At 50.0% G+C, this 70,753-nt stretch overlaps 3 protein-coding genes across 4 annotated transcripts; 2 read left to right on the forward strand and 1 right to left on the reverse strand.

Moving 5' to 3' along the window:
* The first annotated feature begins 19,898 nt into the window (after positions 1-19,898).
* Positions 19,899-25,214, forward strand: LOC122098939 (protein RoBo-1-like). Of its 2 annotated transcripts, XM_042669493.1 has the most exons (7): positions 19,899-20,076; positions 20,572-20,776; positions 21,203-21,292; positions 21,491-21,598; positions 22,653-22,796; positions 24,096-24,227; positions 24,962-25,214. In XM_042669493.1, exons 3-7 carry the CDS (start codon positions 21,220-21,222, stop codon positions 25,162-25,164), a joined length of 660 nt encoding a protein of 219 aa, XP_042525427.1. In that variant the 5' UTR covers positions 19,899-20,076; positions 20,572-20,776; positions 21,203-21,219; the 3' UTR covers positions 25,165-25,214. The 2 variants fall into 2 exon arrangements, with proteins under 2 accessions (XP_042525427.1, XP_042525426.1); XM_042669492.1 differs by lacking the exon at positions 20,572-20,776 and having other exon boundaries at positions 19,900-20,076.
* Positions 25,215-47,151: 21,937 nt separating this feature from the next.
* Positions 47,152-48,159, reverse strand: LOC122098953 (olfactory receptor 2T27-like). The gene has a single exon (XM_042669525.1). It carries the CDS (start codon positions 48,157-48,159, stop codon positions 47,152-47,154), a length of 1,008 nt encoding a protein of 335 aa, XP_042525459.1.
* A 21,351-nt stretch (positions 48,160-69,510) lies between these two features.
* Positions 69,511-70,467, forward strand: LOC122098942 (olfactory receptor 2T4-like). Its single transcript, XM_042669503.1, has one exon. The coding sequence runs from the start codon at positions 69,517-69,519 to the stop codon at positions 70,465-70,467; it is 951 nt and encodes a 316-aa protein (XP_042525437.1). The 5' UTR covers positions 69,511-69,516.
* Positions 70,468-70,753: the final 286 nt, after the last annotated feature.

Below are 70,753 nucleotides of genomic sequence, written 5' to 3' on the forward strand. Positions count from 1 at the left end.
ACACCTCAGTGTGTGTGTGTGTGTGTGTGTGTGTGTGTGTGTGCGTGTGCGTGCACGCACGCGCATGAACGCATTAGTGGAGGTCTATCGACCTCCCATATCTTGTCTCTCTGAGCCTGACTTACTTCACTTATGATTTCTTCCGGGTCCATACATCTCCCTGCAACTGCTAGAACATCATTCTTCCTGGTGGATGAGCAAAACTCTTTGTTCTACTACTGGAAGATAATAATCAGTAAACACAAAGTAAAAGTTAAAAGCATTTTCATCAACATGGAAGTGTATAGAATACTAGTTTATGTGTTGATACCCAGGTGTGCTGCGTGACGTTCACATCAGGGTAAGAATACCTATCTCCTGAAATACTTGTAATTTTGTTGTGTGGAAAACATTTTCATTTTTGAGAATACAGTGCCTTGTCCTTACCCGCACTCACCGATCTGTGCAGTCGAGTAGCAGAACTTATTTCTCCTGTTTAATCTTAACTTAGTACATGTGCACCAACCTCCTATTCCTGCCTACCTCCTACCCTTCCCAGCTCAGGAAGGAGCTGGTTTTACTTAATAATAATAATAATAATTTTTGTGCTGGGCCTGGGTGCTGTCCTTCAGCTTTCTTGTTGACGGGTAGCATTCTACCACTTACAGCACAGCTCTCTTTTGGGCCATTTTGGTTAATAGGAGATACAGGTGCTTTTCTGTCTGTGCTGGACCTCAGCCTCCTGAGTAGCTAGGATTAGTAACTACTGGGGCCTGGCTTCATTAATGTTCTTTAAATCTTTTCATTTTGGGGATTGAACCTAGGCCTAGCATTTGTTAAACAAATATTTTACTACTGAGCTATAGGAGCTGTGTGTGTGTGTGTGTGTGTGTATGTGTGCGTGTGTGTGTGCGTGTGCGTGCGCGTGCGCGTGCGAGGGGGGGCGGGGAGAGTGGTGGTCCTGGGGTTTGAACTCAGGGCCTGGGCGCTGTCCCTGAGCTCCTTTTGCTCAAGGCTAGCGCTCTACTGCTTGAGCCCCAGTGCCACTTCTGGGTTTTTGGTAGTTAATTGTAGATAAGAGTCTCACAAACTTTCCTGCCCAGGCTGACTTTGAACTGCGATCCTCAGGTCTTGCCCCTTGAGCAGGCAGGATGATAGGCGGGAGCCGGCAGCACCTGGCATAGGCGCTGTTTTGAAAGGAGAATGAGAGGAGACATTTTCAGGCGCCACCCCTCAGCCCTGTCTGGCGGTGGGGCTCTGGCTCCTGCCCGAGGCCACGCAGCAGGCGCGCTCGGGACCGAGTGGGGACCTTCCGTGTCGGTGTTGGCACGGTGGGGTGGCAGCCGGCGCCTGCTCTGGGTCTCTGGCCAGGTGCCACATTGCCTCCGGTGACAGTCACACCTGTCCGCATTTGCAGACACGCACGCGGAGGTTCACAGGGCCCAGAGCTTCTTGCAAGGCCTGCGGGGTCACTGGCCACGCGCCCACCGTGGTCGGGGTGCGTGTGCGTGGCTCCCGGGCCGCTCGCCGGCTCCGAGGGCAGCGTTCCCTCCTCTCCAGTGTGTTCCCGAGGTCTGCAGCTGCGGTCAGTGCCAGCCCGGCACACGTGTTTTCTTTTGCAGGCGGGGGTTCTAGCCCAGGCCCCTACAGGTTGAATTGCTGGGTCAAAGACAGGTGAGGCCAGTTTTGTTAAGTAGCACGAACTCCTCTAATGGAAGGTTCTGCGTTTATGAGGAAGACTCTACCGCAGCCTGGCAAAGCAACATGGCATCTTACATCCCAGTGCTCATCTGCTGGGCGATGTGGCTTCTCCGCGAGCATTACTCACAGGTTTGAAAGCATGTTGTACGTAGATGTTTTTGTGTCTCCTTCTAGTTTGTTCTTGCTACTTTGTTGGATTTTAGTTCTTTGCCCCTCGTTTTTTCTTTCTTTTTTCATTAAGTCTGTAGAGCACTTTAGGTAGTATTTTGTAATAACACCACGTGTTCAAATTCAGGAACATGGGATATATTTCCATTTATGTAAGGCTTTTGTTTATTTCTTTCACCGACATGCTGTAGCTTCAGTGTACGATGCACTATGTGCCCTTCCAGGCTCCACGTATCTCTTAAGTATTCTAAACTTTTTGATACTAATTCAAATGGAATTATTTTCTTACTTTCTCTTTGTTAGCAATCTTATTATTGGAGGTCTTCTTTATACCCTGAAATTTTGCTGAATTTATTTATGGGATTTAATTTTTTCTATGTTCTTTCTGGTTTGTATTTGTGAAAAAAATTAATTTTATGATGAGTGCAGAATTTTCTGTGCTTTTATTTTATTTTACTTTTTGGTGCTGGCACTAGAGCTTGAATTCAGGGTATGGATGCTGTCCCCAAACATTTTGCATTTTGCATGCTACCACTTGAGCCACAGCTCCACTTCTGATTTTTTTTTTGGAAGTTCATTGGAGATCAGAGTCTCGTGGACTTTTCTGCCAAGGCTAGCTTCAAATCATGATCCTCAGATGTCAGCCTCCTGAGAACCGGGGATCACAGGCAGGATCCACCAGTGCCTGGCTGTTTTTCATTTACAAACATGGTTATTATAAAGGTGATTACGGAGGGCTGCAGTTATGTAAGTCAGGGAAAAGGCACATTCCTTCTGGGACAGTGTTTCCCCTTCCCTTGCGTGTTCTTCATTTTTTATTTTATTTTTCGTCAGTCGTGGGCTTGGGCTCAGGGCCTGGGCGCTGTCCCTGAGCTTTTTCGCTCAGGGCGAGCACCCCACCACTTTGAGCCACAGCGCCACTTCCTCATTTTAAAGCAATCTGCTGTTTTATTGTCACAGTTAAGGTGTTGCACAGAGGATTGGTCACGCCACCGTCCAGGCAATACCTACATTTTTCTTTTGGACAGTGTCCCCTTTCACTGGAGTTGCTCAGTTTCCTGCCTTCCCCGCCCTTCATTTTTAAGAGTTGTGTTCGTTTTTAAGAGCTCTTTATTGTGTATGGTGTATTGTAAACAGTAGCTCAGCCTGTTAGTTATCTTTGAATCTGTAGGTGATATGTGTGTATGATTCATTAGGACTAATTAATACAACACTGTCTGAAGAGCTTGACGACTCCAGTTCTAGTTGTGTTTCTTCAAGCATGTGGCAGGTCAGACACTCCTGTAGCTCCATAGTCATTTGTGTGTCAATGAACTTACTTTAAGTCTCACAACATTTCCAGTTTGCTACTTGGAGAATTCTCCATAGGAAAATAGAACAGGTCACAGAAATAGGACACATGCTTCTGAACTTCCTTTGGGGTGGGGGGAGTGGGAGAAAAACAGAGGAGGGGTGACAAGGTTCGACAAGAAATGCACTGGTTACCTTACGATGTGACTGTAACCCTCTGTACAGCGGCTTTGTCGTGGAAAACATTACCCTTTGTTTTGGAGAAGCCAAAGAAGATATTTTATTTTTCTTTATTTTTTGATAAAATATTGCTTTTCAGAGCTTACATTTGCACGTTCTCACGTTGCTTCTTCATGAACCATAGTCAACGTGTATCTGATGATTTGTTTCCGACGGCATTGATAAATGCTTGTAGTGTACACAGCAGTTCTCTCTGGACAGCGTGTTAAGCATTTCCAGACTTGGGATTGACTTCCAGGTAGTGGCTCCAGGTCGGTGTTAGCCGCATTCCTGGCTGTCTTCTCTGTCAGGCTGTGGATTCCCCGCGTTTCACGTGCCACATGGCAGAGTGGGAAGAACAAGGCTGGGACCATAGGAGACGCGGCCTGAGATTCATCGGTGCTCCTGTTTGATTTTCACTTCCTTTGGAGCTTGGGTATTATCTGCCTGCACATTGGGCTGGTGGCAGGACTGAATTCCTTTTTCCTTAGTCTTTATTTGGGAAGCTACATTGGACATTATGACACTAGGTGGCGCCATTGTATTTGGCTACACAGAAAGAGTGTGCGCGTGTGTGTGTGTGTGTGTGTGTGTGTGTGTGTGTGTGTGTGCGCGTGTGCACACCTGTGCATGACCTGAAGTTTATAATGTACACACAATAAAATGAGATATGCAATTCCATTGTTTTTGACCTGGTGTCCGGGTGTGGGGACCGCGATCGATCGTCAGGAGGGGAACTGTTTTTGACCTGGTGTCCAGGGCTGTGGGGACCGCGATCGATCGTCAGGAGGGGAACTGTTTTTGACCTGGTGTCCAGGGCTGTGGGGACCGCGATCGATCGTCAGGAGGGGAACTGTTTTTTGAGCATCCTGAGCATCTCTGCCTGCTTCTTTCAGCGTTTCACCTCAGACAGCCTCAGTGTGGTTGGGGACCTGCGTGTGAGGGTTTGGCAAGAGCAGCCCACATGTTGCCCTTTGGGGCCCTGTGGTCTTCCGGGAGCTGCCGGATGTCTCTGGAACCCGATGGCTTCTCCTCCGGCGTCAGGAGCGTGGCTGGAGGTGAGAACCTGCCCGGCTCCCGAGCAGCATCAGCCTCGCCACGGTGCTGAGCCGCTCAGCTATCTCCATTCACATTCGTGTTGTGTTTTGCTTCTTTCACTAATTAAAAAAAAAGAAAACAATTTCTTAACTTTATTTTTCTCCCAAACGTAGCAAGGATGGGAGTGTTAACTGGTGTGATGCGATGCTGCCCAACAGTAGAGTTATTTAGAATGTAGGAAAACACAATTTTCTCTGTGTGCCAGGACTGCAGCTTGAACTCAGGACCGGCAGCTGTTCTTTAGTTTTTCCACTCAAGGCTGGCGCTCTGCCACGTGAGCCACAGCGCCACTTCCGGCTTTTTGGTGGTTCATTGGAGATCAGAGTCTCACGGACTTTCCTGCCCGGGCTGGCTTTGAACCGCGATCCTCAGATCTCAGCCTCCTGAGCAGCCGGGGTGACAGGCGTGAGCTGTCGGAGCCTGGAAACCTTTTACAGATCTTATTTTATAGACTACCAAATTGTTTTCTAGAAGGCCTAGTTAATTTTTGTTTCTAGAAGTGTCTGTGGTGAACTGGATTCAAAGGAGGAAAAGAAACCAACCGCAACAACTGTGAGGCTGACGTCATGGTGAGGAGAAGGAAGCATGCACGTCATTTCCAGGCCAGGCGGGGTCCTGAGCCCCGATGCCTGTGCTGACACCACGGTGCTGCTGCTGCTGCTGCTGCTGCTGCTGCGCCTGCGGCTGACACCACGGTGCTGCTGGGCCCACGGCTCTGCCCTCTGTGCTGACACCACGGTGCTGCTGTGCCCACGGCTCTGCCCTCTGTGCTGACACCACGGTGCTGCTGGGCCCGCGCTCTGCCCCTCTGTGCTCCTCTCGGTGGGCGTGATTCTTTCCATGCCCCAACTCCACACCGCTTGCTTGTTTTCTGTGTTCAATTTCTACCCCCACATTCTTAAATCCTAGCACGCTAACGTCTGCTCTAAATCGTCTCGTCTTCTAGTTCTTTTTACACCAGAGAGCTCTGGTTTACCACTTTCCTTGAGTAAAGACATTAAATTTCATGAATAGATATGTAAATATATGTTCAGGATGCCCAAGTTAAGTTTCTAATTAATAAGCTAACGATGATTTATAACTTTTTATATAGAACCATGGATTGCCTGAAAAACAAGATCAATCGTTGAAAAAACAAAACAAAACAAAACACAAAACAACCAACACTAATGTCCGTCCCCTCTTCACAGGCCTGGAAACGCCGCCCTCCTCTCCGTAAATGTAACTAGACTGCAAATGAGCGTCGTCGTGTAGGATTGGTCCTTGGAGTTTAGTGACTTCACACAATGTCATGCACGTCCGTGCAAATGACATGCCTTCCCCCAGCACGTTAATGATGTAGGGAATGGAAGGTGGGTTGTATTGGGGGGGGCGTGTGTGCATGTGTCTGTGTGTGTGCGCATGTGTGTGTGTGCGTGTGTACGTGTGTGTGCGCGTGTGTATGTGTATGTGTGTGTGTGTGTGCGTGCGCACGTGTGTGTGCGTGTATGCCACCTTTCCTTTCCTTTGTCCATGTTTTTCGCTGAGGGACAGTAGGTGCATTTCCTGTCAGACATTGTGAACATGGCTGTACAGGCATCTCTGTGAGAGCCTGATTTCAATTCTTTTTGTTTGTTTTTAAATGTATTTTTTATTGTAAAGACACTGTACAGAGGGGTGACAGTTACATGAGCAAGGTCATGAGTCCATTTCCTATCGAGCATTGTTTCCTCCTCCTTTGTTTTTCCCTACCATCCCTCCCCTCCCACCTCCCCACCTCCTCCCTCCCCCACCACCAAGTTGTAAAGTTCCTGTTCAACAGAGTGTCTTGTACGTCTCATTGTTACAATGGGTCATCCTGCATCCTTGCTTCAGCATTTTGTTATTTCCCTTCCCCTCCCCCAATTAGAAAAATGTATATACAAGATGCAGGACACCGGAATCAAATACAGTGACAGCAGGGGAAGAACATACAAAAGAAACAAAAATCACATAATGCATCAAAAACAACAGCGACAGAGAGAAAACCTCTTGTGTTCTTATCTTGGGGTTCATCAGATTTCAATTCTTATACAAGACAAGTAAGGTTTAAGATCTGCTATACGTACACTTAAGAATTTGTCAAGGTAGTAGATATGCTATGTGTTCATAGCACAGTTTAAAAATAAAATTTTAAGAAATAGATTTGAGTAGTTTCTCATATCTTATTCTATTGTTTATATTGTCATTAAATAAGTTTAACTGTCTTAACTTTCGGTTTCCTCAGAGAATTACAGTGATATAGAAGGAGTACATGTTTAAACATATTTGTGGATTGCAAAATCCTGTGAATCATTGGCACAGAATAAAGTTAATCCATCTTTGCTGAACAGTGTAAAACCTATATTCAGTGCAAGGACTTTGGTCTGTGGCTGAGTTGACTGGATTACCCCATTTCCCTGTTCAGTTTTTTCATTGCTATAATAAAGGTGCTGTACGGAGGAGTCAGAGTTTCATAAGTCGGGTAAGGAGCACATTTCCTTTTGGACAAGGTCACGCCCTTCCTGGCTCTCCCAGTTTCCCCTCCAGTCCCCACTGTCCACGTATGCCCGTGAGGACCACGGCTGCACTGGTTCGCATCTCCTTCTTGTCAGGAACCGAACACTCACAGATGCCTGTGTCTGTGCTGTTTGTCCAGTGTGGACACCTGGCTTCGTCTAGGCCAGTCCTTCTGTCACCTTGTGCTAGCCTCTCACCCTGTCTTTCACGGATCTGTTCTGTTTTCTTCACCGATAATGCGGGAGTTGGGGCGCGGTGCCTCGCGCTCTTGCTCAGGTGCGGGAGTTGGAGCGCGGTGCCTCGTGCTCTTGCTCAGGTGCGGGAGGTGGAGCGCGGTGCCTCGCGCTCTTGCTCAGCTGCTTGCGGGAGTTGGGGCGCGGTGCCTCGTGCTCTTGCTCAGGTGCGGGAGTTGGGGCGCGGTGCCTCGCGCTCTTGCTCAGGTGCTTGCGGGAGTTGGAACGCGGTGCCTCGCGCTCTTGCTCAGGTGCTTGCGGGAGTTGGGGCGCGGTGCCTCGCGCTCTTGCTCAGGTGCGGGAGTTGGAGCGCGGTGCCTCGCGCTTTTGCTCAGGTGCTTGTGGGAGTTGGAGCGCGGTGCCTCGCGCTCTTGCTCAGGTGCGGGAGGTGGAGCGCGGTGCCTCGCGCTCTTGCTCAGGTGCGGGAGTTGGGGCGCGGTGCCTCGCGCTCTTGCTCAGGTGCGGGAGTTGGGGCGCGGTGCCTCGCGCTTTTGCTCAGGTGCGGGAGTTGGAACGCGGTGCCTCGCGCTCTTGCTCAGGTGCGGGAGGTGGAGCGCGGTGCCTCGCGCTCTTGCTCAGGTGCTTGCGGGAGTTGGAACGCGGTGCCTCGGGCTCTTGCTCAGCTGCTTGCGGGAGTTGGAGCGCGGTGCCTCGCGCTCTTGCGCAGGTGCGGGAGTTGGAGCGCGGTGCCTCGCGCTCTTGCGCAGGTGCGGGAGTTGGAGCGCGGTGCCTCGCGCTCTTGCTCAGGTGCGGGAGTTGGAGCGCGGTGCCTCGCGCTCTTGCTCAGGTGCGGGAGTTGGAGCGCGGTGCCTCGCGCTCTTGCTCAGGTGCTTGTGAGAGTTGGAGCGCGGTGCCTCGCGCTCTTGCTCAGGTGCTTGCGGGAGTTGGAGCGCGGTGCCTCGCGCTCTTGCTCAGGTGCTTGCGGGAGTTGGGGCGCGGTGCCTCGCGCTTTTGCTCAGGTGCTTGCGGGAGTTGGAGCGCGGTGCCTCGCGCTCTTGCTCAGGTGCAGGAGGTGGGGCGAGGTGCCTCGCGCTCTTGCTCAGGTGCTTGCGGGAGTTGGGGCGCGGTGCCTCGCGCTCTTGCTCAGGTGCTTGCGGGAGTTGGAGCGCGGTGCCTCGCGCTTTTGCTCAGGTGCTTGTGGGAGTTGGGGCGCGGTGCCTCGCGCTCTTGCTCAGGTGCTTGTGGGAGTTGGGGCGCGGTGCGTCGCGCTCTTGCTCAGGTGCGGGAGTTGGGGCGCGGTGCCTCGCGCTCTTGCTCAGCTTGCAGGAGGTGGAGCGCAGTGCCTCGCGCTCTTGCTCAGGTGCGGGAGTTGGGGCGCGGTGCCTCGCGCTCTTGCTCAGGTGCGGGAGTTGGAGCGCGGTGCCTCGCGCTCTTGCTCAGGTGCAGGAGGTGGGGCGCGGTGCCTCGCGCTCTTGCTCAGGTGCGGGAGTTGGGGCGCGGTGCCTCGCGCTCTTGCTCAGCTTGCAGGAGGTGGAGCGCGGTGCCTCGCGCTCTTGCTCAGGTGCGGGAGTTGGAGCGCGGTGCCTCGCGCTTTTGCTCAGGTGCTTGCGGGAGTTGGAGCGCGGTGCCTCGCGCTCTTGCTCAGGTGCGGGAGTTGGAGCGCGGTGCCTCGCGCTTTTGCTCAGGTGCTTGCGGGAGTTGGAGCGCGGTGCGTCGCGCTCTTGCTCAGGTGCGGGAGTTGGGGCGCGGTGCCTCGCACTCTTGCTCAGCTTGCAGGAAGTGGAGCGCAGTGCCTCGCGCTCTTGCTCAGGTGCGGGAGTTGGAGCGCGGTGCCTCGCGCTCTTGCTCAGCTGCTTGCGGGAGTTGGGGCGCGGTGCCTCGCGCTCTTGCTCAGGTGCTTGCGGGAGTTGGGGCGCGGTGCCTCGCGCTCTTGCTCAGGTGCGGGAGTTGGAGCGCGGTGCCTCGCGCTCTTGCTCAGCTTGCAGGAAGTGGAGCGCAGTGCCTCGCGCTCTTGCTCAGGTGCGGGAGTTGGAGCGCGGTGCCTCGGGCTCTTGCTCAGCTGCTTGCGGGAGTTGGAACGCGGTGCCTCGGGCTCTTGCTCAGCTGCTTGCGGGAGTTGGAGCGCGGTGCCTCGCGCTCTTGCTCAGGTGCGGGAGTTGGGGCGCGGTGCCTCGCGCTCTTGCTCAGGTGCAGGAGTTGGGGCGCGGTGCCTCGCGCTCTTGCTCAGCTGCTTGCGGGAGTTGGGGCACGGTGCCTCGCGCTCTTACTCAGGTGCTTGCGGGAGTTGGGGCGCGGTGCCTCGCGCTCTTGCTCAGCTGCTTGCGGGAGTTGGGGCGCGGTGCCTCGCGCTCTTGCTCAGGTGCGGGAGTTGGGGCGCGGTGCCTCGCGCTCTTGCTCAGCTGCTTGCGGGAGTTGGGGCGCGGTGCCTCGCGCTCTTGCTCAGCTGCTTGCGGGAGTTGGGGCGCGGTGCCTCGCGCTCTTGCTCAGGTGCTTGCCTGACAATCTACCACTTGCGTCATGCCGCAAGCCTTGCTTTTTGCTGGTTGTTTTGGAAACAGTCTCATTTTCTTTTCTGCCGAGGCTGGGTTCAAATGGCCATCTTCTGCATCTCAGCCTCCTGAGTGTGAGCCGCCAGCACGGCTTAAGTTTTTATTCTTCTTGGTCCAGGTCTTCACAGCTTTTGACTTACTCTACACCCTCACGCTGGCTTCCTCCTGCCTCTGCTCCCGAGGATTGGGATTACAGCACAGGCCACCGTGGCTAGCGACTTCTATTGTTCTGTGGGAAAGTAGACATAGTGCGAGATGCCCCTTGCTAACCATTCCCAGGTGTGCATATCAGCAGCATGCAGCGCATTCACACTGCCCCTTGCTAACCATTCCCAGGTGTGCATGGCAGCGTGTGCAGAGCATTCACAACGCCCCTTGCTAACCATTCCCAGGTGTGCATGGCAGCAGCGTGCAGCACATTCACAACGCCCCTTGCTAACCATTCCCAGGTGTGCATGGCAGCGTGTGCAGCGCATTCACAACGCCCCTTGCTAACCATTCCCAGGTGTGCATGGCAGCGTGTGCAGCGCATTCACAACGCCCCTTGCTAACCATTCCCAGGTGTGCATGGCAGCAGCATGCAGCACATTCAGTGTTGTGTGCAGAGACGAGGCTTTCACAGGGACCTGCTTGTGTTGACTCAGACAGACTAGCAAGACCCAGGCCCTGAGTTTGACCCTCAGCTCTGGGGGAAAAAAGACAAAAGTGGGTTAACCAAACAAAATTAACTTTTTGGTTGGACTCCGTTTAGTTCTGCACTTGTAATCCTCTCTGTCTTACCCACGGCTGGAATCACAAGTGTGCACAGCTACTCAGGATGAGGATGACTACTGCTTTGTGTTTGTGTCTATGTGCCAGCCCTGGGGCTGAGCTCAAACCCTAGGTGCTGGTGCTCTACCACGTGAGCCACAGCTCCGCCTCTGGCTTTTCAGTGGATATTTAGAGAGAAGAGCTTCACAGATGCTCCCGCCCCGGCTGGCTTCAAAGCCTGTTCCTCCAGTCTCCGCCTCCTGAGTGGCTAGGATTACAGGTGTGAGCCACGGCACCTGGCTTGGCTACTACTTTTTCTCTTCTTGTGCTTGTTCTAGGGCTCGAGCTCAGAGCCTGAGCTCTTTGTTCAAGGTTCGTGCTCTACCACTTGAACAACAGCTCCATTTCTGGCTTTAAAAAAATAACTGGTTATTGGAGATGGAGTCTCACAGACTCTGCTGACAGTGCTGGCTTCAAAGAGGGGTCCTCAGATCGCAGTGTCCTCCTGAGTTGTAAGGATTGCAGACATGAGCCATGAGCACATAGCTTGGGCATCACTACATTTTCAAAGATGGTATTTGAATGGCCCTGTTCAACATAACTAGCCATGGGAAAAGTAGGAATCCAAACCACAATAAGATACTGTTTTATACCTGCGAGGATGGTTATAATAACAACAATAAAAATAGAAAAGTGTTGGAGAGGAGGTGGAGAAATTGGGATCCCTTTATGTTGAGTGAAAAAATAGGTGTGACCGCTTTTGGAATGCGTTCAGTGCCTTTAAAAGTTTAAAATAGACGTAGACTTTCCCAACAAAACCCGTTGTGTTGTGTTTGGGAAGAAGGAGGGGAAAGAAGAGAATGGTGGAAGGCTGAGTCTGATCCGGCACGTGGCATGCACGGTGGGCGTGTCAGACGGAGCCCATTGTGCAAGGAATAGGTGTGATCGGCACGTGGTGTGGACAGGTAGGTGTGTCAGACAGAGCCCATTGTGCAAGGAATAGGTGTGATTGGCACATGGTGTCATGGTGTGGACGGTGGGCGTGTCAGAATGGAGCCCATTGTGCAAGGAATAAGTGTGATCCGGCACGTGGTGTGGACGGTGGGCGTGTCAGACGGAGCCCGTTGTGCAAGGAATAGGTGTGATCGGCAGGTGGCGTGGGATGGTGGGCGTGTCAGACGGAGCCCATTGTGCAAGGAATAGGTGTGATCAGCATGTGGTGTGGACAGGTAGGCGTGTCAGAATGGAACCCATTGTGCAAGTAATAGGTGTGATCGGCAGGTGACGTGGACGGTGGGCGTGTCAGAATGGAACCCATTGTGCAAGGAATAGGTGTGATCAGCACGTGGCATGCACGATGGGCGTGTCAGACGGAGCCCATTGTGCAAGGAATAGGTGTGATTGGCACGTGGTGTGGACGATGGGCATGTCAGAATGGAGCCCATTGTGCAAGGAATAGGTGTGATTGGCACGTGGTGTCGTGGTGTGGACGGTGGGCGTGTCAGAATGGAACCCATTGTGCAAGGAATAAGTGTGATCCGGCACGTGGCATGCACAGTGGGCGTGTCAGACGGAGCCCATTGTGCAAGGAATAGGTGCCGATAAAAAAGTAAAAGAAAACCACGTGCTATCGTATGGCCTAGCTGTTTCACTGTTAGGCATGTACCCACAGAGCTGAGCATTATATGCTCAAAAGTGAAAACTGGTTTACAAATGCTCACAAGAGCAAAAGAGCACAATAACCATTCCCACACAGAAAACCTTAGCATAAGATAGTATGGCGCAATCATAACCTGGAGCCAACCCAGCCATTCCCACTGTGCCTGTAACATGATGGATCAGCAAAAGGCAATGTAGCCACAGAATGGAATTTCATTTGACTAAAAGAGTAAATGAAATATTGACACGACAAGCTGGGTGAATTTGAAAACTTTATGCTGAGTAGATGGAAATGTGCACAAGAAACTACATGTTGTATGATTCTTTTTTTTTTATGTGTGTGGGGCTTGAACTCAGGGCCTGGGTACTGTCCCTGACCCTTTTTCCTTAACACCAGCACATTACTACTTGAGCCACAGTCCCACTTCTAGATTTTTTGGTGGTTAATTGTAAATAAGAGTCTCATGACCTTTCTGCCTGGGCTGGTTTTGAACCCGCCTAAGGACTGCTCAGATCTCGGCCTCTGAGTGGCTGGAACTGCAGGCGTGAGCCAGGGCCCTGGGGTGTATGATTCTTTTCATATGAAATGCTCAGAATAGGCAGGCCTATGGAAAACAGTAGATCATTGTTTGTCTAGGGCTGGCACTGAGAGCGAAAGGGCTGTGTGAAGAAGGATTGGAGGTGAGTGTGCGTGCTTAAACGTGGGATTCGATGCTACCAGGTGGATTTTGCGTGTGACTGCACTAAATACAATCGCTTCGTACATCTAAATGTGTGCTATTGCTGGCATACAAATCATGTCTCAATATAAAACTGCTAATTAAAGAAAATCAAGTGGTAGAGCACCTGACTAGAAAGCATGAGGCCCCAAGTTCACACCCTTGTACTCCCAAAAAATAAAAAATAAAGACTGGAAAGGCTACCCAAGAGGCACGTGCCGGGGCTCACACCCACTCAGGAGGCTGAGACCATAGTTCAACGTCAGTCTGGGCAGGAAAGGCCATGAGACTCTTAACTTCAACTAACCAGCAAAAAAATAAATAAAATCCATAAGTGGAGCTGTGGCTCAAGTGGTAGAAAACCAGTCTTGAGCAAAACAGCTCAGGGATAGCTAGCACCCAGGCCTTGACTTCAAGCCCCATGCAAACAAAGGCACTAAACTCTATCTCTAGCAATATCACAGTAAAGCGAAAACCCTGCCTAAAACCGATCGGAGGATGCGCAGGGGTGAGGCCGGCGGGGGCTGCAGACGCTCCTCCGGAGGCTGTGCCCACAGAGCCCGGCTTCGCAGAACTCGGTCGTTTCCAGGAAAGCGGAGAACCTCACAGGTTTACACAGTGCCTCCCTGCCCACTGGCACTACAAAGGCAAACAAACCGGCAACTCATTCAACCGGCAGGACTTGAGCTTTGCTTTCATGTGTAGTTTCACTGAAGGCTTTCCGTACAGAGCAGGTGCCACATCTGTCCATCAACACCAGATGCCTGTAACAAGTGCACTGAATTGTCCGCAACTGAAAGTAAGTGCGCAATGGAAATGGCTAGAATTGCCCCCGGTTCAGGTAAACTCTCTTACGCAAGAGGCAAGTGGTCCAAAAAGCCTTCATCTCCAAGATTTGTACAGTGTCCTGAAGCCAGCGCGTGGTCCCGTGGCCTGGGCCTGGGCCTGGGGCAGGCGGCAGGGCCCTGGCGGCCTCTGCTGGCTCCTGAGGAGACTGTGTAGCTGTATCTGGGAGAGACTGAACACCCCAGCGGGCTGGAGTTTCTGGCCTGCGCAAATGCCGTGCTTCTCTCAAACCAGATGCAAGTTCAGGTTTCGTCGACGGTGAACATGGAGTGACTGGAAGAAGGGATGCGGGACCTGAACACGCAGCCACAGCCGGGCCGGCTTTACGGCGGCGTCCGCAGTGAGCAGGAGCCCGGGGTCACCGCCGCGAGCCCTTGCCGCAGTGACACAGCCGGAGAGCCCGGAAACTCTGAGGCTTCCTCAGAGAATCCCCACGCTCAATCTCACGACAGCACCACAGCCTCAATGCACTGCAAGGTCACAGTGCTCGCACCGAGGTCAGGGTGCTCACACCAAGGTCAGGGTGCTCCCACCAAGGTCACAGTGCTCACACCAAGGTCAGGGTGCTCCCACCAAGGTCATGGTGCTCCCACCGAGGTCATGGTGCTCCCACCGAGGTCACGGTGCTCACACCAAGGTCACGGTGCTCACACCAAGGTCACGGTGCTCACACCAAGGTCACGGTGCTCACACTCGCCCGCTGGTACACAGTGATCGACGGAATCTGAGGTGTGTTCCACACAACCAGAGAGATTGCTGGTGTCTTGCTTTGATCCTTGAACTACCAGCAAGTCTGTCTCCCCGAAAGCCTGTTCTATAGACTCCCTGCTCCGCATTTGACCTGAGCGTACACAGCCAGCTCTGCAGGCCCGGCCCGCCGCTCACACCCCTAATCCAGAACCGCAACAGCTCCTGCTGCAGCCGCCGCTCAGCTCAGCTCAGTGCACAGCGCCTGGGAGCCACAGCACTCAGGATAGTTCCACAAAGAAAAGGGAAATGTCTGTGGAGGGACCACATCTTCTAAAACTCATTCCCAAGTTTCTCAAACCAGACTTGGGGACGGGTGACAGCAAAATTAAATTCCCACCACAAACTCATCCTTCACAATGACCTGTGCCCTGCAGGCCCTGAATCTTGGGGAGACTTCCTCTGGTGAGCAGCGAGGTTTGCACGGAGCTCAGCCTGCTGTTTGTACAGCTTCCGGGTCCCCACGAGTAAAGAGGCCACGTTCCACAGCCAGCTCAAACTGGAGTTCAGTGAAGACACCAAAAAACAAAGAAGAAGCAGGGCAGAGTCCATCTATGTTATTTTCCCCCATTTTTTTTGCCATAGCTCTGAAGCTGCTTCTGTCCCCTGCGTCCTGCGAGCTCCTCCCACCTTCTCGTCTGTCAGGTCACGGCCACTCTACAACTTTCTCAAGGAAGCTGTTTTCCTTTCAAAATCATCTCCCTTTCAAAATTACAGTTTGACCTGTGTGCCGTGAGCTTTCAAATCTTCTCCTGCTCAGTGTAGAGATGGAGCACAGGCTTCAGCTCATGAGTCACTTTCAAACACATGGAGAAGCCAAACAGAAGCCTGGAGACGGAACCACACCGATCGTGATAGTTAGGCTGTCTTTCCCTTGCTCCCCGGTCCCCAGAACTCACATGCAGAAGGCCTCATCTTCTGGATATGTGTCGTCATTCTCCTCTTTTGTCATTCCCAAGTCTTGGTTTGAGAAACTTGGGCATGAATTTAAAAAGACTTCGTACCCCACCGCCTTAGCGCTGAGCGGCAGATTTTGACACCAACCCGAGTCACTTCTGAGAGCAGCTCAATTCTGATTTGGCTGGCAATCGACACCCTGGGCGCATGGGTCTGTGTTCTGCTCTAGCCAGAGCAGAACAACTTCTGGAAGCGTCTGTTCCTTTTCTGTTTATTTATCTGTTCCGTTGCTGAGCACATCTCTCAGTGGGTCGGTGACCACTGCACCAAGGCTTCCTGGTGAGACACAACAGAATTTGGGCTCCACGATCCTCTCAGAGCCCGAGGGGATTCTTCACAACTGGAGGGCCCAGCAAGACTGGGCAGCTGGGCTGTAGCACGCTGTTCCATGAAGCCCACAGTGTGGCCAGCGATGGCCAAATTACTCAGGCACGCCTGTGTTTTCATTATTGTTATATAAAGCTGTGCAGGGAGTAGAATGCATCCAAGTCAGAGTCACCCACCACCATCTCCCCCCATCGACCACATCCACACCTGTCTTCTCCAGTTCCTTAGTTCCGCTTCTCATGTCTGTCCAGGGAGCGTGATGACTGTGCTCACCCATAATTCCTCTTTCTATTTCCATGCCTCCTCTCAGCAGCTGGGCTCCCCAGCACAGACATAGTTCAACTTCCTGGTATTCATTTTGTTTTATTAGCAGTTAATTGTTCAAAGAAGGTAAACCATGGAGATCCACCCCCGAGCATTTCATAACTTAGTCTGATCACATATCCATGCATATGTTTACACATACATATACTTAACTTCCCCATAGATGAGAAAGCATGCCCTGTTCATGTCTCTGAGTCTGGCTTAGTTCACTCAATATGATTTTTTCCCAAGTCTATTCATTTCCCTGGGAATGGCATTATATTATTCTACTTACTAGATAAATAGAATTCAATTGGGTACACACACACACACACACACCTGTGATTCATTCATCAGCTTCAGGGTAGCTGGGATTTTTCTACAAGTTGGCGATGTGACAATTTGTATGCATAGGCTCTGCCCACACTCCTTTGACACGTGTGCACATGTCTGCCTGCATTCCCTTAGTTCATTCATGAACATGACTGAAACAAGAGCTCAGTGTTAGAACAGGAGAACTCAGTGCCTTCAGCAATTAACTCCATGCCAGTCAACAGTCGCTCTCTCTAAAACAGCCTCAACTCTTCCAAAAAGGACCCAGCATACTCTGGATTGATCTACCTTTCTTAAAAGGACCACGTTGTATTCCACTAAGATCTCTCAGAACCAAGTAAAAGAGTCGGTGTTGATGCAAAGTCGAGCAAATATGTCAGAGATGAACATCCGAGTTTTCTGCAGTGTTCAGAGACGAGATGGACAGACAGACACAGCCACCGACGATCCGTGGTTAGACGCTGTGTTAACTTAGGGGCTTCAGAGTTAGGAGAGCCTGCAGATGCCCTGCTTGGATTTGCAGCTCTGTGGTTCAGTGGTTAACCCAGAAAACCACGACCATTCGATTTTATGGTGACCCTCTGTGTTCGGAGAGCCTCGGGCAACAGAAATACCTGCAGCAGGCCTGCAGCTGAGCAGAGGGCCCGGGCGAGCACACGGGCCCTGGATCCAATCCCCGGGCTCCTCCCTCCCTCTGCCACTTCCACTGAAAGTCAAAGCCATCGGCCACACAGGTGACAAGAAAAATAGGCAACCCATTCATTCTGACACATAAAAATTGTACGCATTTATGGCGTATGGTGTGGTGCTTTAATGTATACTACACATTGCTTTGTGGTGAAAACGTTGCTCTAAGATCTGATAACTCATTTCCTTACACTGTTCTGTTATTCGTGAGCTTCACAGTTCAGAATGTCTCCCAGACCTTCCCTCTTTTTCATCCTGCGATCATGTCTGTGTGGGAATGGGAACGTCACTGTGCGTGCCCGTGAGATGTACGCGTGGCGAGTGTGTGCTCACGCCGGTGTGTGTCGCAGCCATATGTTCACACTCCATCTAAGGAGGGCTTTTCCGTGTGCGGGTCTGCGGCTGCTGTTTGTGCTTTCCAGACTCCTGTGGAGGAGGAGGACTCTTAGACTGAGTGTTGGTTGCAGGTGAGGCCGGCCTGATGTGGGGTGCAGGGTGTGGGGGGCAGGATGTGGGGTGCAGGGGGCAGGGGTGGGGGGCGGGCTCATGGAGGGAGCTGGGGGCAGAGCACAGCTCTGGGCCTTGAATTAGGATCATCTCTGCTGTGAACCAGGCTGGCAAGGTTAGTGTCTGTATCTAACATCTATCTACCTATCGATCTATTATCTATCACCTAGCTACCTACTTTCTGTCTACCTGCCTCTTGTCTGTCTGTCTATCTATCTATCTATCATCTATCTTCTATTACCTGTCTGTCTGTCTATGCTATGCAGGGAGGGGGTGGGGGAGGGGATGGGAGAGGGCCCATGCCAGGGGAGGGGTCCAGGGGAGGGGAATGGGGGAGGGGAGGGGAAGGGCGGGGGGAGGGAGTCCCGGGGAGGGCCCGGGGTTATCTGGTGTGCACAGACAGACAGACCTCACCCTCCCTCTCCATGTGCAGCATAGCATGCCTTGTTCAGATAGCGATTATTATCCCCACGTGTGTGGTGGGCGGTGGGCGGCTCTGCAGAGGCCGTCTCTAGGCGAGTGCTATACACAGTTTGCGTCTTGACCTGGCGTCTCTGTGCGTATGTGCGGGTCATCAACGACTGTCATCAGCGGCGAGCAGGACACCAAGCTGAAGGCTCGTGTGCGTGGGCAGTGGCTGCAGAGGCCCAGCCGTCCGTGAGCACAGGGGAGCCTCGGAGATCCACAGCCAGGAGCAGAGGCAAGGGGCGAGGAGAGAACCGGCCGAGAGGCAGCAGGGCTGCAGGGGATCCACGGGCCAAAGGGGGCCAGGTCCTGCCGCCTGCGGTCCAGACGCCACCGGGAAGCGTGGAGCCCAGCGGGCGTGGAGGCCCGTGGTAGCCGAGCAAGCTGACGTAGACTTCTGCTCACGTGCAACCGGGCGGGGAGCAGCATGGTGCAGGCTTCGGGTGCTAGGTGCCCGGCCACCCGGCAGCCAGGGTCTGAGGAGGACGGCAGAGGTGCGTCGGGAGGTGCCGGGTCGGGAGGGCGTACTCCTCCCGCTGGGCAGTGTGTGTGTACGGGCCAGGGCAGCGTGTTGTTTCTCGCCCCAGGGATGACCACAGCTCTCCTGAGGGATTGCGCGCTGTGGGACAGGGACACACGCACGTGAGCTGAAGCACGGTCGCGCCCGTGGACAGCTCGCCTACCCTGGACAAAATGAGTAGGAAGAGGCCGGGGGAGAAGCCGGGGAAGGAGAGGAAAGAAGGGAGGACGGTGGGCGGACGCAGGCCTCGACCAAGCGCGCGTTTGCATTGAAGGATGAGCTGGGGTGGAAGAGGTCGACGGCATCACAAGGGAGCACGTGGACTTGGCGTCCCTCAGCACAACTACGTAGAGAGCGTGTCCATTCCCTTTCTTTCCTAAAGTACAGCGCGCACCTAGACCGCACTCAGCGCCTGGCCTGCTCCCCGGCCAGCGTGCTTCCCCTGGCAGCCTCGGCCCGTCTACACAGCAGCCACACAGCAGCCGCACAGCAGCTGCACAGCAGCTGCACCTCGCTGGCTGCACCGCAGCTCAGCCAGCACGGTAGGAAGCGTGCGCAGGGCCGGGCCGTCCTGGCTGGGGCTGGGCCGTCCTGGCTGGGGCCGGGCCATCCTGGCTGGGGCCGGGCCATCCCTGGGAGACGTGGGAGGGGACCCCCGGTCTCCACCGCGGTCACAGAGCCGGCGCCTTCTGCCCGAGCAGCTCTCAGAACCGATGCCAGCCGCTCCTCAGGCTGGAAGGACAGCAGGGAGCGGAAGGGGACGGGGGTCGTCACCAGCGCTGGGCTGCAGGTTTGGCCACCTGGCTTGAGACTTTTCAGTGGCCATCCTCATCTCCAGACGCCATAGCTAGCCAGGAATGCGTGACTCTGCGGCTTTTGCAGGAAGGTGAGAGAGATAATAGAAGGAATAAATAAATGAGTCATCGATGGACCCCCGAGGCCCCGGGGGACCCGGTCGCCACCCAGCCAGCAGGTGACGGGCCAGCACGTCCCCCGCAGCTCCCTAGCACAGCCAGCTCAGCGTGCTTGTCTCTGAGTGGAGATTTCACCATGCTTTAGCGACCATGCTCTCATCATTATTGTCAGAGAAGATCCAGGAGACGAGAGGGAAGAGTAGAGACTGAGACCTCAGTCCGTTGGACCTGACTTTCCTCATGGCTGCAGACAGGCCCGAGGAACGAGGCCCAGAGTGGGAGATGGATACATGGGCGCAGGGCGGGGGAAGCGCGCCGGGATCTAAGGATAGAAAAAAGGAAGTTATTAGTTGTGAAATAACACATGCAGCTACCGCATTCTCACCGGGGAGATGTGTACTTTCATTAGGGGCGGGGTGAGCCTCTTCCAGGAACTGGCTCTGCAGGCGTGGGGCTGGGAGGGCAGCCCTGGGGATGAGGAGCAGGCAGTGAGGGCCGGCAGGGCCATGTGACTGGCCCTATAAAAGTAGGAGAAAGCGGGGCTGCAGAGGAGAGGCTGCCTTCGCTGCTGCCGTCCGCATTTCCCCTCGTTTCTTGGCTTCTCCACCCGGAGGCTGTCCCTGCAGAAGAACATCAGAAGGACCGTTGGTGAGCATGTTCATTGTGGGGTGGGGACGCCGGAGTGGAGGACAACTTCAGAATGGATAGATCCATGCGCTCAGCCAAGACACCTTCCTAAGCACATAGAACATTCTCTATGAGAATGGTTTCTAGCTGCTGGTAGCTTACACAGGTTCTCCAAACTACTCAGGAGGCTCAAATCTGGAAGGTTATTGCTTGAAAATAGCTAGTCAGAAGAGTCCATGAGACTCCTACCTCCAATAAAAACAACGGCAACAACAAAACCCAGCAAAAAGCCCACCTGGCACCTTGAATCAAATGGTTGAGCAGCAGCAGAGTAAGCAAGCTGAGTAAGCTCCAGGCCATTTGTCTCAGCTGTGGAGGTCTGATGTGGGGCTCTAACACCTCCTTTACCCATACAAGGAAGGGCCCCTGCTGTGTGAAAAGCCTTGAGAGAAAGCTGTTTTTTTCCTGAATGTCTTGGTGATGGAAATAGCACTTTCATTTTGTGTCCCCCCAAAGAGGCCCGTCCGGCACAGATCCAGGAGTTGATCGCTTTTCCCTTGCAAGTGAGTGACTGGGTGACAGCACAGTTGTGTTTTGGAAGGCTTAGAGCTCAGCCTGTGGGACCCTGGGTCCGGAGGGGACCCCGACTGGCTGCAGAGCTGATGGAGGGCTGACGCATGCCCTGAAAATCCCGGCTGCGCCGCATTTTATCCTGTGCCAGGTAAAGACGCACGGTGCGTGGCTGACAGAGTCCCTGTAGGTACTTATTTTCGTGAGGAAATCCCTGATTTTTTGTCATCTCCTTCTTGGAACGTGCCCCCTTTCTATTTTCCTGTACCTCCCTTACGTGTTCCCAGGTCCAATCTGAACCAATAAATGTGGAAGTTGAGGAAAAACAGTGTCTGTTAGTTAAACTTACTCCTTGCCCCGTGGTGGTATCTGGAACATTAATTATCCAATAGACAGCGGTCTGCGTGATGGCGGTGTGGTCATCTTCACGACCACCCCGTCTGCGTGATGGTGGCGAGGTCATCTTCACGACCACCCCGTCAGCATGATAGCGGGGAGGTCATCTTCACGACCACCCCGTCTGCGGCTGCGTCCGGCAGAGCCCCACAGTGCTGACCACTTTGGCCCCTCCTTGCAGACTCTCACCGAGCGGCCATGCCCCGGCTCTCCGTGCCCCGGAGCCTCCTCCGCGTCTGCGTCCTGGCCATCTGTGTGTTCAGCACTGTGGGTAAGAGTACATAAACAACACCTTTCTTCCAACGTGCTGGGGGGGGCAGGGAAGGCCCCGGGGTGGAGTGGTCAGTCCCTGGAGGACAGGGCCTTGTGGAGCCCGTCTCCACGCATGTCTCCTGTACTGGAAACCACTACAGTGCCTGACAGCTTCCTTTCCTGAGTTGGTTTCGAGCAATGCGCGTCCTTGTTGTAGAGACGTTCACCTGTGAAGACTGCCTGCTGGACACGTGCACCCAGGAACCAAAGACCTGTGAAAGCACCGATGGCTGCTTCACCAACATGCAGTTCTGGAACAAGTCTGGTGAGTCACCACAGACATCAGCCACACGGCCACGCTGGCCACGTTGCAGGCGCCCTGGGGGGCGGGGGGGCGGGGGAACGGGAGGGCGGGAGAACGGGGGGGGGGGGACAGGGGTGGGGGAAGGGGGGAATGCGGGGCGGGGGGCGGGGGGGCGGGGGGAACGGGAGGGCGGGAGAACGGGGGGGGGAACAGGGGGTGGGGGAAGGGGGGAATGCGGGGCGGGGGGCGGAGGGGCGGGGGAACGGGGAGGGCGGGAGAACGGGGGGGGGAACAGGGGGTGGGGGAAGGGGGGAATGCGGGGCGGGGGGCGGAGGGGCGGGGGAACGGGAGGGCGGGAGAACGGGGGGGGAACAGGGGGTGGGGGAAGGGGGGAATGCGGGGCGGGGGGCGGAGGGGCGGGGGAACGGGAGGGCGGGAGAACGGGGGGGGGGAACAGGGGGTGGGGGAAGGGGGGAATGCGGGGTGGGGGAATGGGGGGGGCGGGGGAACGGGGGGGGGAACGGGGGGCGGAGGCTCACTCCTTCTAGCACATTCTGCCTCACAGTAAGCCCTGGCCAGCAGGAGGTGGGCAGGCGGGGTGGATGGAGGGGTAGATGGAGGGGTGGATGGAGGGGTGGATAGAGGGGTGGATGGAGGGGTGGATGGAGGGGTAGATGGAGGTGGTGAATGGAGGGGTGGATGGAGGGGTGGATGGAGGAATGGATGGAGGGGTGGATGGAGGGGTGGATGGAGGGGTGGATGGAGGGGTAGATGGAGGGGTGGATGGAGGGATGGATGGAGGTGGTGGATGGAGGTGGTGGGTGGAGGGGTGGATGGAGGGGTGGATGGAGGGGTGGATGGAGGAATGGATGGAGGGGTGGATGGAGGGGTGGATGGAGGTGGTGGATGGAGGGGTAGATAGAGGTGGTGGATGGAGGGGTGGATGGAGGTGGTGGGTGGAGGGGTGGATGGAGGGGTGGATGGAGGGGTAGATGGAGGGGTGGATGGAGGGGTGGATGGAGGGGTGGATCCTTGAAGGGTGACTTAGGGAGGGCCACCCCGCCCCTTTCTGCAGGGACTGCGTTTGTACAGTACAAGCAGAAGGGCTGTGTGCCTGGCTGCGTGCCGCTGTCTTTCTCCGCCACACTCGGGGAGCAGAGGACATTTGAGTACAAGCACCAATGCTGCCAAGCTGACAGATGCAACCAGAACTTTCCGGGTAAGTGCCAACTTCACTGTGTCTCCCTTCGCTCCTGTCTCTGTCCTGTGGCTTTTTTTCTCTAACTTGTGAGTGCCTGACTAGAACCTATTTCTACTGCAGAGATGCCGGGGTTTTCCTGCTAATTGCTTCTACTTTCACTGTCTGCTGGAAGGACCAAGGTTGGACATAAATAAGCGTCTCTCCTGTTTGGGAGACTGCCTGACAGCTGAGTGGCAGGGCTGGTTCTCGGGGTTTTCTCTAATAGTGGGTGTATATAGAGACTAAGTGTAGAGTGAAAGGCTTTGATTTGGCCAGGGGCCAGTGGCTCGTGCCTGTAATTCTAGCTACTTAGGCATCTCTAACCACTGAGAATTGTGGTTTGAAATTAGCCTGGGGAAGAAAAGTCTGTGAGACTCTTGGCTCCAATTAGTCCCCCAAAAGCTGGAAGTAGCGCTATGGTTCAAGTGGAAAGAGTGTCAGCCTGGCTGGAAAAGCTAGGGGTCACCCTGGCCTGCATTCAAAGCCCATTTTACAAACAAAGAAACAAATGCTTTGCTTTGCATCCCGTTGGCATCTTCTTCCTCCATATAATTTCTCACACTGGTTTTTTTGGGGGGTATTTTTTTGGTGGGGGGATTGGCACTGGTCCTGTACTTGAACTCAGGGCCTGGACACTGTCCTTGAGCTTTTCTGCTCAAGGCTAGTGTTCTACCTCTTGAGCCACAGCGCCACTTATGGCTTTTTGGTGGTTCATTGGAGACAAGAGTCTCACAGACTTTCCCACTCAGGCTGGCTTTGAACTGTGATCCTCACATCTCAGCCTCCCGAGTAGCTGGGATGATGGTGGGCTGCCGGGGTCTGTCAAGGTGCCTTTGAGGCCTAGAGGTTTGCTCTTTGAAACTTCTGCCTCCTAGCAGATGTGCCCGCTGGCTACTGGTTTTCCTTTGTTGAGGCCGGTCTCGCCACGTTTCCGGGCCGGTCTTACACTGCTAGGCTTAAGTAACCTTAAGGCCCCATTCACCTCCTCGAGAGGCCAGGACTGCAGGTGTGAGCCCTGAACACATTTTAGAGCATTCCTTTCGATCAGAAGTGACCCTTTCCGCATTGTGTAGATAGCTTTCTTCCGCAAAGGTGAAGAGGGTCATTGATACAAGGGACAGAACCGCTGGATTTCTTTACGGCCCTTTTGCCCACCGATGCCATCACGGCTGTAAATTCTTGGGAGGAATCAGGACCCAGAGTGGAGGTGGGTAGTCATATTCCCAGCTATTTTTTGTGCCTAGGCCTCAGGATGAAAACTGACCTCTCTTCATTCAGTGTTTCAGAAGTCCTCAGTCACCAATGGAGTTGAATGTCCTGCCTGCTACTCCGAGAAAGAGTCTTCCTGCGTCCCGGCTCCTCTGAAATGCACAGGGACAGAGAAAAGCTGTGTGGAGGTCACTGGCACAGGTACCAGTGTTTTTTCCCAAGCATTGAGGTTCATCTTCTGAAAGGGTAGATCTAGGGCATGAGCCATCTGGTGGATAACGAACTAGTTACGTCAAAACTCCACCGCGTCCACCACCAGTCATTGGCCCCTCAGCACCTGTAGGTGTGAGCGTGGGCCCCGCGTGGAGGGGCGGCTGGCCCGTGGTGTCTGTGGCTGCTGACTGCTGTCAGCTGTCAGCTGAGGCTGTGGCTGGTAATCTGAGGCTGGCCCGGGAGGGAACTTGGTCCGGAGTTGGGATGCCTGGACACGTGGGATGTCACGTAAGATTCAGAAGGGGAATGAAGCCACTGATGAGGACACAGTCTTTCACTCCAAATTACATGGGCAGCGTAGAGTTTTCACAGTATTACTCCCCGCGGCCTTTGGAAGAAGGGGCCTTATCTTGAAAGGGAACGCTATACTATTTTCGACTGGTTTCCCCAAACAACGCAAATCTAAGGAAGAAGACGGGTATACCACACAAGAGTTTTAGCCAGACTCCAGAGCTTCTGCCTCCGTCAGCCAAAGCTCTCCTCCCGAACACAGAGGCCCCAGGCTCAGTCCCTCCGTAAGGTCTCTCCTCTACCAGAGAGAAAATGGCGACCGTCTCTTCCTGAGCCGGAGGTGCTCTGACCACAGGAAGTGACGTGAGCCCGGGAGAGCAGCAGGCGCAGAGACTCACTCCTGAGGCTTTTCTCTTTTTTTTTTTTGGCAGGAACCAAAGATGGTCAGACTTTCTTGGTATTTTTTGGAAAGGGCTGTGCAACTGAATCTGCCTGCAACCTGGAGGACGTCACTGTAATAGGGTCAACACAAATACGCACCTCCTGTTCCAGGGCTGTGGACGCAAGCCCCCAACAGGCGTCCACCATCTCCTCAGTCCTGGCTGGTATCTTCCTGCTGAAGCTCTTGCTTTAATTGTTCAGGCATTGGCATGATCCCATAATCCTACAGACCTGGACGTGTTGTAATTCTTGGGAGAGAATTAAAAGCAAACAAACCTGAAACTTATATAAGTCTGTATGGAGTTGCTTATTTATTTTACTTTAGGTTAAAAGAAATCCTTATTCATTCTCTAGGAGCTTCTTTTTCCTGCCCTATTGTACATCTTAAGAGTCTGAGAGGTATCTGTAAGAATCTCCGGGATTCAATTCCCATTAGAACCCACATCTGCAGGCACAAATCCCAGAGCACATCTCTTTTCTGATATTCTTCATTGCTGCTTCTAATCCTTACTCCCACGGCTAAGAAAATGTTTCTCCATGAGCAATTCAAGGCCCGGGGAGGCTTTTACCAGTTTGTTGAAGTTGCAGGTGCATGGGATCTATGTCCCCTATCTCAGACTCAGGAGTGTGGGCTTCTTGCTCTGTACACTGGATACAGACAGAGGTTTTCTGTGAAGGTAGCTTTAAATACTAAGATTAAAGGATGAAAATACATAGGCCAAGATCCCAGAAAGCTGTGGCCACCATGGCAGGGTTGGGAAGCACTCAGGCACCACCATACTTCACAGGAGTCTTTATGGTGTTGACTCCGCAGGTAACTCCGATCAAATGGCCGCCTTGATTCTCCCATATTCAGTTACACCAAAGGGGGCCCTAGAATGTGTTTTCCAAATGAGGGGTTGTAAGATCAGGATGTGTCTCTATTCACATCAGGCCCTGCTGTAATTGTGCTAGTGGGTTTCCTTTTCCCTTCTTGGCCCAAGCCATACCGTATCTCAGAGCTCTCTTTGCTGTTCTTTGTGGGCTAAGGGAAGCATTCTTCCCCAGGTCTCCTTGGAACCATCAAACAACCATCTCGTATGCTCTCTCCACACCTGTGGATGGTGGACCTGTGCTCCAGGGCACACGGAGTCTCCGTATGGCAGAAAACAATCATCTATAAGTTGCTATTTGAAGGAAACCCAAAATAAAATAGTCATACCAAAAGAATGCTGAAGGTGTGAGCCATGTGCAGGTGGAAAGCAGCCTCTTGCTGCGTTGGTCTGCCGAAACGTGAGGCTTGGCGTTGCACCAATCAGCTGTTTTAGCACGTCCATTTCAACGGAGACATGCGAGCAGAGACCAGTCAAAAGGGTTTGATCATCCTTGGCGAATCCTGAAGTCCCAAAGGAGACCCTAAAAGTATGATGATACCCTAAAACGATCACAGCACCCTGAATTGATTTCTATCCTTTGCCTGAAAGCGGGATTTCTAAAGAGGGAGGGCTAACTGCACTTTGTGTGTGTGTGTGTGCGTGCGTGCACACATGCGTGCGTGTGTGTGTGCATGTGTGTGTGTGCGTGCTGTCCTGGGGCCTGAACCTAGGTGCTGTCCCCAAGCTTGAGCCACATCTCCACTTCCAACTTTTTGGTGGCTACTTGGAGGTAAGAATCTCGCAAACTTTTCTGCGTAGGCTGGCTTCAAACCATGATCCGCAGATCTCAGCCTCCCGGGCAGCTAGAGTGCATGTGCCTGGCTTCCCAGCAGCCTCTGAGATGGCGGGTTGGGGGTGCCTCTCTGGAGCTTCCTGGGAGGAATGGCTGCTGGTCACCCAGCAGCAAATAATGCTAATAATCTCTGCTCTGCTGCAGGCTGCTGGTCATCCAAGTGTTCCCTAAAATGCATGGACACAAACGGCTAAGTCCCTTCTGTGTTTGCTCCTAGTGTGTGAAATATGATTTCTGTTCCAAATGTGCAGTCATTATGACTCGTGGAAAACTTCATTTTCAAGGTGAATCCACATATCTATTTAGCAATAACACAACTAAGCTTCTCTCTCTTTTTTTCATAAAATTAGTTCATATTTTTTGTACTGTGTATTGGTAAGAAAATGTAAGTTACCACTTACCATGACACAACCAATATATTTAACCGAGTTTTTTTACTCTGACAGATGTGAAAGAGTAGAAAGTATTTAGGCCATGAACTTGGCTTGGGGAATCATGAACTGGCATTTCTTTATAAATTTGGAAGCCCTTCCAGAAAAAAAAAAAAAATAGTCATTTGTTCAGAATTACATTGCCTAAGTCATTTATAGCACTCTCTATCATTAGAGACCTCTGGCCCCTGAGTGTGACTGTTGGGGCGTTTAATTGAAGGCCTTTCCATGTGATGCAAAACTACCATTTCAGTCTTTTCCTCCCAGCTACACCGTTACTGTATTTTAACAAATAGCCAAAAATTAGAATCACCTGTGTTGTGCAGTTAGCGACAGAAACAAGGAACACAGTGGTGGTGCTAGCACCCTGACTGACGCCGAGGCCGGATCCTGAATTCCTGGCAGGGACCTGGGGTGGCTTCCCCCCTCCCCCCCCCCCCCAGCAGAGCAGGCCGGCTCGGAGTCAGGGCCTTCCACCATTCCCAGCAGAGCAGGCCGGCTTGGAGTCAGGGCCTCCCCAGCTCCCAGCAGAGCAGGCCGGCTTGGAGTCAGGGCCTCCCCCGCTCCCAGCAGAGCAGGCCGGCTTGGAGTCAGGGCCTCCCCCGCTCCCAGCAGAGCAGGCCGGCTTGGAGTCAGGGCCTCCCCCGCTCCCAGCAGAGCAGGCCGGCTTGGAGTCAGCGCCTTCCCGCCCCCCCTCCCGGCGCACTCTCCCAGCCAGCCTGGGCTGCCACTCGCTTCCTCCTCTCTCTGCTGTCGGCGGCAGCTGCTGCGCTGTGACCTCTGCCTGACTCTCCAGCCCCGCGTCTAAAACCTTCACATTTCCCTGATCCAGTTCACCACCTCCCACTTCTACCACGTGGCCAAAGCAATGGCCTCGTGCGCTTCTGCGTGTCCATGTGCTCACACGGACTTCGATGACTTGAAAGACAAGGACCTGACTTTACCCTGACCCGCCTTTGCGGAGCGGAGCACACACAAGGAGTAAATAAAGGGGCAACTGACTAAACCCGTGGACTGTAAACAAAGAAAGCAACTTCCTTTATAACCGGAAACAGCCGGGCCTTTGTTGGGGCTAATGAAGTAGCTTCTCCAGGACAAGGAGGAGGAGGAAGCCGGCCGGGGGGTGCCGGGGGCTGGCCGCGCTTCTGACGGCTGACTTGCACACGGTGCTCCCATTGGTGACTGGAAGACCCATGTAAGAAGTTACTCTCCCACTGCAGAGGCCGGTGGGTATGCACTTCTTCATTTCAACGATGATGTTGCTGTTATTACCTGCAAGAAGCCATACGGTAAGACTTCCATGCTCCTCCTCCTCCTCCTCCTCCTTTATATTCCCCCTTTTCTCTGGCCTGTCGTAGGACATAAGTTAGCTATCCTCTTCAGTGACCTGCCCAACACTGATATCTCTAGCACAGGCAATGGGCTAGAATGTTTTCCTCCACACATGGGGCCTTCGAATACTTAAATTTCCTTATAATCTGTGTCAGTCAAATATTGGTATGCCTTCTAAGCATTATTAAAAGAACGTGTTTCTAACCCAAATTACTATTTGGGGAATCTAGCATACGCTTTAGAGATACTTTATGCCAATAGATACCAGAAATTGAAATACTTTGAGCATCTTGTATGCTATCGATACTCAAGAAGCTGGTGTATCTGTAATTCAGTCATGTACTTGGAATAAAAAGACATAAATCTATTCCTCCCTTATTCTTGGTCTTGGTTGTCTATTAAGAAATAGCAACGGCCATAGAAAGCTAGCATTTGGCCATGGTTGGGTTTTTGTTGTTGGTTTTTGGGGGTTTTTTTTTGCATTTTAAAGCGCCTTCATGTATGTTCTTTTACATGGCAGATAGTCTTTGCTCTCAATAATTTAATCTTTCCACCTTTGGATACCATCTTTCACTGCTATTCTAAAGCAAAACCAAATCATTATGTTTCATAAATGATAGCAGGCAGAAATGTAAGACTTCAGGAGATTAAGCAATGTGGCTAAGCCCCGCCATCACCTTCCTGATGATACACTTCCCGGAGACGGGGAGACAGGTCCCCAACGTCAGCAGGAGAGATGGGCGTGGTGAAAACAATGCTGGGAGCAGCCCCGCCCCCACAGGACAGCCCACCCCGGCCATGAGTCCTCCTACGTTCCTAAGCCCTGCTAACTTGTGTCTTTGTTTTACAAGTTTACGCTGACTTTTTTCAAAGCACAGTATGTTACTCTTTATGATCTTTCTGAAGCCTATTCATGGCCTCTCCCCAAAACTTTTACTTTGAAATTTTAAAATCCAGAGCAAAAAGACCCTCCCTCCTACACAGAAATGGCTTTCAGAGGCCAAAGTCTCAGTCTGCCGAGACAGCATCTTTGAAGTCTGCCAATCAATGCACGTATGCATTCAGAAGTGAATGACAGGAGAAAGGAAAGGGGGCATGTCTCCAAGGGCAATGCACCTCCAGGTCACCATGCCTAAGAGGTTTGGGCCAAAGCAGGCTTCTCCAGAACCTTAACACACATCTGCCCTCTACATCTTGGTGGCTGCAGAACACCACGTTTAGAGCAGTACCTGTGTTTACGATGCCAAAGAATTCAACACACTTTATTTTATCTGCAGCACACCATCTGAGCTCCACATCACATTTCTTCCCCTGCACAGCCAGGCACGTTGGGCACCTGAAGCCACTGGAGCTGAATTCGTCAACGACCTTTTCCTCCAGGTCACTCAGTCTGAGCTCCCAGGAGACTGTCAAAAAACAAAACCGGTTAAAAAAAGGGGGAAACCTAAATAAACAATTTAACTATGTTAAAAACCCAAAATGTTTCTCCTACTAACAAAAGGGGGAAACCTAAATAAACAATTTAACTATGTTAAAAACCCAAAATGTTTCTCCTACTAACAACTCTAATAAAATATAATAAAAATAAAACATCACTTAGACTTGTTTACAGTCACACACACACACACACACACACACACACACACACACACACACACACGCACGCACACACACACACACACCACACACACACACACACACCACACACACACACACACCCACACACCCACACACACACCACACACACACACACACACACACACACACACGCACACACACACACACACGCACACGCACACGCGCACACACACACACACACACACACACACACACCCCTCAGAAAGTGGGCTCTGTCCTCAGAACAGTCTAGAAACAGACCATCTCATCCACCTACTCCCCACCCTGGCAGCCCTCATAGAACTGTTTCCAGTAGTCTTGAAATTTCAACTCAGAGTTCAAACTTGCTAGACGGGTGCGCCACTACTTGAGCCAGGCACTTTATTTAGTGATTTTTTTTTCCTGATTGAGTCTAGCTTGCATTTTTCCCCTTGGAGCCATCCAATTTCAGACTCATAAGTAGCTGGAACGGCAGGCCTAAGAAACTGCACCCAGCCTCATGTAGCAATTTCTAACTCCTTCAGGCCCAGTGTTCCCGGGCCTCACCTTGCCTGAGCACCAAGAACCCTGCAACTTCTCTTCCTTTTCTTTTCTTTTTTCCTTTTCCTTCCTTCTTTTCTTTTTCTCTTCTCTCTGTCTCCTCTCCTTTCCTCCCTCCCTCCCTTTCTTTGTCCCTTCTTTCTTTCTTCCTTCATGTTGAGTGCCTGTACTAGGGCTTGAAGTCAGGGCCTGGGCACCGTCTCTGAGCCTTTATGTTCAAGGCCAGATCTACACCACTTTGGGCCACAGCTCTACTTCTGACTTCTTAATGGTCGATTGGAGATACGAGTCTCACAGATTTCCTGCCTGGGCTGGCTTTAGACTCCAATCCTCAGATCTCAGCCTCCTGAGTAGTTAAGAGCTACGGGTGTGAGCCACTGACACCGGACCCTGCAGGCCCCTGTTCAAGTAGACCAAGGCCTCTCAGCAGGGCAGGGAGCGGGGAGTGGGGGCTTCAGGACCAGTTCTTACTCGCGATCAGGATGCGCTTCATAGGAAAGCAGAGCAAGTCTGTGTGGGAGAGCAGGACAGAACCCCCAGGGCTGCCGTGTCCTGGCATGGAATACTTAGTTAAAACTATGAGAGAAGTCGAGGGTAAACTGCCCAGCTAGAGGATACAAACTATTTTAACTTTTTTTCAGTTTAATGAATAGTTTTGGGATATTGTGCTATATCACCCTGGACCCTGCAAAGGTGAGGATAACCAGGTCTCTATCCTAGGCAGGTGGGCTGGGGTGGCGCTGAGTGAAGACAGGAAGAGCAGGAGCCTGAAGTGAAGGCTGAGATGCCGGATGACCAGCAGACCAAGGACCGCAGGTCCTGCAAGCACGGCGGTGCTCTGAGATCCACGGCGAACCGTGCCTGGCCTTCCTAGAATATTATATGATGAAGCCCAGTCCCAAGTAATTTAAAATCATGGAGAGACAAAAAGGAAATTATAAAAACTCTAACTGTAGCCACTTGGGAGGCTGAGATCTGAGGATAAAGGTTCGAAGCCTTGAGAAACACGCACAGGACGCTTATGTCTAATTAACCAGAGGTAAGCAGGACATGCAGGTGTGGCTCAAGAGGTAACACCTCAGCTGTGCGTGAAAAAGCCAAGTAAGTTCATGAGGCCCCAAGTTCAAGCCCCGCACCAAAACAAAACCTGCAGAAAAATAATCTTAACATTAATACCTAAAAAGACCTTAAAAGAACAAAAGAAAACTAACCAACAACACAATAATACAGACACTTTCTACTTCTCAGAAATATGTTTCACATTCTTCCTTGGTGAGCTCTTCACGCCAAACTATTTTGAAGTTCTTCCAGAGTTGTGTTTAAATTCAAATTAATTAACATCAAGTGTAAGTAAAGTCAGTCACACCAAATGCACACACCTGTGTTGTTGCAGACAGCTAGTAGCAGCTTCAATTAAACGATTGTGGAATGGAATTCTTAATGAAAATCAAAGCTCTTGTCTTCTCTACTTTGGGCTTTTGTTTCTGTGAAAATCTTAATAACCTCAGTTAATGTCACTCCTCCCAGCTATTCATAGTGATCCTGAATTGTTGGATTTTCCCCATCTTTCTGTGAACATTAAGGCAGAGGTGGAATTTAATAGGAAATTTTGCTTACTTTTCTTATTAAAGTTCTAAACTGGCTCATGAGCAATTCTGACTGGTACCTGGTAATGGGGAGCAGCGTGGTGGCTGGCGAGACATTCCCAATTCCAGAGAAACATGAGGACAAGGAAAGGCAGTGGCTCAGTTACTGGGAAAGCGAGCATTCAGGGAAGTGTGGCCTATAGAATTTGCAGATGGCAGGATGATCTGATAAGCCAAATCCTGCCAGACAAGAAAATGGTGACAGGGACTACAAAAAAAAATCCTGACTTAACCCACGGTCAGTCTCTATTTTAAAAAAAAAAAAAAAATCCTGACTTAACCCACGGTCAGTCTCTATTTAAAAAAAAAAAAAAAAAATCCTGACTTAACCCACGGTCAGTCTCTATTTAAAAAAAAAAAAAAAATCCTGACTCAACCCACGGTCAGTCTCTGTAAAAAAAAAAAAATCCTGACTCAACCCACGGTCAGTCTCTGTAAAATAAAAAATTCCTGACTCAACCCACGGTCAGTCTCTGTAAGGAGGAAAACGGCTCGAGATGGCTGGACGGCTAGACAGGCTGACCTGTTGTCTTCCCCCAGCATGCCCGTGCCGTGTGCTCTTTCTCTACCATTCTTTTCTAATGAACTTTCCTATCACCTTCACGATGTTAAAATCTTGCCTGAATTTTTCTTGCCAGAAGATGCCCTAACCTCTCGGGAAGATATCTGGTTCATTGATGGGAATTCAGGAGTTGTGTTTGTCTGTTGTGCACTTATTCAAAGGTACAACATGAGCGATGGGCAGGAGCTGTCAGAGCCACTGGATTCGAGGACCGGCTCAGGGACATGGGGTGGACAAGAGCCTGGCAGCAGTGATTGTGAACTGAAGGACCCCGTCCGCTGCACCCGGAGAACAACCGGGGTGGATAGACGCTATCCGCAGAGAAGCCCTGTTCGAGATCAGGGAAGAAGCAGAAGTAACTAGAACAAAGCTAATGATCTATTTTATAATAGTGAATATTTTACTTATTCACTCATTTCTCCAACACAAGTCAGCTCTAGAGAAAAAACAAAAACAGGAAACAGCAAACCATTCTGCCGCTGTTGCCTGGTGCTGGGCTTGGGTCTCGGGCCGGGCGTTCCGGCTCACCTTTTCCTTTTTTTTTTCATTAAGGTGTTCTCCAGGCTGGTTTCAAACTTTGATCCTCCTGCCAACCTCCTGTGGACTACGTGTGTGGCAACCAAATGGTCAAAATGCCAGAATGCCTTTTTTGTCGTTGTTCTTGTTCTAGTCCTGGGGTTTGAACTCAGGGCCTGTGTGCCGTCCCTTAGCTTTGTCTCTCAAAACTGGTGCTCTCTCACCAGACCCACAGCTCCAGCTCACGGAGCTGCTCTGCATGAGGTGCAGACCTCACAAGGCAAGGCACACGTCAGAGCTACCTGAGCTCCTAATTCCTCACATGTCCCAGGAAGAAATCAAAGAGTAAGCTCTCTAAAAAGGAGCTGTTGGGCTCGACGGCTGGCCTGGACTTGACACTGGGACTCTGTCTCCAGCACTGGTGAACAGACCAAAGCATTTTGAGGGCACAGGCCATGTCTACTAGTTCACTAAGGGGTCATGAGGAGTCCAGGGCCCAAAAGGGACGGTGACACTCGAGTCAGTATTGAAGAAGAAATAGAGACAAGGCAGGAGCCAGGGGGACGGCATCCCATCCGCTCACCTGTGAAGAAGGGCACAAAAGCCAGGCTACAAGCCAAGAGCAGGCTGCCTGGAGCCGCAGGAGGCATGGCGGGCTGGGCTGCTCCTTCTCTCTGTCGAAGAGAAGACAAAGTCAGCCAAATCCACCACAAGAAACACCTCGAGGCTCCCCACGGGCACTCTGCGAGGGAGCACCTGCAGTGGACAGTCCACAGTGGACAGTCTGCAGTGGACAGCCTGAAGTGCATGGTGTGCAGTGGACAGCTGCAGTGAACAATCCACAGTGCAGTCTACAGTGGACAGTCTGCTCTGGACAGTCTGCAGTGAGCAGTCTGCAGTGGGCAATCTGCAGTGGGCAGTCTGCAGTGGGCAGTCTGCAGTGGGCAGTCTGCAGTGGGCAGTCTGCACTGGACAGTCTGCAGTGGGCAGTCTGCACTGGGCAGCCTGCACTGGGCAGCCTGCAGTGGGCAGTCTGCAGTGGGCAGCCTGCAGTGGGCAGTCTGCAGTGGACACTCTGCAGTGGGCAGTCTGCAGTGGACACTCTGCAGTGGACAGTCTGCAGTGGGCAGTCTGCTCTGGGCAGTCTGCAGTGGGCAGTCTGCAGTGGATAGTCTACAGTGGACAGTCTGCAGTGGGCAGTCTGCAGTGGACAGTCTGCAGTGGGCAGTCTGCAGTGGAAAGTCTGCAGTGGACACTCTGCAGTGGGCAGTCTGCAGTGGACACTCTGCAGTGGGCAGTCTGCAGTGGGCAGCCTGCAGTGGATAGTCTGCAGTGGGCAGTCTGCAGTGGACACTCTGCAGTGGGCAGTCTGCAGTGGACAGTCTGCAGTGGGCAGTCTGCAGTGGGCAGCCTGCAGTGGACACTCTGCAGTGGACAGTCTACAGTGGGCAGCCTGCAGTGGACACTCTGCAGTGGGCAGTCTGCAGTGGGCAGCCTGCAGTGGACACTCTGCAGTGGGCAGTCTGCAGTGGACACTCTGCAGTGGGCAGTCTGCAGTGGACACTCTGCAGTGGACACTCTGCAGTGGGCACTCTGCAGTGGACACTCTGCAGTGGACACTCTGCAGTGGGCAGTCTGCAGTGGACACTCTGCAGTGGGCAGTCTGCAGTGGACACTCTGCAGTGGACACTCTGCAGTGGGCACTCTGCAGTGGACACTCTGCAGTGGACACTCTGCAGTGGGCAGTCTGCAGTGGACACTCTGCAGTGGGCAGTCTGCAGTGGACACTCTGCAGTGGGCAGTCTGCAGTGGACACTCTGCTCTGGGCAGTCTGCTCTGGGCAGTCTGCAGTGGACAGTCTGCAGTGGGCAGCCTGCAATGGGCAGTCTGCAGTGGATACTCTGCAGTGGGCAGTCTGCAGTGGGCAGCCTGCAGTGGACACTCTGCAGTGGACAGTCTACAGTGGGCAGCCTGCAGTGGACACTCTGCAGTGGGCAGTCTGCAGTGGGCAGCCTGCAGTGGACACTCTGCAGTGGGCACTCTGCAGTGGGCAGTCTGCAGTGGACACTCTGCAGTGAGCAGTCTGCAGTGGGCAGTCTGCAGTGGACACTCTGCAGTGGGCAGTCTGCAGTGGGCACTCTGCAGTGGGCAGTCTGCAGTGGGCACTCTGCAGTGGACACTCTGCAGTGGACACTGCAGTGGGCAGTCTGCAGTGGACACTCTGCAGTGGGCAGTCTGCAGTGGGCACTCTGCAGTGGGCAGTCTGCAGTGGGCAGTCTGCAGTGGGCAGTCTGCAGTGGACACTCTGCAGTGGGCAGTCTGCAGTGGGCAGTCTGCAGTGGACACTCTGCAGTGGACACTCTGCAGTGGGCAGTCTGCAGTGGGCAGCCTGCAGTGGACACTCTGCAGTGGGCACTCTGCAGTGGGCAGTCTGCAGTGGACACTCTGCAGTGAGCAGTCTGCAGTGGGCAGTCTGCAGTGGACACTCTGCAGTGGGCAGTCTGCAGTGGGCACTCTGCAGTGGGCAGTCTGCAGTGGGCACTCTGCAGTGGGCAGTCTGCAGTGGGCACTCTGCAGTGGACACTCTGCAGTGGACACTGCAGTGGGCAGTCTGCAGTGGGCACTCTGCAGTGGGCAGTCTGCAGTGGACACTCTGCAGTGAGCAGTCTGCAGTGGGCAGTCTGCAGTGGACACTCTGCAGTGGACAGTCTGCAGTGGGCAGCCTGCAGTGGACACTCTGCAGTGGTCAGTCTGCAGTGGGCACTCTGCAGTGGACACTCTGCAGTGGGCAGCCTGCAGTGGGCACTCTGCAGTGGACACTCTGCAGTGGGCAGCCCCTCGCTGCTGCCCTCGGAGGGCCGTGCCTCCCGCTGGGCCTCGGGCTCCGAGACTCAGTCCGGGCTCGTCGGGAGTCTGGCTCACCCGCGCCTTTGCAGGAGAGCTGCCGCGGGCGTGCGGGAGGAGCAGCCTGCAGAGGAGTCCACGACCTGGGGCGGCGGTGCAGGTGCGGCAGCCAGGTCGGGTGTGAACCCGGAACCGGAACCGGCCTTGCGGGTCTCCGAGGCAGTAATTCCCCGGGAGGCCGTACTTCCTGGGGCAGCCAGCAGTAGGCACTGCGCAAGCGCATTGGGAGGGGCGGGCCCAGCAGCGCTAACTCCCCTCAGGCTCTTCGGGCCTAGCCAATCAGATCTCAGAGCGCCGAGAGGCTGTTTTCTGCGCAAGCGCAGTGTGGGGGGGGGGGCTGCAGCACTATATCCTCTTCCGGGCCTCCGGGAGGCTTGGCCAATCAGATCTCAGAGCGCCGAGCGGCTGTTCCCGCCCTTGCGGCCCGCCAGGGCGTGCAGGCGGGGTCGGTGGAGCGTCCTTTTGAGGTGGTCAGCATCTAGCTGTGTGAGGAGCGAGGCGGCGGTGGGGGGAGCCTGGCCTCCGATGGCGCGGGCGCGGCTGGCGGCCAGGCCTGGGTCCTGGGCAGCCTCGAACCGCGGCTGGCGGCGCGCTCCGCGTCCTAGGAGGGCGCGGGCCCGGTGCGTGTGCAGCCGCGGCCCCACCTCGTCCCCTGTCCCCGGATCCCCGGGACGCGGCCTCCGCCGCCCCCGCCCCGCACCGCGGTGCGCCTCGCGGGCCGCCGCCGCGGGCTTTGCATGCCTGAGCCACGATCTGCCGTGTGAGCATGGCCGCCGCCGCGGGCTTTGCATGCCTGAGCCACGATCTGCCGTGTGAGCCTGGCCGCCGCCGCGGGCTTTGCATGCCTGAGCCACGATCTGCCGTGTGAGCATGGCTGCCGTGTGAGCATGGCCGCCGCCGCGGGCTTTGCATGCCTGAGCCACGATCTGCCGTGTGAGCATGGCTGCCGTGTGAGCATGGCTGCCGTGTGAGCATGGCCGCCGCCGCGGGCTTTGCATGCCTGAGCCACGATCTGCCGTGTGAGCATGGCTGCCGTGTGAGCATGGCCGCCGCCGCGGGCTTTGCATGCCTGAGCCACGATCTGCTGTGTGAGCATGGCCGCCGCCGCGGGCTTTGCATGCCTGAGCCACGATCTGCCGTGTGAGCCTGGCCGCCGCCGCGGGCTTTGCATGCCTGAGCCACGATCTGCCGTGTGAGCATGGCTGCCGTGTGAGCATGGCCGCCGCCGCGGGCTTTGCATGCCTGAGCCACGATCTGCCGTGTGAGCATGGCCGCCGCCGCGGGCTTTGCATGCCTGAGCCACGATCTGCCGTGTGAGCATGGCCGCCGTGTGAGCATGGCCGCCGCGGGCTTTGCATGCCTGAGCCACGGTCTGCCGTGTGAGCATGGCCGCCGCCGCGGGCTTTGCATGCCTGAGCCACGATCTGCTGTGTGAGCATGGCCGCCGCCGCGGGCTTTGCATGCCTGAGCCACGGTCTGCTGTGTGAGCCTGGCCAGTGTCCAGCCATTCACCAGTGGACGGACCCGGGGATTGGGGCCATTTGGGGCCATTGAAAATGATACTGCTGTGAGCAGTCTGTGTTTGTTTGAACAAAACACAGGGTTCTTTTCAGTGCTTTGGGGGCATATACACAGGAAATGAATTGGTTACCTCAGTCCACAGAACTGACGTTCTTTTTAAGCTGTACATTTCTAGAACAAATACTACCATGGAGTTGATCATTCAGAATTGATCCTACACTAGTCTTTTTAAAAAGACATAATAACTGCCCAGGTAGATGATTTGATGTTAACTCAGCAACTGTTTATCTATTATGAGTATCTATAATGTGCTGGGGATGATCTAAAAACAGGATGCAGCTGTGGAAAACAAAACAAAAACCCAACTCCTTCACTAGATAGATCTTGCTTTATTGGGCACACATAGGAATCTACAAAGATAGACAAGCTTTGATTTGTCTCACGGACCATCAAGTCTATCCACAAAACCAGTGGAAGATTTTTATGGTAAGGAGGCAGTGTGAAGTCAACAGAAAGCTTTTTGATGAAGTTAAATAGGCAGCTTTCTAACGGCGCTTTAACCTCAGGAAAGCTCTTGGAGGCAATGCTTGGGAGTTTTGTCACTCTGTCCTCCTCATTCTTCCCTGTCCCTCCTCCATCTTCTCAGGTAGGCAAGCATATTTTCTTCTGTGCCTGAGGTCTGTCCTTAAGCCATTCTTGAAATTTAACTTTGCATTTTTTTAGTTTATTGTGACATGTCCTATAATGGAGAGAGCTATATTAACCATGTCACTTGGCAAATGCTGTCTCATGATTCAGTTTTTACATCTTTCAATTTCCTTGATTTAAGGTCCTATTAAAAGAGAAACACTGTCTCTATTACCAATTGTATAAAGTAGAAATGTGGCATATACTTCCTTTTCTCTTTTTTTTTTCCTTTCCTTCTTTTATCTTTTTGTTGATTCTAGGGTTTGACCTCTGGGCCATGTAGTTAGTTAGCTTGCTTACTCAGCTGGTGCTTTACGACTTGAGCCAATAGTTATTTAGAGATAGATTCTTGTAAAGGTCCATTTCCTGGATGGTGAGCAGACCCTCCCACCCCCAGTACCTGCATTACCTAGGCAACTGGTACACCTGGAAGAGGTCACGTCTGCATCCAATGAGGTCACGTCTGAATCTGATGTGGCCACACCTTTCTCCCACTTGGTCCCACCTCTTACCCGGTTCCACTTCCCTTTACCGGGATACACCTTTCCCGCCCCTACCCTATGTAAGGCCTAACACAGGGCCAGACACTCCCTTTTGGCAGCCGTGTGGAGTGCCAACCTTGCATGTCCCAGCAGGTCTAAATAAACCTACCCCTTACCTGAATACCACCTGCATGGTGCTATTCTTACTCACTACCTCTTTTTAAAAACCTAACAATTCTCATGGACATTTTTTTGGAGGTGGAGTCTCATGGAGAATTTGGAGATTGATTCTCAATCAATGATCCTCTGATCTTAGCCTCCATAGAAGCTAAGATTATAAAGTGTGAGTCACTGGTGTTTGGCTATGATGTGTACTTTGTTAAGTGAGTGTCAGGTCTTATTGGAGCCTGCAGTTTTTTTCCTGTATAGAAACTGGATTGTCACAGCTACCATTCTTCTTTTAGCCCCTGTGATACACTTGGAAGTATACTTTCCTGATGTGTTTGATCTATTTCCCAGCAAGTTTTTTCCTGGTATTTCAGCTATGTGGGCAACATGGTGATTGCAGGCGTGAGCCACTGGCACCTGGCTATTGTATTTCTATTTTTTTTAATATAATATTATTATTGCTAAGGTGTTGTACAGAGGAGTTACCACTTCACAATTTGAGTAATACATTTCTCTTTGGGGCAATGTTGCCCTTTCCTTTGCTTTCCCCCGTTTCTTCTGTATTTCTATTCTTAATACTATAAATTTGTTATTTATACTAATAAGTGAAATAATATTAAATGATCACTCAATCACTAGTTAATAAAACTCAAACTGTCAGGCTGACTACATACATTTTACTATTACAATCTACCAGAAGAGGTACTTTTTTCCTCTATTTAGTCCCTGGGGAATCACAGAGCAATTATAGGTTATTTTTATGCTCCCAGTACTTGCAACAGCAGAGACAATTATTTTTGTTTATTCATATGAAGTCATCCTCCAGACTTTGAATTAGTGGCGAGGAGAAGCAAGTCCCAGAAGGGACTTCGCAGAAGTGGTTCAGGATGCACCTCTAGAGAACTCCACTTGGCACTTCCTTCCCCCGGATCCTGCCAGAACCCACCTGGTAGCAGCTCTGAACCGTAGGTGTGGTGTCTGGGCTCACAGCCCCAAACTCCAGCTCATTAGTGCCTGCTAATGAGCACGCTGTTGAGTTACTTGAGTGTATTTCCAAGCCCCACCTCTACCAGGGACCTGGGGGAGACCTAGGAAGAAGTCCCAGGCACTCGGATCATCTTCACAATTACATGCCAACGTCTCAACATCTGGAGGGATGCTCCAGTGATCTTAAAAAGTTCCTCCCCTCATCCTCCACAGAAACAGCCATCTTGCCACTGGAGGCCTTTGTGTTCCACCGCCTCCTTCTTGAGTAGATTGTTGTATCTCATGGATGCTCGATTACACTTCCCCCTTTGTGTCACCTTTCCCTTGTTGAGCCCCTCCTTTACCTCAGACAAGTGCTCGATGCAGCTGGCATATATGAAATCATTCATTTAAATTTAAAAATTGTATTTTAAGGTATATATATATATATATCAACTATATATATGCACCATTTTCTTTGTCTGTTGATGGACACTTAGGTTGACTCTATTTCTTGTCTATGGTACTACAATAAGCATAGGGATGTAGGTATCTCTTTGATATATTGATTCATTTCATTTAGAGTTTTTCCCAAGTGAAGTTTTCTCTTTAAGGGATTCCTACTTTTTTTTTTATTAGACAGGTGATGTACAGAGTTACATAAGTCAGGAAGAATGAGTGAGGATTTCTGGACTATACGGTAGTTTTTTGGCAGTTGAACTTGTACAGTTTCCAGTCATTTCATTACCAATATACATCCTTACCAACAGTGTACAAGAATTATCTTCACGCCACATCCTCACTAGCCCCTTGATCTCTCATTGTCTTGGTCATTACCACTTTAGGATGTGTGAGATAGTGGTTTTATTTGCCTTTCTTTGATGATTAATAATGTGTTGGGCATTGTATCCGATTTTGAGAAATGTCTGTCAGGTCCCGTGTCCATTTTATAATCAGATTGTTTTCTTTCTAGTGAGTTGTTTCAGCTCACTATATATTTGGAACATTAATGCCTCGTCAGAAATACGGCTTGGAATATTCTCTCCCAGTATGGAGACTGTCCCTTCACTACGGTTTATGTTCAGAAGTTGTTTGTTTAATGGAATATCATTTTTCAAAAGAACACATACCAACAGACACTGGATTCACCCAGACATGTTCAGTTTCACTTACAAGGAAAATGAAAATAAAAACTGTATGATAAAGTGATGGTTTAAAATGGTAAAGATGGGGCTGGGAAGGTGGCTCAGTGGTAGAGTGCTTGCCTTGCATGCCTGAGGCCCTGGGTTCAATTCCTCAGCACCACATAAGCAAAAAGAAAAAAGCCGGAAGTGGTGCTGTGGCTCAAGTGGTAGAGCGCTAGTCTTGAGTTGAAGAGCTGAGGGACAGCGCCCAGGCCCAGAGCTCAGGCCCCACGACCAGACCCCCCCCAAAAAATAGTAAAGATAACAATTGCTGATTAGGGTAAGAGAAAAAGTAGACTATTATAGACATTATGGAAAACACAATTGAAGTTCTTCAACTAGTTAAAAATAGGGCTATCGCCATGGCTGAGTAAAGTCCAACTTCTTTTCACTCTCAAAAGAAACGTTAAGACCAAGCAACATCTGCACATCCACATTTATTGCAGCAGTATTCAAAAGAACCAAGAAGTTGTCCCGCTGATGAATAGCTCTCAGGTAACACTGTAATCTGTGCACTCCTTTCAGCATGAGCTGCCCTCTGCCCCGGCCTCACGCTTCCTAGTCTCGTTTTCATGTGTGTAAATTAAAAACTATATTTCTCCATTATTTCTCTCTTTATTCATCCATCCCCTCCCCCACTCAACCCTCACTCCCTGTCTTTCTACTTCCTGGTATTCATTTTGTTACACTTCCTGTCCATTGGTCAAAGGGCTTACACCATGGAAATCAACCTCTGCATAGATGAGACTTCAGTTCGAATGTATATATGCATAGTATCATATATATATATATATGTATATCTAATATTAAGTGTTTTAGGTCTAACTTTCACCTATGAAATAAAACATTTGCCTTTTGTCTCTCTGAGTCTAACTTCATTTAATATTTTTTTCTAGGTTCACCTATATCCCTGTTAATGATGTATTATTCTTCCTTATGGATAAAATTACATTGTAGGGTATCTTGGCTGTTTCCATAATTTGTCTATGGAAAATGCTGGAATGAACACAGGTGTGCAAGTGCCTTTTTGCATTCCAACTTGGAATCTTTTAAATAAATGCCTAACAGTGGTATCATGAGATCCCAGGCAGTTCTATTTTTAGTGTTTTGAGGAATTTCCCTACTGACTAGTGGTTGCATTAATTCCCATCGACAATGTATTAGGTTTCCTTTTTCTTTGCAGTCTCTCCAGTATTTGTTGTTTTATTCTTGATGATGACCATTACAACAAGAATAAGATGTAACCTTAATGTAGTTTCCATGTATATCTCCTCTATGGCCAAGGGTGTGAACCATTTCCTCCTGTGTTGATTGGAAATTTGAACCTCTTCTGAGAATTTTCTGTTTAGTTCCTTTACCCAGTTACTGATTCTTCAAGCATTTATATTTTTCAACTCCTTGTATATTCTGGTACTTAGATTCTTGCAAAAGGCCTTCTGCCATTCTGTAGACTCTCTTTTGTTTTTTGGTTTTTTTTGGGGGGGGGGGGCCTGGTCGTGGGGCCTGAACTCTGGGCCTGGGCACTGTCCCTCAGCGCTTCAGCTCAAGGCTAGCGCTCTACCACTTGAGCCACAGTGCCACTTCTGGCTTTTTTCTTTTTGCTTATGTGGTGCTGAGGAATTGAACTCAGGGCCTCAGGCATGCAAGGCAAGCACTCTACCTCTGAGCCACTTTCCCAGCCCTGTAGACTGTCTTTTTAGCATAGTGACTGTATCTTTACTCATCAAAAGCCTTTTAGCTTGATACAGTCCATTTGTCTTTTTTTTTTTTTTTTTTTTTTTGTCGTGAGCCTTGAACTCTGGGCCTGGGAGCTGTCCCTCAGCTTTTCAGCTCAAGGCTAGTGCTCTACCACTTGAGCCACAGCACCGCTTCCAGTTTTCTGGTGGTTTATTGGAGATAAGCGTTTCACGGACTTTCCTGCCCGGGCTGGCTTTGAACTGTGATCCTCCTGAGTAGCTAGGATGACAGGCGTGAGCCACCGGCGCCCGACCCATTTGTCTTCTATTAGCTGAGCCATTGAAATTGTTTTTAAAAACTGTCTAGTCCAATAAGTTCCAATGTTTCCCCTTATCTTCCTGTAGTAGTTCAGGGTTTCAGGTCTTATTCTGAAGTTTTTGATCCACTTTTGAGTTGACATTCGACAAAGTGAGAGACAGGATCCACTTTCAGTCTTCAACAAATAGATGTCCAATTTTCCCAATATGATTTATTGAAGAAACTATCTTTTTTTTCCTAACATACATAGCTCTAGGTGAGTATGTTTATTTCTGGGTTTTCCACTCTGTTCTATTGATCTTCATGTCTGTTTTGTGCCAATACCAACCTGTTTTTGTTACTGTGGCTCTGCAGTATAAAGTCAGGAATTTTCATATCTCCAGCACTGGTATTTTTGCTCATGATTATTTTGGCTATGTGGGCCATTGGTGCTTTTGGATTGATTTCTCAGTTTCTATGAAGAGTTTTGATTTCTCAGTTTCTGTGAAGAGTGACATTGGTATTTTGGTGAGCACGGCACCGAATTTGTGCATCACCATTGGCAGCTGGGCCATTTTCACTATGTTAATTCTAAAAATCCATGAGAGGTCTTGAGACTTCCTGGTGTCTTCTTCAATTTAGTCTTTACAGAGTTATAGTTTTCGTTATAGAGGTCCTTCATCTTATTCTGCTAATTTGCTGAAGGTGTTTATGTTTTAAGAATTATCAGGTGCTTTATTATTTTTTCATTGTGAAAATACCGTACAAAGGGGTTACAATTACATGGTCATCAGGCCCGTTAGATATAGGATCATTTCACCTGTGATCATGGACGGTTTGACTTCTTTCTCTCCTGTTTGGATCTGGTTTCCTTCTTCCTCTTGCCTTATTGCTCTGACTAGGAATTCCATGACTATTCCGAATAACAGTGAAGAGAGTGGACATCCTTGATTTATTCCCGACTTAAGAAACGGCTTCAGTCTTTCATCGGTTAGCAGAATGCTAAGTTTTTGCAATATAGCCTTTATTAAATTAAGGTTTGATCCTCTGTCCCCATCTTCCCCAGAGCTTTTTAACATAAAATGATGTTGGATTTTGTCAGGCTTCTCCATCTGTTGAGATGGTCAGGGGATTCTTGTTCTTGCCTCTTTATGATCTGCGTTGCATTTGTTGATTTACACATGTTGGATCTGCCTCTCATCCCTTGGGTGAAACCAACTCGACGTGGCTGGCTTGTCTGTGCTTAGTTGTTGAATTCAGCTCGCAAGTATTTTTCCGGGAAGTTTTGCTTCTACATTCATCAGAGATTGGTCTGTAGCGTGCTCTCCTCCCTCTCCTCCCTCCCTCTCTCCTCTTTCTCTCTCTCTGTCTCTCCCCCCCTCTTCTCGTGCGGGGATACATCTCATGCTGGATTCACAGACTAAGTCTGGTAAAGATGGGTGTGCACTTTAGAGATGGCGCCCGTTGTCTTCAGTTCCCCACTTGGTAGAAGAACAGACAGAAGGGCCGACCGGGGGCCCGGCCGGCCCGGAGCAGCAGGCAGCCCGGGGCGGGGCAGGCCGGGCCTGCGCACGGCTCGGACAGAGGTGAGGCCCAGGCCCCGTCCGCCCGCGGCCCGCGGCCGGCGCTGCCCAGGGCCGGGCTCTCCCGGAACTGGGGAACTTGGCAGTTGAAGGACGTGGACCGCGCTCTGGGGGCGGGGCTCCCAGGGGGCGGGGCTCCCAGGGGGCGGGGCTCCCAGGGGGCGGGGCTCCCAGGGGGCGGGGCTCCCAGGGGGCGGGGCTCCCAGGGGGCGGGGCTCCCAGGGGGCGGGGCTCCCAGGGGGCGGGGCTCCCAGGGGGCGGGGCTCCCAGGGGGCGGGGCTCCCAGGGGGCGGGGCTCCCAGGGGGCGGGGCTCCCAGGGGGCGGGGCTCCCAGGGGGCGGGGCTCCCAGGGGGCGGGGCTCCCAGGGGGCGGGGCTCCCAGGGGGCGGGGCTCCCAGGGGGCGGGGCTCCCAGGGGGCGGGGCTCCCAGGGGGCGGGGCTCCCAGGGGGCGGGGCTCCCAGGGGGCGGGGCTCCCAGGGGGCGGGGCTCCCGGGGGCGGGGCTCCCGGGGGCGGGGCTCCCGGGGCGGGGCTCCCGGGGCGGGACTAACCAGGGGGCGGGGCTCCCAGGGGGCGGGACTAACCAGGGGGCGGGACTAACCAGGAGGAGCTTCCGGGGCGGAGCTTCCGGGGCGCAGGCGGCCTACCCCGCCCGCAGCGGCCTACCGGACGGACTAGGCGCCCGGGTCGCGTGTGGCTCCTGAGGGAGCGGCGCCCTCGGCCCGCGCCTCCCTGCGGTTGCGTGCGTGGACCTGTGTGATTGGCCGGCGTCCCGTGTCGCCCGCGCATGACCGGGGTCACGGCCGCCGAGCGTGGCTCTGGCCCGCGGACGCGCCTCGGTGGACGCCGGCGAGGCGCGCATGCGCGAGGCTGGGGAGGCGCTCTTCGGCATGGCGGCGGCCTCGGTGGAGGCGTCGCGCCACCCGCGCGGCCTGCCGTAACACCCGCCAGCCCCGGCCGCGGCCCGGAGCGACGCCGCGCACGCGCACGCGCACGCGCACGCAAGTAAGTGATCCAAGGCCCTCACGCTTAGCTCTGGAAAGATCGTTTTTGGTGGTTTTATGGTTGCTGTTGTTGTTGCTGCTGTTGTTTGTCGGTCGTGGGGTCTGAACTCTGGGCCTGGGCGCTGTCCCTCAGCTCTTCAGCTCAAGGCTAGCGCTCTACCACCTGAGCCACAGCGCCACTTCCGGCTTTTTTCTTTTTGCTTATGTGGTGCTGAGGAATCGAACCCAGGGCCTCAGGCATGCAAGGCAAGCACTCTACCACTGAGCCACCTTCCCAGCCCCAGAAAGAATGTTCACACACACACACGCACACACACACACACACACACGCACACGCACGCAATGCAGTAAAGCATATACAGCATAATGGAATGACAGTGAGTCTTACAGAGCATGACACACAGTAAGACAACAGGAACGAGCCTGGAAGATCCAAGTACAGGAGGAAAGTATTCATCACACGTGAAGTCCCCCAGTGGTAGCCCCACACAGAATTCCCAAGAAGAGCAGCGGCTCCTGAAGACGGGACGTGTGAGGGGGAGAGTTTTCCCCGTGGCCACGCAGAGGGGAGATGTGCGGCTGGCTCAGAAGCCGGATGGGAGACAGGCGCTGTTACAGGCGACTACAGATTAAAATGAGTGATTGCCTCTCTCAAACAACTACAACAGAGAGAACTTTAAATGTTCTAATAACAAGAATTAATCATGTTTGGGTGTTGCTATACTGATAGCCTTTATTTGAGGTACTGTTCACCCTTATTTGATTATTACACATATAGCCTTGCATCTAGGAGAAAAGAAAAAAGAAATTGATATTTTAAAAAAATAACTCCCTAAATTCTCCTCTCTGGTTTCTAATTACATGCATCTACTTACGTATTTTAACTTAGAAGGAAAATGAATTTGGACAAAGGGAGGGTTATATAGGAAGAATTATAAGGACCTGGGTTTTGTTTGGACTGGGAAGATTGAGTGATGGACATCAAGGGTGAACAGGTGAATGAATGAAAGAATAGATAAGATGCTTTTTACATTGCAAACATAAGCCAAGTCCTTCCTTTCTAGAACATCAAATCATTGCTGGATCTTGTGACCCAATATGTCAAACTCAGAAAGGAGATAGAGAATATGTATCTCTACACAGATATCATTGTCCAAAAATCCACCCACTATCCATACAAGACTTGTCAGGTTAGCAGGCACAACTAGCAGGCCAACAAGTGACACTAATATTGTACTCGATGAAATCCACCACTGTGGGACTAAAACAACTCTGGGTCAACAGACATAAACCCTGCCACCTTTTCTCTTACACACACAGTGTTCTATTTCCAATATGAAAAAAAAATGTCTCGGGATTAAAATTGGCCGTGGGTAGCCTTCAGACTGAGGCTGGCGCGTTTCTGAGCACAGCACTGTAGAAGCAGGGGCTGCTCCTCCCCGCAGCACCTTCCCGTGCATCTCTGCAGCGCTCCTAACACCTCCTTGTTCCTCAAGCTGTAGATGATGGGGTTGAGCATGGGGGTCACAATGGTGCCGAGCACGGCTCCTATCTGGTCCTGCTCCGGCGTGTGTGATGAGCTGGGGGTCATGTAGATGAAGATGGCCTGGCCGAAGTAGAGACTGACCACAGTCAGGTGGGAGGAGCAGGTAGCCAGAGCTTTCTTCTTCCCGTTGCGGGAGTTCATCTTAAGGACAGTGAGGAAGATGAGAACATAGGAGGCCAGAATGAGAACAAACGGGACCAGGAGAAAGATAATGGTGGAGACAAATTTGACCATCTCATAGACTGATGTGTCGACACAAGACATTCTCAGAATAGCAGGCATCTCACAAAAGTAATGACTGATCTCCCGGGAGCCACAGACAGGGAAATGCATTGGATAGACCGTGTGGACAAGGGCTGCGAGAACTGCACCAGTCCAGGCTGCCACAGCCATCTGCAGGCAGACTCTGGGGCTCATGAGCACTGTGTATCTCAGGGGATTACAGACAGCTACGTAGCGGTCATAAGCCATGAGGGTCAGGAGGATGCATTCGGCCAGGCCAAGGGTGAGGAAGAAAAACATCTGAGAGGCACAGGCCAAATAGGAAATACTTTTCTTCCCTGTGAAATAGTTGGTGACGGTCTTGGGGACTGTGCTGGAGATGTAGGCCAGGTCGATGATGGACAGCTGAGTGAGCAGGAAGTACATGGGGGTGTGGAGGCGGGAGTCCAGCCAGATGAGGAGGAGCAGGATGGAATTTCCAGCAAAGGCAACGGTATAGATGAGGAGAACCGTGAGGATCAGCAGGTTAGGATATTTGAAGCCAGGGAAGAGCCCCAGGAGGATGAAATCGGTTGATGTTTTGTTCTGCGGGTTCATGTTCTCATTTGCTTTTTTTTGTTTTAACTGAAAACTTGATAAGGCAAAATAATATCATGGAGAATTAGGTGTTTGGCTGACAGGATTCATTTCTCAGTATCTCTTCTTTCATTTACTTAAAGTCAGGATTCTAAAACTAAAGGTTCCCAGAGAAGTGACCATTTAAACAAAATTCCACCGAGAAATTTAAAAAGTCATGTCCTACAGTTCTTTTGATTTAGACAAATGAGTATTTTTAGTTCTTTTGGCTGAAAACAATCTCTTGTCAATAAATTTTGCCTCATATTTTTATCTTAATGTACAGTAAGATGTTGGTCCCTTGTTTTTTGTTTATTTTTTTATTTTTGCAGTCCTGTGGTTTGAACTCAGACCTTTACCACACCACCAGCCACTTGAGCCACATCCCCGGCCGAGAAATATAACTTAACCAGAAAATCTGTTCCTGGGACTTGTAACCTTAACAAAATCCAAAGAGATCCCAGGAGAAAGCTACCCATAGACATTCTGTTGATTTGATAATTGAACTATTTCAGCTGCAGCAAGAAGGCTCTATGTATATATAGTTAAAAATTCAATTTGATGACTAATTTCACCTAAATAAAAGATGCTTCACTGAGCTGGGTACCAGTGGCTCACACCTGGAATCCTGGCTGCCGGGAAGCTGAGGGCCAGAGCACTGGCACCGCTGACCTCCTTGCGTCTCGCCTTCCTGTACCTCCCCTACCCAGAGCATCTCCTGAACATCCAGCCAAGTGGCGTAGGTCACTTCCTCCATCATTGCATTTTACTCCACAATTTATGTTCTGTTCAGCCTTTGCATTTGATTCTGAGAATGATTTTAAACTTTTTTGTCACTTGAATATTCTTTTTAATTCACCTAAGAGACAGTTTTGTGTCAATTTGTAAATTAAAAAATTTATTAAAACATTTTAGAGGTGTTGGATAAAGCCCTATAAATGGCTTTCAAGATCCTTTATTGGCAGAGATGCTGTCGTAAGGCCAATATACATTGCTTCTTCTCGGGACAGGTGAAGACTTACCTTCTCATCTGTCTAAAGAGGAATACCTCACAAACATCCAATCCTCAATCAGTGAATCAATGTATGTATTTTTTGGTAGGTTGAAGGCTTGAACTCCGGGCTTAGGCACTGTCCCTGAGTTTTTTGTTCAAGGCTAGGGCCACAGCCCCGCTCTGGGTTTTGAGTGGTTAGTTGGAGGTAAGAGCCTCACAGGGACTTCTCTGTCCAGGCTGGCTTCAAGCCACGGTCCTCAGATCTCAGCCTCCCCAGTAGCTAGGATTGCAGATGAGAGCCATCGGTGCCCAGCCTCATTTGTGTATCTTGAAAATTAACATGAATGCTTTTTATTTTTTATGCAGAAAAATGCTTGAAGTGTTATGCTCACTATTGATACTATTCTTTAAATACTTGTATCCCATTTTATGTTTTTATGCCTTCTTGAATTTGAGACAATGAAGCTAACATATCACATGTGATTGACAGAGAAGAGAGCTCTCAGTGTCATTTGCAGGGAATAGTCACAAGCACTTTTGGCAACAATCTGTACTTGGAGTATTTTGTTTCCTTCAGATACCAGAGACCCTGGGTGCCTCTGGGTCCTGGGCTGCTTTTCCAGTGGCTCTTACCTCTGTCTTCCCAGCTGATGGTGAGTCCGTCTATCACCATGCAGCTTGTTACCCCCGGGAGAGTGAAATGATGGGAGAGATGGCCTCCAAAGTTATCATCCATGCTGCTCGTTTATAGCATGTAAAATACAGTACAAATTAACATACAAGGGGTAGTAACTATGGTAGATTCAATAAGTATAAGTAGAATTGGAAGTAGACATTCATAAAACTGCAAAATAATATCCACTACGAATGATAAACTTCCAGCACTATCTGGCATGTAACTTGAGAATCAATTATTCATGTTTCTATGCTTATATGAACCTTCTCTCAAGTATGAAGTCATTGTTTCACAGTGAAGATTAGGTATGTGATCTTTTCATATCGAAAATACTATAAATTTTATAGACTATGTGGCAAAAGTGAATCCTGTGTTTTCAGTCAAAGTACACGCATGAATGCTGTCAAGAATTCAACATATGTCCTACAGAAGAAGAGTGGGGGAAGAGGTGTGGAGGGGAGGGGCGGGTGAGAATATTGAAAGGAGTGACACTGATCAAGAGACTCATATTCATAAACTGCTTTGTTAAATTGCAACACCTTTGTACAACTACTTAAAGATGATTTTTTAAAACACATGTTTCAGGCCTCAAATGGATAATGCTAGTGATTGTGGCTCACTTAGAAATAAGGAAAAGAGCTGGGCACTAGTGGCTTATGCTTGTAATCCCAGCTAATCAGGAGGCTGAGATCTGAGGATCATGGTTCAAAGCCAGCCCAGGCAGAAATGTCCCTGTGAGACGCTTATCTCAAGTTAACCACTCAAAAACGAGAAGTGGAATTGTGGCTTTAAGTGGTAGAACACTAGCCTTGAACAACATTGCTCAGGGACAGCACCCAGGCCCTGAGTTCAAGCCCCTGATGCACACACACACACACACACACAGAGGAAAAGAGGGAATTTGACTCTGCTACAATAGGTGACACCTTTCCTTTATCAGTTCTCACCTTTCCTATCCATAACTCAGCATATTCAATTTTTTCCACTGAACAAGCCTGAATTCAGAGTGATTAACAGTCAAAGAAACTGGGAATGTTCTGGTAGAATGGTAATAAGCAGGCCCTATATAAGAATGTAGGCAGAGTGCTCCTGCAGAGGCCTCTCCCTACCCCACTGCAGAGCAAGGTTTTTTAGGTAACTGGAGGGCAAGGGAAGGGGTGATGCTGTCCAGAAAGAAAGGCACTCTCTACCCGACTCACAGAACTCCAACCCTCCTGTGCAGCACCTTTATAAGAACAGCTAAAATATTTTTAAAACTCTGAGTTAAAACAGCATAAAATATATAATTTTATTGTTAGCAAGCTGTTATTTGTACTGTGGGGAAAAATATATATATAGTGCGATTCCCAACATAAAGTACAGGAATCACAAAAAATGCATGGGTGAAGCTGCATTATTGCCTTCCCCAATGAAAAAATACAGTAATGGTAACTGTAATGATAGGCGGCGTCAGCATCCACTAACCTGAAGAGCCCTTTGCCTGCGTTGTTCTGCTGCGTTTTTCCTGGGTTTATGTGACCCCGTGCAGAAGAGCCACGGGAGAGGCAGCCAGTGTTCTCCACGCATCCCCTGCCAGACACGGACTGAGGACACACGAGAACACTGGAGCTTTCTGCTGATGCCGCTCTCCAATAAGAACCCACTCAGCCCTTCTAGACAATTACGCAGTGCCTATTGTACTAGACACTTACTGTTTACTTCTTGCCGCTTCCATCTGTAGAGGAAATACATTTTATTCCTTGTGATTCAGCTAGAAAAGCATCCTTACTTTTCACGTGAAGCAATCTTTCACACTCTTGCTTTTGGAAGGTCTCTTCTGCAAATGCATGGTTCAGGGATGGAATGAACAGCTCCTGCTAACTTCCTGCGTAGAAAGCCATGGTTTGATTATTAAGCAAGGTACTATTCCTCCTCTACACTCCCTTTTTTGCTGCCGAGGTAGCTTCAAGTAGCTATGGCCACTTTCCGTATCCCAGAGCTCTTTCTCTTGTCTTGAGAAACCTACCCACTGGCGTCTCACAGTCCTGAAGACCTAGCTACATCCCTGCTGCACCCCGGGTTCGTGTCTTGAGAACATGTGTGCGGCCCACTACCATCTGGACTGGATCAAGTTATTCCATAGCTTCTGTGTGCCCCATATTTGGGTAGTTATCAAGGAGTATCTCTTGGGAATCTGTCCCCAGACCTCAATTAACCATAGACGTAAGCCAACCATTGGGCTCTTTGAAAACCTCTTATGAAAAACAGTCACCATCCAATATTCTATAACTTTTTTCTGCAAGATAATACAGTTAAGATGTATCTTCTCCATAGCAAAGGAAGTTTTAAAGAAATTCTTCATGTTGTGATTGCTAACTACTTGGAAATTGTTTAATGGAAAGAAAAAAATACTTGTTTAAAGTTATCCAAACAAACATGGTCCTTGTAGAGCAAGCCGGTCTCTCGCCCTCTGCCTGTGCTGCTTCCAAGGGAACATGCGTGTGAATGTGAGTGTACCGCATCACGGTCACTTTGCACTGGAGAAGCTGAAAGACAAATTAGGTGTTGTCACATGCAATCATTGTAGCCAGAGAACGAATGAGAAATCATATCTCAAGAAAAACGTGAACATCTCAGATCATCTGTGTGCCCTAGAAACAGTGTGGTTTTCATTTTAGTTGTTCTGAGTAGTAGTTGAGTTTGTGGATGGAGAATGTTCCACAGGTAGACCACTTTGCCACCTACGCTGTGGGGTTGCTGTGTGAGAGGATGGGATAGCCTGGCGGAACGTGGCTTTCTCCAGAGCCGGTCACGCTCTGGCTTAACCTCCCACTCAGCCAGGGGAGTATGAGCTTCCTCACAGATGCATTGTGATGGATTACCAACGAATGTAAGATACCACGTCAACAGAATCAAGGGGAAAAAAAACACACTCACTGCAATTGAGATGAGAAAAGGCCTTTGAGCAAGTTCAGCATCCTTTGTATAAAAAAGTTCTGAAGAAAGTAGGAATAGAGGCAGTGTACTTCACCACGATAAAGGCTGTATGTCACCAACCACAGCTAATATACTAAACAGCAGAAAGGAGTAACGTGTTTACTCTCCCTCTATAATTGACTACAGTTCTGAAGGTTCTAGTCCGAGCAAGTGAAATAAATACAGAGATCGATGTGAGTCAAGTCACTCACATGAAAAATGTTTAAAGACATGCGTATAGGCAAAGTGTACTCTGAGTAAAACAATGGATTAATAAGTGGAAATTTACTGGTTTTTTAAGTGAGCAGAAATGGAGAACAACAAGGACATATAAGTTGTGTTGTTGACTGTGCTTTATTCTTCCTTTTGATGGTGCTGGGTTTGAACTCAGGCCCTCCCTCTTGTTTGGCGTGTGCTTTGTTGCTGGGCCACGCCTCCAGCACCTGACCAAGCTTTCTGAAAATCTCAGTTTAGCAAGTCCACCTGCTCCTCATTCAGCCACTGCATAGAGATGATGGCATTTTTGGTATAATGTTGGGGACCAAATGACATCAGCAAACAAATATATATGTATATATATATAATAGGTGTATTACATGCATATTATATACTATATCGTATATAAATTATATATAATTTGTCTTCCAAATAAACACAGTTGATATGTGTACCCGGACCTTTTACTTCTTCAGATTCTTTTTTTAATAATCTTTTATTGTAAAAAGGTTGTACAGAGGAGTTACAGTTACATGAGTAGGGTAATGAGTACATTTCATAGCAAGCATTGTTACCTCCTCTATTTTCTCCCTACCATCACTTCCCTCCCCAACTCCTCCTGTCCCCCCACCCCAACATTGTAAAGTTCGTTTTCAGTGTAGTGTCCTGTACATCTCATCGTCACAGTGGGTCAGCCTGCATCCCCATTTAAGCATTCTGCAATATCCCTTCCATGCCCCAAATTACAAAAATGTATATACAAGGTGGAGAACACTGGCGTCAAATCCAGTGAAAACATATAATAGAAACAAAAGAATCACATAGTGTATTGTAAGTACTTTAAAAACACTAGCAAGAAAGAGAAACAAAACGCCTTGTGTCCCTGTCTTGGGGTACATTTTGCTTAACATTATCTCATGTGGCACATGTCCATAGCCTTTGACCTTTTCTGCTTGACTCAGACATATACTAGGTATTGCAAATAAGGGAAACCATGGGACCTGTGTTTCTTTGGGCCTGGCTTACTTCATTTAATATGTTTTTTCCCAAGTCTTTCCATTTCCTAACAAATGAGGCAATGTCATTCCTTCTGATGGAGCCATATATACCACATTTTCTTGATCCATTCATCTACAGAGGGGCATCTGGGTTGGTTCCATATCTTAGCTATGGTAAATAATGCTGCAGTAAACATGGTTGTGCTGGTAGCTGGTAGCTTTGGTATGGTCTTGTTTGTGATCCTTTGGGTAAGTGCCCAAAGTGGGATTGCTGGGTAATAGGGGAGCTCTTCTTCAGATTCTTACATGAAGCATTTCTCCACGGATACAAAGGAGACATCTCAGCATTCGCGGTGGGCTGCGTAGCCAGCAGCAGCGGCTCACTGCCATGGCCCTGCCCTGCCCTGCCCTGTCCTGTCCTGCCCCACCTGTCCCCGCAGCCGTCTGTGCCACTGAGCTTCCTGTGCAGCTCAGCCTTGCTAGGAACAGCTCAGCAAGATGAACCGTTTTAGTGGGAGAAGGGCTGTGGAGCTGCATGAGGATGGGGTATTAGGAAGATCAGTAGCTGAGCACTGCGGGCTAATGCGTGTGGCCCTAGCTTAAACCCAGAGCCAACCCAAGAAAAAGAATCTGCGGGTCTCCAACTCCAAATGACAAGCAAACTGTGGGAATGCAGCTGTGGCTCAAGTGTAAAGCACCCATCATGAAGCATGAGCTCTGAGTTCAAGTCCCAACATACACACACACACACACACCCCTGCATGCCCCACTGCTGCTCCCTGTGCTGTGCGTGCACACGCCTGCACACCCCATGTCCGCTCCTTTGCTGTGTGCACACACGCATGCGCACCCCTCGGTCGCTCCCTGTGCAGTGTGTGCCCTCAGCCGCTCCCTGTACTGTGCACACCTGCACACCCCTCGGCCGCTCCCCGTGCTGTGTGTGCACACGCATGCACACCCCTCGGCCACTCCCTGTGCTGTGTGCACACGCATGCACACCCCTCGGCCGCTCCTTTGCTGTGTGTGCACACGCCTGCACACCCCTCGGCCGCTCCCTGTGCTGTGTGTGCACACGCATGCACACCCCTCAGCCGCTCCCTGTGCTGTGTGCACACGCATGCACACCCCTCGGCCGCTCTGTGCTGTGTGCACACACCTGCACACCCCTCGGCCGCTCCCTGCACTGTGTACACACGCCTGCACACCCCTCGGCCGCTCCCTTGCTGTGTGCACACGCCTGCACACCCCTCGGCCGCTCCCTTGCTGTGTGCACACGCATGCACACCCCTCGGCCGCTCCCTTGCTGTGTGCACACGCCTGCACACCCCTCGGCCGCTCCGTGCTGTGTGCACACGCCTGCACACCCCTCGGCCGCTCCCTTGCTGTGTGCACATGCCTGCACACCCCTCGGCCGCTCCCTGTGCTGTGTGTGCACACGCCTGCACACCCCTCGGCCGCTCCCTGTGCTGTGTGTGCACACGCCTACACACCCCTCAGCCGCTCCGTGCTGTGTGTGCCCTCGGCCGCTCCCTGTACTGTGCACACCTGCACACCCCTCGGCCGCTCCCTGTGCTGTGTGTGCACACTCCTGCACACCCCTCGGCCGCTCCCTGTACTGTATGCACACCTGCACACCCCTCGTCCGCTCCCTGCACTGTGTACACATGCCTGCGCACCCCTCGGCCGCTCCCTGTGCTGTGTGCACACACCTGCACACACCTCAGCCGCTCCCTTGCTGTGTGCACACGCCTGCACACCCCTTGGCCGCTCCCTGTGCTGTGTGTGCACATGCATGCACACCCCTCGGCCGCTCCCTTGCTGTGCGTGCACACGCCTGCACACCCCTCAGCCGCTCCCTGTGCTGTGTGCACACTCCTGCACACCCCTCGGCCGCTCCCTTGCTGTGTGTGCACACACCTGTACACCCCTCGGCCGCTCCCTTGCCGTGTGTGCACACCCTGCACACCCCTCGGCCGCTCCCTTGCCGTGTGTGCACACCCTGCACACCCATCTGAACTCTTTGTAGAAATTCCACCATTGCAAATGATAGCATACTATCAACACAGTAAGAGCCCTGGGAGAAAGATTTAGCATCTTCAACATTTTCTCCTGATACGGAGACACTAGTAGAATGATTTTGGACTTGCCACTGCCCTACTTTCCCTCCTGTCATGCATTCCTAAAATATCCACACGCCTGCGCACCCCTCGGCCGCTCCCTGTGCTGTGCGTGCACACGCCTGCACAACCCTCGGCACACACAGATACATGCACACACACCACACACAGACACACATATACACACAGACACATACAGAGATACACGTGCACACAGACACCACACACACAGATACACACAGATATACACAGATACACAGACACACTGATACACACATGCACACACACATACCACATACACAGAGAGAGATACACACAGACACACACACAACACAGCCAATGAGGCTGACAGATGCTATCTTTCCCATGTAAGCCAAGCTAATGCTCTCTCCATCCCACTGACAAGTGTGTGGTAGTGCAGGAAAGAAATTTGCCTAATTTTGGAAACAGACCCCTCCACCCTGAGTAAAACAAATCGGAGTCACTTCTCTAGAGCTGGGCACAATTTTAGTGTTCAACATGGATCATTTTGCTATTTTTGCTTCAACTGGCCTAGAACTCAGCACATGGTCCAGGAGGGCTGTGGCTCACAATCCTAACACTTTAGCTTTTTGAATGCTGGGAACTATCAGACCAACTATTAGAAATGATTTTCAAATTATCAGTGAACCAGTTTGGCTTCTTACATTCTTCTATACTTCTTTTTTGTCGGTCGTGGGGCCTGAACTCGGGGCCTGGGCGCTGTCCCTCAGCTCTTCAGCTCAAGGCTAGCGTTCTACCAATTGAGCCACAGCGCCACTTCCGGGTTTTTCTGCTTATGTGGTGCTGAGGAATCGAACCCAGAGCCTCACGCATGCAAGGCAAGCACTCTACCACTGAGCCACCAGCCCTTTTGTACATTTTGATTAAAATAAATTAAAATTGAATTCATGATAAAGAATCATGGATGTGGAGGGGGGACCAAGATGGCGACGGAGCAGTAGGGAAACGCCACAGCTCTCTCCAACCAAAAAGAGAGTTCGAGTTCCAACGCTTAATCTCCCCAAGAGACCGACAACAACAAAAAGACGAACACTCAGAGAAAAACCAGAGGTGGAAAATAACAAAAAAAGAAAGAGAGGAAAAGAAGAATTTCAGAACAGAGAAGAGCGAAGACCCCTCCCCCAACCTTTACTGGCCGCGCGGCCCGGCGGGGGCTGCCAGAGCCACAGAGACACAGGGGGCCGCTTGCAGATCACCAGGTACCGGATTGCAGAACAGCGGATCGCCAGGAACAGAGAAACCTACCAGCCGGGAGTCTCCACGAGGATCCCACCCCCACCCCTCACTCTCCACCGGAGCGGAGAGGCTCCATCCCGCCAAAGCCGCCCGGCACCAGCAGCGCGACAAAGGGACCTGTCGGCAGACCATCCGCCCAACCCAGCCCGCAACCACCCCACTGAACTCGGATTGCAACAACAACTGACGACCTACACCACACAGAAACAACCAGCTCCAGGGTGAGTACCCCACAGGGGACAGTGTATACCTCAAGGGAGACCAGAGCTGGAGGGAATCCCCAGACCCTGACCTAGACTCCCTACCCCAACACCCGGACCACAGGACCCACTAAAACTGGGAACGCACACTCTGCTGGCCAGGCCAGAGCAAGAGTGCCCCTGGAAGGGAGCTTAAATGCCCAAGCCAGGAACAGCGCCCCTGGGTCAAGACTACCAACAGTAGAAGAAATTTGAACTGTGTCCTCCAGGCTGCATAACCTAGGTGGTATACACATCAGCACAGGCCTAATGAGTGCGCTCCAGGCTGGGGCCGGAACCAGGCCCAGGGATCCGGCGCCTGAACAACACAACCAACTCCTCCCAACTGAAGTAAAAAGCTGAGCATACGCCTCAACAGAGGGGAGAAAACCAGGAAACAACACTCCCCAGGAAGCACGCCTGTGACAACAAAGGACCTGGAGGCTCAGGACAAGAGAAGCCCAAACCCCACCAAAACTTCACCCATATACCCTAGGCTGGGAATTGGGCAACACAGGCTGCCAGCACCTGATAGTAAGCAGGAGCTCAGGTTGATTAGGCGGCTCAGCAATAGAGTGATAGTCTTGGATGTATGAGGCCCTGGATCTGATTCCTCAGCATCACAAAAGCAAAAAGGGTCAGAAGTGGTGCTGTGGCTCAAATGGTAGGGTGCCAGCCTTGAGCTGAAGAGCTGAGGGACAGCACCCAAACCTAGAGTTCAAACCCACAACCAGCCCAAAACAAACAAACAAAAACACCTCAGGATCCCATAGCAGACTCCAGTATTTGGGAGAGTACATCCAGAGCATCTGATCTTCCCAAGAGCACCCGTAGGAGCAAACACAAGCAGTCTAGGCTGCTCAACCCTTCCAAAGGCGGGAATTGCCACCAATCTACAGCAGAGAGCTGAGAATCCTAAGTAAGTCAGAATAGCAGCTGGAAATAGGCTCCCAACAGAGCCCAGATCAGGCACAGACTCTCTCTACCAATACAGACTCAGCAACCAAGCAAAGACAGACACACCAAAACAAAATTGAAGAGCAGTCTCCTGAACCCCCATGCGAAAATCACAGAGAAAAATCACAAGGTTTACCACCACCCAGGACAGCAAGCTCACCTCAAAAGCCAGCAGCCACGCAGGGGAGAGCCCCAGTGGGAGCAAAGCAGGAATGGAAGACAAAAGCTACATCCAAGGGTTGCTGGAGGCAATGACTCAAGAAATAAAGCGAGAAATGGATCAGAAATTGAGAGAGCACAAGGATGAACTATCAAAAGAGATACAGGATATCAAACAAAAGTTGGATGCAAAAATAGAAGCTGCACAAACCTCAGTAAGAAGTGAGATAAACACCAAATTAGAGGTAATGCATACTGATCTCACCTCATTGAGAGGTGAGATCAGTACTCTGAGAACCAACATTGAATCCATAAAGGGATCCATTTCCTCCATGCAAACCACAATAGAAGCCACGGTCAACAGAGTGAATGAAATGGAAGGTAGAGTGCCAGATACAGAAGACAGAATACACCAACTGGACCAAAAAGTGACAGATATGGAAAAATCACTCAAATTAAACCAAAGGGAAATTCAAGAGCAAGCAGATAATGCTAAAAAATTTAACCTTCGCATAATCGGAGTGGACAAAGGTGAGGAATTCCAGAGCAAGGGAATGCAACACCTATTTAACAAGATAATCAATGAAAATTTTCCCCACCTCAAAAACGACCATCTTAACTACATCACAAAAGCTTATCGAACACCCAACAAGCAAGATCCCAGGAGAAACACTTCTAGGCACATTATAGTAAAAATGATAGACCTGAATAATAAGGAAACCATCTTGCATGCAGTAAAAATGAAGAAGGAGCTATAATAAATGGGAAAAAATTAGAATCACTGCAGATCTCTCCACACAAACAATGAATGCAAGAAAAGCCTGGGAAAGCACCATACGAGCCCTGAGAGCCAATAACTGCCAACCCAGACTGATATACCCGGCAAAGCTAGCATTCACATTCGATGGAGAACTGAAAACTTTTAATAGCAAAGAAAAACTAAATGAATACATAAACATTAAGCCAGCATTACAAAGAATCCTAAGAGGGGGGACACAACCTAAAGAAAGCAACCAGCAACTGGGACCTGCCCCAAACAGGCATTACTCAAAGTCTAACTGAGCAAGCACAGGAGGAAAGGAAAGAAGAAAAACTTAGGAAAACGGAATGGCAGGGACAACAATGCATCTCTCTATACTTTCTCTTAATATAAATGGGCTGAATTCGCCAATTAAAAGAAAACGAACTGAGGACTGGATCAGAAAACAAGACCCATCCATCTGTTGCCTTCAGGAGACCCACCTCTCAGCCAAACATACAAACAAACTCAGAGTGAAGGGGTGGAAAAGGATCTACCAATCAAATGCCCCCAGTAAGAAAGCAGGTGTAGCTATCCTGATATCTGACAAAATAAACTTCTCATTAAAATCAGTACAGAAAGACAAGGACAGACACTACATATTAATAAAGGGAACAATCCAAGAGGAGGATATAACCATCATCAACTTATATGCCCCAAATATTGGTGCACCCAGATATGTCAAACAAATGCTCCCAAACTTACAGAATAAAATAGACCCCAATACGATAATACTAGGAGACTTTAACACGCCACTCTCACCAAAGGACAGGTCTACCAACCAGAGGATTGGCAAAGAAGCTACCGAATTAAGTGAGGCCATACTTCAAGCGGAATTAACTGACATCTACCGAGTATTTCACCCTAAAACAACACAGTATACATTCTTCTCAGCAGCTCATGGAACTTTCTCCAAAATAGACCATATCATAGTTCATGCAAGGAACTTAAGCAAATACAAAGGGATCGACATAATCCCCTGTATCCTATCTGACCACAGTGGAATCAAGCTAGCTCTCAATAACAAAGCATACCGCAGAAATTTCTCTAATACATGGAAATTGAACAGCACACTCCTTAACAAGGCCTGGGTAACAGAAGAGATCAGAGAAGAAATAAAGCATTTCCTACAACTCAATGAAAATGAAAACACCTCACAAAGAAACTTGTGGGACACAGCAAAAGCAGTCCTGAGGGGCAAATTTATTGCCCTCAGTGCCCACATCAAGAGAATGGAGACAGACCAAGTAAATAATCTCATGTTGCAACTAAAACAGCTAGAAAAACAAGAAAAAATGGGACCTAAAGCTACTAGACGAAGCCAGATAACCAGATTAAGAGCAGAGATTAACCAATTAGAAAATCAGAAAACCATAACCAAAATAAACCAAACAAAAAGCTGGTTCTTTGAAAAAATAAACAAAATGGATGGCCCGTTGGCAAGATTAATTTAAAAAAGAAGAGAGGAAACCCATATTAATAGGATTAGGGATGCCACCGGAAACATCACAACACGTACCCAAGATATCCAAACAATTCTAACAGACTAGTTTCAAAAGCTATACTCTCTAAAGGAAGAAAATCTGGCAGAAATGGATGCATTTTTAGAGAAATACAAGTTACCCAAACTGAGCAAAGAAGAAGTTAACCAATTAAATAAGCCAATATCCTATAATGAGATACAGGAAGCTATCAAAAGTCTTCCAACAAAAAAAAGCCCAGGACCAGATGGATTCACAGCAGAATTCTATAAGACCTTTAAACAAGAACTAATACCCATACTCCTCAAGCTCTTCAGAGAAACAGAGAAGGAGGGAGCTATCCCAAACTCATTCTACGAAGCCAATATCACACTCATCCCCAAACCAGGCAAAGACCCAACCAAAAAGGAGAATTACAGGCCAATTTCCTTGATGAACACAGATGCAAAGATCCTTAACAAGATTCTAGCTAACAGAATCCAGAAACACATAAAAAAAAATAATACACTATGATCAGGTAGGCTTCATCCCAGAGACACAGGGATGGTTTAACATACGTAAGTCAATAAATGTAATCCAACATATCAACAGAGCCAAGGTCAAGAATCACATGATTATCGCCACAGATGCAGAAAAGGCCTTTGATAAAATTCAACATTCATTCATGCTAAAAGCTCTGGAGAAAATAGGAATAGAAGGAACATTTCTAAAAACAATAAAAGCCATTTATGACAGACCAATAGCCAATATTATACTTAATGGGGAAAAGCTACAACCAATCCTCCTAAAATCAGGAACAAGGCAAGGATGCCCACTGTCTCCACTCCTCTTCAACATAGTCCTAGAACCCTTAGCCAGGGCAATAAGGCAAGAAAAAGACATTAAAGGGATCCGCATAGGGAAAGAAGAAGTTAAACTATCCCTTTTTGCAGACGACATGATACTATACCTCCACGATCCCAAAAACTCCATCCCCAAACTTTTAGAAATCATAAGTCACTTCAGCAAAATAGCAGGATACAAAATAAACCCACAAAAAAATCAGTTGCCTTCCTATACACTGATAACGTACAGGAAGAGAGGGAAATAAAGGGAGCAACCCTATTCACAATAACCTCCCAAAAAATAAAATATTTAGGAATTAACCTAACCAAAGATGTAAAAGAACTATTTAATGAGAACTATAAAAAGTTAAAGAAAGAAATTGCAGAAGACACTAGGAAATGGAAAGACCTCCCATGCTCCTGGATAGGCCGACTTAATATAGTAAAGATGGTAATACTTCCAAAACTAATATACAAATTCAATGCAATTCCTATTAAAATCCCAATGACGTACATCACTGAAATACAGAAAACAGTCCAAAAATTTATATGGAACAACAAAAGACCTAGAATAGCCAAAACAATTCTAGGGGATAAAGACAATATGGGAGGGCTATCCATGCCGAACTTCAAACTCTACTACAGAGCTATAATAACAAAGACAGCATGGTACTGGCACAAAAACAGACCCGAAGACCAATGGAACAGAATAGAAGATCCAGAAATAAATCCACAGGCCTACAGCCAGCTGATATTCGACAAAGGAGCCAAAGATATACAATGGAAGAAACACAGCCTCTTCAACCGCTGGTGCTGGGAAAACTGGGCAGCCACATGCAGAAAACTAAAAGTGGACCCCAGCCTATCACCATGCACCAACATCAACTCAAAATGGATTAAAGACCTTAACATTAAACCTGAATCTCTGAAACTACTGCAGGACAGAGTAGGAGAGACACTTGAACTAATAGGCACAGGAAGGAACTTCCTGAACAGAGTCTCAGGGACACAACAAGTTGGAGAGAGACTCGACAAATGGGACTACCTTAAAATAAAAAGCTTCTGCACAGCTAAATCTATCGCAACTAAGCTAGAAAGACAACCAACTAATTGGGAAAAAATATTTACCAGCAATATATCAGACAAGGGGTTAACATCCTGTATATACAGGGAACTCAAGAAACTAATCCCTCCCAAACCTAACAAACCAATTACTAAATGGGCAAGGGAACTAAAGAGGGACTTCTCAAATGAAGAAATAAAAATGGCAAAGAAACACATGAGGAAATGTTCATCATCGCTAGTGGTGAAGGAAATGCAAATAAAGACAACCCTGAGATACCACCTTACCCCAGTCAGAATGTCCCACATCCACAAATCAGCCAATGACAAATGCTGGAGGGGATGTGGAGAAAGAGGAACCCTATTACACTGCTGGTGGGAATGTACACTTATACAACCACTTTGGAAAGCAGTCTGGAGGGTCCTTAGAAAGCTAAAGATTGACCTCCCTTATGACCCAGTCATACCACTTCTAGGCATCTACCCTGAACAACAGGAACCAATATACAAGGACACGTGCACCTCCATGTTTATTGCAGCACTGTTCGCAATAGCTAGGATATGGAAACAACCCAGATGCCCCACCACAGATGAATGGATCCAAAAATTGTGGTATCTATACACAATGGAATATTATGCAGCCATTAGAAATGACAAAATAATGGCATTTGCAGGGAAATGGATGGAGCTAGAAGGAATCATGTTGAGCGAGGTAAGCCAAGAACGAAGAGACAAACGATATATGGTCTCCCTGATAAGTGGATGCTAAATCCAAAATGTTAGGTGATACGACAAAACTAACAGGACTTAAGAAACAAAGAACTCCTGCTCATCTGGTTGAACCACTACTAAATATCCCCATGCAGCTGATCACATGTATGGTGTATAACATGTGAACACTGTTATATGTTATAGACTTTGATAGACAATTTGCTCCAGGAAAGTTAGAATGAACTTGTGACTTTGAAATTATGTAATCACTTAATCACAATCAAAAAAAAAAAAAAAAAGAACTTCGGGGAAGGGAGGGAAGGAGGGGATGGTAGGGGGAAAACAATGGAGGGTAACAATGTTCAAGAGGAAGTGTACTCATTACCTCACTCATGTAACTGTAACCCTGTGTATAGTATCTTTACAATAAAAAAAAAAAAGAATCAAGGATGTAAGTGTGTATGAGGAAAGTGTGCTATCATTCATGTAGGAAGAGGAGGCAAGACAGAAATGTAAAGAGATGACACGTAGTTTACTCTTACCATGGCACTGGCTGCTGGTGTTGAGAATAACACACTGGTTGAACTCTGAGTGTCAGATTTTATACCTAGGAAACATAATCAGATGCCAAAAAAGTTACTGGGAGGTTAAATGAAGATACTATTATGCATGTATGAAAAAGTGGAACCCATTAAAACTGTTTCCAAAACAAGGAGGATAAGGAAGGATGTTCCGTAGGATAAGCTTGATCAAAGAACAAACATGTGTTGAAAACACCTAGTGATTAATTAAACCACTTAAGTAATGTGTGCTACTAAGAAGTTACACATACACACACAGAAAGTATTTTAAGAGATTGTTATACATTGGCCAACTTGCGTATTTCATGAGAGGAGGAAGGCGGGGAGAAGGCAGTCCTAATATTCCACGCATAGTCCATGAAGCGAGGGAACGGCAGGCTTTGGCTGGGAGGCGGGGAGGGAGGCTGATGTGTTCATCGCTGACTTGTTGAATGGCAACGCCTTTGTGCTCTTACTTAAACGTAACAAATGTATAATTTTTAAAAGTTTTATTTAAAACGTGCGATTTGATTCCTTATTGTGGTACAGCTTTCGAGTTTAACAGTAAGACGGGTAAAAGCTAGATGGGAGGGGGAATGGGCACCAACAAAGGAAGAACAGAATGAGCAGTGCCCTGACCCAGAAGCCCGGGGCAGACTCAGAACCTGCCTTATGGCAGTGTAACTCCACATCCTCCTCATCACCACCACCACCGCCGCTGCCGCCGCCGCCGTCATTAACAAGAAACAAAACCAGCACTCTCTGATAGAGATGCTGTTACCCTCTTCAGCTCCCTCACTACATTCCTAGTCATGTCCCCAAAGGAATTTATTATCAAAAACTTCCACCCGGCCTCTAACTCTCGGAGTAAACCCAGGGGTGACGTCACAGTCCAGCTCTTGCACATATAACCCGGACGCCATCCCTGAGTCTGTGTGGACAGGCTGGAGCAGATTTGCTGGAGAGGTGGCAGGCGGGAGACGATGCTGCAGGCAGAAGGTAATTGCTGTTGAGACTGGGCAGCAAGCTTCTGTGCATTGCTTGCTATTGACATGGTCTCCTTGCGTTTTCTCTTTCATCTACGTCTCCTGAGGAAAGAGAAACTGCTTCTCAAAGCTTTCGCAGAGCATTTGTGGTTTCTTTCAGCATATGGAGAACTAGGTTTTTATTTCTAATTATTTGTAAGCAGAATGCAATGTTTCCTTTTTATGTTCCTAGGTTTGTACATTAGATTTTCTGAGGCTAAAATTTTACTGGGGGAAAGTGACTGATACTGCTTAACATGGCAGATGCCATTGAAGGCTGCAATAGCTGCAGAAACACAGGCCCAATAATAAGTCTATATACAGTTGGTTTGCTTGGAGAAACAGACACACGCTAGACAAAGTGAAGAGGGGCTTTTGTGAGTGCTGCTCTCTTTGCTAACACAAATCCTGTGTGATGTCAGCCTACAACCAGCTTTGTACTGTGTGTAGCAGAAAATAAGATGACAGAGGGCTGCATTCTCCCGAGGCGAGTGCAGTATCATAGACCATCAGAACTATGCAGGAGAGTGCAGGATCATAGACCATCAGAACCAGGCTCAGGCTGTCGCTGCCGTTGTGGTTTTGCGTTACGCTCCCAGCACAGCTCATAACCCCATGTTAATCATGTGCTCAGCTACAGATCAGAAGTTCAGTCGGCAGGGCTGACAGAGACGGTTCAGAGCAGGAGGGATGGCGCCCCGTGTCTGCCTGGCACTCTGTCTGCACTGTCTTGTGTGGCTTGGTGACAATGCTTTTATTTGCCAAAATGTGGTAGTGATTTTTGCAACACATCTCTCGCCAGCCAGCTGTTGCCGCTGCCTCCACCGCTCCCACGGCGGCCAGCCGCTGCCGCTGCCTCCACCGCTCCCACGGCGGCCAGCCACTGCCCGTGTGCCCATAACCTCTGCTCCTTCTTCCCACTTGGTCCACAAATAGAGATGAACCAAGCAGCATGTTTGTATTTTTTTAGTCGGTCGTGGGGCCTGAACTCTGGGCCTGGGCGCTGTCCCTCAGCTCTTCAGCTCAAGGCTAGCGCTCTACCACTTGAGCCACAGTGCCACTTCCAGCTTTTTCTGCTTATGTGGTGCTGAGGAATTGAACCCAGGGCCTCATGCATGCAAGGCAAGCACTGTACCACTGAGCCACCTTCCCAGCCCATGTTTGTAGTTTTTTGAAAGCTTTACATTTTATAGAGGGTAGTGTCCATCTGCAGTGGGGATAGACGTTGGTAAAAGAAACCTATCTGCCTATCTGCTACTTACCCATGTGCTTCCATCCCCTCATGTCTGTATGTCTGACTATATTATCTGTATTATCATGTATCTGTCCATCACCTCCTGTCCGTCTATTTACCTAGTTGTCTAAAAATCATCTATCTGTCATCCATTTGCCTACCTATGTCCAACTTCTAAAATTTATCAGATTTTTTTGTGCCAGTCCTGGGGCTTGAACTTATGGCCTGGGCACTGTCCCTGAGCTCCTTTTGCACAAGGCTAGCGCTCTACCATTGGAGCCACAGCGCCACTTCCAGCTTTTTCTGTGTATGTGGTACTGAGGAATCGAACCCAGGGCTTCGTGCATGCTAGGCAAGCGCTCTACCACTGAGCCACATCCCCAGCCCAATTACTCAGATTTTTGAACCTTTAAAATAAAGCGGCAAGCCAAGCATTGGTGGCTCACGCCTGTCATCCTAGCTACTCAAGAGCTTAGATCTGAGGATCTTAGTTCAAAGCCAGCCCAGGCAGGAAAGTCCATGAGACTCTTATATCCAATAAACCACCAGAAGAGTGGCGCTGTGGCTCAAGTGGCAGAGTGCTCGCCTTGAGCTGAGGGCTCAGGGACAGCACCCAGGCCCAGAGTTCAAGCCCCACAACTGACAAATAAAATAAAATAAAGCAGCAGACACAGACACAAATGCCCTCAGCATCTCAGAACATGGGACTGTGAATGAGTTGATATCAGAATTAGTCTGGGAAATCATTATGAGTATCAGGTATTTTTGGCACATTGGTCTCTTGGTGTTCACACACCAGGGTGAGACCAAAAGAGACTATGCCTAGGAGAACGCAAAGCTCCATAACTCTGTGGATATGGTCATAGAAAATAGTGTTTATCAAAGCGAGCTCCAGGAATTGGAAGCAAGAGGCTTTTTCCTTGTTGCTGTTTTAATTTTCTTTTCCTTTTGTCTTTTTTGTTCTTTTATCTGTGTTTGGGAGGGTCAGTGGGGAAATGGAGGGACAAATGGTAAACAAAAGCAGCCGTGGTGCTCAGGAGACACTGTTGAAAATGAACTATACAACGTGGGGTGGGGTGGGGGGATGATGGGAGGGGGAAACCAAGAGAGAGCAAGGGAGGGTGACATTGCTTCAGAAGATATGTACTCTGTCTGACCTGCGTAACTGTAACTCTCCACACATCACCTCTGCCATAACAAAAAATGAATTAAAATGCTTTGGGTACTCAGGACTGTTTCTGAAGTATCCCCCTATTATTACCATTGCTAAAGTACTCTGTAAAAGAGAAGATACTATTTTCTTCCTGTGGAAATTTAATATTTACCATGACTAATTCCCAAGCCATGTCCAGAATCCAAAATTCTCTTTGGCCCTCTGCTAGTATTGGAAGCAGTGGAGAAGACAGAGGCGCTGGCTCAGCGCTGACTGCCCTGCACGAACCCATAGCTATCCCGGTAGCAGATGGGGTTATTTTACGAGACCCTTGGTCTCTCCGAGTTCAGAGCCACCGCCAGGGTTTTTATCTGGGTCTCCCACTGGGTCCATGCTGAGCCTCAGTGTGGTGCTTGCTTGTAGAGAGGAGGAAATGGGGAATAGATATTGGTGTTCAGGGAAAGAAAAGTCAAAATCATCTCCCGGGCTGACGGGTCTGGTGGAGATTTCCAGCGCGTCTTGCTCCTTTCTGGTGCTAGTGCTGGGTGCATCTGCGTGCGTCTCCTTCAACTTTGTCTTCACGGCATGCCAGCTGGGGTGCGACCGTAGGTCCTCTTCATGCTTGTCTTTAGTTTGTTTGTGTCCCTGCTGGGATTCTGCCTTCGTTTCTGCTTCGTGCTCAACGCTAACACTCAGTGCTTCTTTAAGAAAGGGAAAGGTCGCCGGGCGCTGGTGGCTCACGCCTGTAATCCTAGCTACTCAGGAGGCTGAGATCTGAGAATCGCGGTTCAAAGCCAGCCCGGGCAGGAGAGACCGTGAGACTCCTATCTCCAATAAACCGCCAGAAAACCGGAAGTGGCGCTGTAGCTCAAGTGGTAGAGCGCTCGCCTTGAGCTGAAGAGCTGAGGGACAGCGCCCAGGCCCAGAGTTCAAGCCCCACGTCCGACAAAAAAAAAAAGAAAGGGAAAGGCCAGTCTCTTGGTGGATTTCATCTAATTTGTATTTGTCTGTTCTTTATTTTCCTGCCTTGCTTTCCCAAACTACGTAAGTCTCCAAAAGCTACAAATCTAGTGATTTTGTTTCAGAGCCCCAGAGATACAGGAAAGGACGGCCCTCCCTGATTCGCCATCTTGTGATTCAGTGACTTAACACCATATACATCCATTTGCCTCTATGTGTATTCCACAGACACATGTCACTGTACTTCATTTACACTGCACAAATGTGTACTGAGGTCCTGCTCTATCACGTAGTTACATAACGTGGGGGAGATAGGAGAGCTGCCGGCAGCAGGACTGGCTCCCGTTCGCCTCAGGGGTTGTTAGTAGCACTGTTGAATGTGATGCTTGCTCCACCAACCACGGCATGGTGACAGGTCACTCACCAGTTGGAATGGATTTTTCCCTAATTTTGTTTCAATTATTTTCTAATTTTTTTTATATAGACAGCGGATGCCTTTGAGAATTTTTAAGACTCCTTTATATCCCTAAGCATACATCAAAACTGAAATTTTCCAAATGAAAGTCTGATTTCACAGTTTACCTAGTAAGTAACTACCATGACATCCATTCGCACAGTTCTAGTACTAGCAGATACAGAGTATTAATACCATTAGCAAAGTTCACCATCGTCGACTGCAGCCACTCTGCTAGGACTCACCACCATTGTGACTACAGATGTGAATAGATACTGTTTATATAAATTGTCACTTTGCAGGTGATTTATACACTTCAAGGCTACAGGCACATGGACTCCTCTAGCTGCCACGGTCTGGTTAATGCACATGCACACACGCACACGCACACACATAGAATGTTCTCAGAGCAGATGAGTTGGAGGACCGCATCGTGCCAACTCCAAAGCTCTCATGCCAATCTAGGTGAAACTAAATAAACATCTCCATGTGGACGGCCAACCACACCGCACCATCAGCCTTCATCCTGGTGGGCCTCTTCAGTCAGTCCAGACACCCGGCGCTGCTCTGTGTGGTCGTGTCTGTGGTCTTCCTGCTGGCCTTCTCTGGGAACACCGTCCTCATCGCCGTGATACGCTCCGACGTCCGCCTCCACACCCCCATGTACTTCTTCATCAGCCAGCTGTCCCTCATGGACCTGGCATACATCACTGTCACCGTCCCCAAGATGCTCGTGGACCAGATGACCGGTCTGAACACAATCTCAGTCTCCGGATGTGGGGTACAGATGTTCCTGTATTTGACACTTGTGGGTGCAGAGTTTTTCCTCCTGGCCGCCATGTCCTATGACCGCTATGCGGCCATCTGCCATCCGCTCCAGTACCCCGTCCTCCTGAGCCGCAAGGCCTGTCTGGTCCTGGCACTGGGCTGCTGGGTCCTGGGCTCTGTGGACGGCTTCATGCTCACCCCAGTCACCATGACCTTCCCGTTCTGCAAGTCCAGAGAGATCCACCACTTCTTCTGCGAGGTGCCCGCGGTCCTGAAGCTCTCCTGCTCAGACACCTCGCTCTACAAGACGCTCATGTACCTGTGCTGCGTCCTCATGCTGCTCATCCCTGTCACGGTCATCTCCACCTCCTATGCGCTGGTCCTCCTCACTGTGCACAGGATGAAGTCAGCAGAGGGCAGGAAGAAGGCCCTGGCCACCTGCTCTTCCCACATGACCGTGGTCCTTCTCTTCTACGGTGCTGCCATCTACACCTACATGCTCCCCGGCTCCTACCACACCCCTGAGAAGGACATGGTGGTGTCTGTCTTTTACACCATACTCACACCGGTGTTAAACCCTCTGATCTACAGTCTTCGGAACAGCAGTGTCACCAGGGCTCTGAAGAAAACATTCACAGTGAGACCGTTCTTTCAGGAAACAATGAAGTAGGGAATTTTAGTCTGAATGGCTTTCCTTCTCTTCAAAACCTGCTGTCTGTAGCTATATGCTAATAGTCCTCTGACTTCAAAGAATGGTTTCCTTGTGTTGCAAAGTTCTTTGATTTTAAACTCATTTTCCAAAACCCTTACCCAGTTGCATTGCATTAGTTTTATTTGCAGATGTTGATAAGTGTTTTCTAATTCTGTGAAAGAATACTTCTGTTTTAGAAAGTGTATGATGACATCGTAGGGGGGAATGGTGACAGCGTGTTAACTGGTAAAACATGAGCAACAGA

The sequence above is a fragment of the Dipodomys spectabilis genome, unplaced genomic scaffold, assembly GCF_019054845.1.
Source record: "Dipodomys spectabilis isolate Male_0828 unplaced genomic scaffold, ASM1905484v1 ptg000496l, whole genome shotgun sequence".
Lineage (NCBI taxonomy): Eukaryota > Metazoa > Chordata > Mammalia > Rodentia > Heteromyidae > Dipodomys > Dipodomys spectabilis.

Bases quoted from the DNA above. Each gene is read 5' to 3' on its own strand.
- LOC122098942 (XM_042669503.1), top strand. From the start codon at position 69,517: ATGTGGACGGCCAACCACACCGCACCATCAGCCTTCATCCTGGTGGGC.
- LOC122098939 (XM_042669493.1), top strand. From the start codon at position 21,220: ATGCCCCGGCTCTCCGTGCCCCGGAGCCTCCTCCGCGTCTGCGTCCTG. The intron at 21,599-22,652 runs GTGAGTCACCAC...CCCTTTCTGCAG, and splicing joins GCAGTTCTGGAACAAGTCTG to GGACTGCGTTTGTACAGTAC. The intron at 24,228-24,961 runs GTACCAGTGTTT...TTTTTTTGGCAG, and splicing joins TGTGGAGGTCACTGGCACAG to GAACCAAAGATGGTCAGACT.
- LOC122098953 (XM_042669525.1), bottom strand. From the start codon at position 48,159: ATGAACCCGCAGAACAAAACATCAACCGATTTCATCCTCCTGGGGCTC.